The 70,935-nt window shown below is 43.6% G+C and overlaps 4 protein-coding genes across 5 annotated transcripts in view; 1 reads left to right on the top strand and 3 right to left on the bottom strand.

The window, feature by feature from the left end:
* Positions 1-1,536: 1,536 nt before the first annotated feature.
* On the bottom strand, positions 1,537-25,074 carry LOC115041273 (collagen and calcium-binding EGF domain-containing protein 1-like). Its single transcript, XM_029498619.1, has 11 exons — positions 24,536-25,074; positions 23,472-23,552; positions 6,152-6,204; positions 4,907-5,041; positions 3,788-3,925; positions 3,556-3,689; positions 3,354-3,468; positions 2,992-3,131; positions 2,381-2,416; positions 1,987-2,022; positions 1,537-1,725 (listed from the first exon to the last, which is right to left on the bottom strand). The coding sequence occupies exons 1-11, from the start codon at positions 24,646-24,648 to the stop codon at positions 1,537-1,539; spliced, it is 1,170 nt and encodes a 389-aa protein (XP_029354479.1). The 5' UTR covers positions 24,649-25,074.
* Positions 25,075-40,479: 15,405 nt separating this feature from the next.
* On the bottom strand, positions 40,480-48,080 carry LOC115041365 (synaptotagmin-4). The gene is made up of 5 exons (XM_029498770.1): positions 47,904-48,080; positions 45,181-46,187; positions 42,279-42,450; positions 41,383-41,549; positions 40,480-41,296 (listed from the first exon to the last, which is right to left on the bottom strand). The coding sequence occupies exons 1-5, from the start codon at positions 47,923-47,925 to the stop codon at positions 41,147-41,149; spliced, it is 1,518 nt and encodes a 505-aa protein (XP_029354630.1). The 5' UTR covers positions 47,926-48,080; the 3' UTR covers positions 40,480-41,146.
* A 5,391-nt stretch (positions 48,081-53,471) lies between these two features.
* LOC115041061 (semaphorin-7A) lies at positions 53,472-64,530 on the top strand. The gene is made up of 14 exons (XM_029498347.1): positions 53,472-53,593; positions 55,078-55,211; positions 55,300-55,347; positions 55,431-55,529; positions 55,761-55,872; positions 56,017-56,124; positions 56,214-56,353; positions 56,493-56,671; positions 57,022-57,118; positions 57,201-57,396; positions 58,157-58,272; positions 58,461-58,606; positions 60,411-60,472; positions 61,860-64,530. Exons 1-14 carry the CDS (start codon positions 53,491-53,493, stop codon positions 62,216-62,218), a joined length of 1,899 nt encoding a protein of 632 aa, XP_029354207.1. The 5' UTR covers positions 53,472-53,490; the 3' UTR covers positions 62,219-64,530.
* A 2,767-nt stretch (positions 64,531-67,297) lies between these two features.
* The window catches only part of LOC115041517 (AT-rich interactive domain-containing protein 3B), a 43,899-nt gene continuing 40,261 nt past the window's right edge, over positions 67,298-70,935 (bottom strand). For both annotated transcript variants that reach the window (XM_029499005.1, XM_029499006.1), the window contains exons 7-9: positions 69,516-69,788; positions 69,128-69,220; positions 67,298-69,033 (exon numbers count right to left, since the gene is read on the bottom strand). In XM_029499005.1, the coding sequence (XP_029354865.1) occupies positions 68,840-69,033; positions 69,128-69,220; positions 69,516-69,788 (560 nt within the window). In that variant the 3' untranslated portion in view covers positions 67,298-68,839. The remainder of the gene's footprint in view (positions 69,034-69,127; positions 69,221-69,515; positions 69,789-70,935) is intronic.

Genomic DNA, 70,935 nt, shown 5'->3' on the forward strand with positions numbered 1-70,935 from the left:
GCTGCAGAGATGCAACCTAAAGTCTGAATTACTGGAGGGGTATATCTGTGACTTACCACCCTCTGCTGGAGGCAAAAAGCTTCTGCTCAGCGACCCTTTGGCAGCTGCTTTCCAGACAAAAGTCTTTAGATCTGATCTGATCATCACACTTGTTGCTTTTTACGACATTTGAACTGGAGGAGAAACACACATGAATCCTCTCTCTCCATTAAAATTCACATAGAAGAGCCTTAACTGCAGCTGCTCATTCATTTTTGTGTCAGCAGACAAACAAACAAACAGGATGATCCTGATCCTGCATGAATGTGCCACAATCACAGAACTGTGATGAATCTTTTTGATTGTTTTATACTCAGGCCTGCAGCTCCGCCACTCTGTCGGTGAAAAACTGTGACGCTTAGGTGAGCATTCACAGATTTAACAAAGATATATTGGATATGCATACATTTCTGGTTAGCATAGAATGAATTTTCTAAAGTTGTTGTGCTTCCTCTTTGATTCCAGCTGTCATGCTAAGCTAAGCTAACTGGCAGTCATTGTATCAGCTCCATCTTCTCCTTCATCCAAATATGACATTTTTTGATGCACTGACCTTTGACCTGTATTGTTGACTCATTTTGATTTGATGACTCAGAAAGAAAATAAATCTAGATTTAGAGAAACCCTTATTGAACGATAAACTGAACTGTCTTTCCTCTTCATGTCCTGAATCTATGAAAATATGCGATCCATCCTCAACCTCAGCGTGATACTACTTTAAAATTGATTCCCTTTTTAAGCTGGCCTTCACTTTTCATTTATCCTTTTTATTTTTATTTTTTTATTTTTTTTTAAACATCTGCACATTGCAGATATATTTACTGTTGGAAGAGTGCCTGTCTTGCATATGTAAAATTTCTTTCAGATTATATTATGAAGAGTAAATGTAAATGTTCTTGTTCTTATAAAATCAGACTTGAACTTGTCGTCTAAGTTCTTTAATTGTGCAGTTTCAAAAATACATCAATCCACCAGCAGAACATTGGGATGGTCCGTACTCATGAATCTGTTTCTGAAGATGGCTCAGAGTGGAGAGGAGCTGCAGGCAGGTGCAGGAGGCTCACAGTGCGGGCCCTGGCTCTTTGTAGCGACGCCCTGCAGGCAAACTGTCAGCGGCTGCAGAGCCTCTGTGGGTAGACTCAGGAACAGGAAGAGATGCAGACGATAAAGTCCATCGTTTGAAGTGGTTCAGCTCAGAGACTCAGACATGAAGGCTCATACGGCGTCTTTCTCACTGTGTCCTGCACGCACATCCTTCACTCACAACGCAGCCCTCAGAGAGATTTTGGTCCAATTTCTGATTATGTAATCTGCCTGTTTGACAGTCTGTGGCAGTGTGCAGAAAGCCAGGCTCCTCACCCAGTTTGTCCCATCTGGGATTTTAGGAATTATTTACATGTAAGCACTTCGTCCATCATCATCATCCTCTATCGATGAAGGGAAGAGTCCAGGTTGGTGATCGTGCAGCTGAGTTTGAATGTCTGCGACCGTCCAAAGTCAAGTATTGAGCATGAGCTCTCCTTGTCCGGAGCCCCACTCTACAGAATCCACTTCCCCGCTGGACTGAGGAGGACCTTCCAGAGAGATCGTCCTCCGCTCCCCAAACACCTTCTCCTGCAACTCAATGATGTCGTTGCGGATGTCGGCCATCATGAGCAGAAGGAAGTCGAAAGAGCCGGGTGGTCCCTGAACACAGAAGGGAAATGGTTAAAAGAGCCGACTTTTATTTTCCACTTTGATGTTTGATGGTTTCCCTCCACACGCATGTGGTGCACTTATTGCACTAATGTTACCAATATCTACAACCCAACAAAACATTTTCAGCATATCCTAAAATAGATCAGCAAATCATCCAAAATTGAGATGATGATACAGAGACAACAAACCTTTTGAGTTTGTTGATTATTCCTGAAAATATTAAATATAAAATATGTGAAGTAAACTTACAGGTGGCCCCCTCTGACCCGGAGGTCCTCTGTCACCCTGCAACAGAGAAACAGCACAAATGACACAACGGACCTACAGTGAGACACGGTGTGGATCAGAGCTGCTGCTGTTTGGATGTTTCCTGCTCCAACACACCTGACTAAGAAGATCAGCTCGTCATCCAGCTCTGCTGAGCAGCCGCTCATTTGAATCAGGTGTGTTGGAGCAGGGCAGCAGCTCTGGAGACCCCGAGTGTGGAGCATGATGTACGCACAAACCACCAACAGAGAAACAGGCATCTCTGCCTGATCCTGTAAGCCGCGTTTGTCCCTTCAGTGTAATTTAAACTGGCGACACCGGGTGGCGACAAACACAAACACACACCAAGTGAAGAAAGTAAAGAGGTTATAATGACCTTCACCCCGTCTCTTCCTGCGGCCCCTGGCGGTCCCTGCGTGGAAGAACAGACATGGACATGAGGTGACCTGCAACCTTTTAGACAACAACAACACCTGCAGACTGCAAAGAGAGACTCACAATCAGGTGTCACAGTAACACAACAAGGAGAAATAAGACCAGTGAGTGAACCTGAGGACCATCAATCAGAGCATGTCTGGTCCTGACCAAGGTCTGATCAATAACACAACTGCTGCCTGACTTCCATTTGGTGACAGCAGTTTAAACTCTTTAAAAAATCACAACAGCACGGTGTCATACGCAACGTGACTGTGCAGTCGGCACATAATTGTTTGGAGGAAAGAGATCAGCTTTGATTTATTGATCAGCAGGCCAGAGGGCTCCAAAGTAAAACACTGTCATAACACAATGAAGTGAATGTTTACAGCCATTCATCTCCACAACACAAATGTGATTATGCTGGATTTTGTTTGTCATGATAGGAAAAATAAATCCTTGTTTCATGATTTGTTGTTTTGTGACAGTTTGTTTCTTTTTTTCACTGTGTTGATCTGGACTAGAGGATCTTGTGGTGAGCCCTGAATCCCAGATCCTGGAGGTTTTCCTTACCACTGGGCCCCTGCGTCCTCTCTTCATATGTTTGTGGTCAGGCTCTGGACCCATCGGTCCCATGTCCCCCCGAGGGCCCCGAGGACCGGGTGGGCCCCTCTCCCCTGGGTCGCCTCTCCTTCCTGGCTCTCCGGGGTGTCCTGTGGGGGGCAGACGGTTCAGGTGGAGATCATTATAATACACAGCAACACAGTTTCATATGAGGAAACATTGCTGCTCACCTTAACGTTGAATCAAACTTAAACTAGCTAAATTAGCTGAGCAGCTTTTCTGGTTGTTGTTTTCTTCCTTCGTCTTTTTGTTTTTGGTATTTGAAAATGGTGATATGATGATTGTACACATTTCATTTGTCTCAGCCTTACCTGGTACCCCAGGAGGTCCTGGGGGGCCGGGGAGACCAGACAGACAGGGACCATCAGGGCTTTTTCCTCCCCTCCCCAGAGAAGGCTTGTCGCTGCTGTTAGCCAGACCAGGTACCTGCAGACCGTAATGTGATGATGATGATGATGATAGCTGTTTCTGGAGCCAAAACAATTTAATTCAGGCGTGTACAGAGTGACTTGCCTGGTTTGGTGACTGCGTGTTGCCCATCCTCAGTTTGAGCTGCAGTAAACTGTTTTTCATGTTCATAAAATCCTGGCAGGTGAACGAGCAGGTGCCAGAACTCATCAGGGTGTCGGACTTCCCCGACGAACTCACTGCAGGATGAATCATTTACATTTAAACACCTTTTTCCTCCAGACTCAGACAGGACGTCCCATAAATCAGGGGCTGACAGCAGGAAGCAGAAACTCACAGTTGTGCACGGGGATGCAGGAGTGCTGGTCGGGCGCCAGGATGAAGCCGGAGCGACAGCGACACAGGAAGCTGCCCATCGTGTTCACACACTCGTGGTCGCACACGATGCCTCCTGAGTGCTCACACTCATCGATGTCTGCGTGGGGTGAAGTTTAGAGGTTTCTATAATGATGGACTCATGTGGTGACGTAGGAAACAGGTTTGGATTCATCTTTTGGGAATTGTTCAGGCCTTTGTGTAACCTTTAAGCTCTCGCAGGTGGTCTTGTTGTTTCCTACTTTTACTGTTTTAGTGTGTCTTTGTGCATCTTGATATCTGCTCCCTGTAATTATATTGAGGTGTATTGTTTTATTGTTTTGTCTTGCTGCTGTAAATCCACCTCATTCATATCTTGATCAGATTTGTCACTTTTATCCTCCCAGGACTTTGTCATCAAAACAACAATGCTAACTTTTTCTCTACAAGGGCCTGGCGTCCACATATGAGGCCGTTGTACTTCCACTTAGTGGTGGCAGAAGAGTATAATACATTACAGGTTAGATTCAAGATGACCGACAACACACCGGAAAGAGAAGGTAAAAATGCATGTCATGCAAGAGTTTTGTTCTTCAGAGGTTAAAGGTGCCATTCAAACTTTACTTTTCATAAGATCATTACTTTACATCAGGTTCCGCTGCAGTTCCTGCTGGTTTAGGCAGATTTCAAAAGAATTTAGAAATTAATTGGATAGATTGGGAAGCACGGCAGCAACGTGGTCAGCTCTGTGGCCCCACAGCAAGGAGGTCCTGGTCGGGTTCCAGGCCTGGGGCCTCCAGACCACTCTAAACTGAGTGGTTGTTGGTCTCTGTCTGCAGACCTGTCCGGGGTGAGCTGGGATTGGATCCAGAACCCCCCGTGACCCGGAAACAGATCAGAGGTAGAAGATGAAGGAATGAATCTGAAGCTAAAGAAGCAGCAGGACTTTGCTGCTGCTAACAACAATACTGCTGTTGTGTAACGAGGCAAAAGGGTTGTTGTGTGTTTGCAGAACCTCTTCAGAGTAAACTCAGATTACAGTCCAGAAAATCTGGAGACATGCAAAGCAGTAACAGACAGTGGAGGTGGGAGGGGTGCTGACCCAGACAGTAAGGAGATTTGTGGTTGCGGTGTCGGTCTCGGTCGAAGCGATAGCCGGGGTAACATGTGCAGACTACTCGTCCAAAGTTGTCGGTGCACTGCTGCTCGCAGGGGGAGGCAGCACAGACATCCACGCCTACAGACGGAGAGAGAGACGGCAGAACATGTTGAAGTTATTCAGGATCGCCGTCTGAAAACCAAAACACAGCTGTAATCAGCCATGAACATTACTGCTCTTTATTACCACCACCTCCCTTCAGTCATAAAGCCCCCACACCCACAGGTGGGAACTGACCGGTAAACCTGGAAGGCAGCTGCAAGAAAAGAAAACCCCTTTCTGATTTTTTCATTCATTCATTCCTTCACTCCTCCCTGAATGAAGCAGTCTGCTGAACATCATGTTCGTAAAATAAAGCTATCCATCACTTTGTGGGATCACTGACAGAAAATTGTGGCCACAGTTTATCTCACACTCAGAGGATAAATACAGTGTACCATATAATCTATAACCCAGATATCTGCTGGGAAACGGGCCTTGTAATGAGTGGACTTTGTTTCTGGTGAGTTTCAGATTTCATTTTACGGTTTTATTGACGGGTGATAAGAAAAACTTCATGGTCTTACAGCGGACAACGTCAGACTTGGCTGCATGTTAGGAGGCCGCAGAAACGCCGCCTGGTCTTTACGCCTGGACGAAAGGCTCCGGGCCCAATCAAAGCTTTTCACATCGAATGGGAAACCCAGATCACGACTGAGGCCTTCATGGGTTCACCGTCAGAGTTCTTTCATTGAGGAACAGTGTCCTCTAGTGGAAAACGGTTCTTTATCAGGTGTGATGTTTACAAACTGTACATCCTGTATGATACAATTTAAGAACTGACACCAGACTCAGAGTTCCTGCTCTTGATTATGTAAATTTCACATGAAGCAGGATTTTGTTTTATGTGGATGACCACAACAGAGCCGTCACGGCTGCCTGTGCCAAAACTTTGGGCAAGTTTTATAACGGCTGGTATGTTTCTTGTTTCAGTGGAACCTGCAAGTTATCTGACAGACCTCCTTCGACATTTAACACAATTACTACAAATTGAAGGAGGCCAACCACAATTTGCCTGAAAAAATTGAAAATGTGCTCTTCACATCCTTTTTGGTGAAGTGTGTATAAACTGCTGAGTTTGAGAAAACTCAGATTAGGAGCATGTGAGGCTGACACATTTAGAAGATGGTGTGTTTATGGTTTACCTACTTTCAGGTATGCACTGGCCCATCACAAACCGGAATCCATCACAGCATTTCCTCCTGAAAAGGTAAAAGAGCAAAACAAAAACAGGGACAGTCACCAGAGGCTTGTGTTTCTATCATCAGTGTTTAATCATGAACAAATATTCAGGTTAGCTGAAGAACAAAACTCATCATCAAACATTATGTACACCTGCACAAACCTGCAGGAATCATGGAAAAATAGGTCAGTCAGGTGTTTCCTGCTCAGCTCCACAAAAGAGTTTGGATTTGTTGCACGAGGAGTCATGCTGTGTTAAATATAATTTACTTTAACGCTACGAGTAATCAAGAGGACACTGACAATCAAAGTTAACTCTCCAAAAATATGGGGTCATATTCATAGAAGCTTTCAGGAGGTCCTCATCCACAACGAAAAAGCTTTGCTTGATGAACTGCTGAAGAAGGACACTTAATCCTGGATTTAAGACCTGAATCTGTCCGCACACTAACTGTGAGTCCTTCAGAGTGTCTGCAGGTACGAACGAGCCCGGTTAATGTTCCACTAACTCAGAGGGGAGATCCTGCACCAACAACAGGCCTGCAAAACCCAACCGTCGCAGCAGGACATAAACTGAGAATGAATTACGTGCAATGAAAACACTTCTGTGGTCGTTTCTGCACCGCACACAGTTTATATAAATACAATTACTGCAAACACGTATGAGCTCCGAGAATTTCGCAGACGTGTGAAGGCTTCTGGACTGTTCCCTGATTTTCACTCCAACGGTTAACGTAAACATATGTGGAAGAGCAATTGCAGTTTAAGCATCACTTATTCTGATTTGTCTAATCTCTCCCTGGACGGTACTCCAACTCCGACCCAAACAAACAATCAGGACCTTTGAGTTAAAATGGGATTGTCTTTTTCGTCTTCCTTTGCACACTCTGATTATTTATTTATTTTTTTATTTGTTTTTTTTTTTTAAGTACAAAATTGTGCAATAGATACTGGGCAACATGTTAGCCCAACACTGATTTATGGTGTTTGGCCATGACAGCCGTCCAGCATTCCTACAACAATCCACCACATGTTACAGACATTACAGTTAGAAAAACAGGGAGGAAATAGCTCAGAAACTAGAGCAGCACTGCCACGCAACAAATATCCTGCACACAACCTGAACAAAAAGAGGAAGAGAAATGCAAAAGTCCTTTAAACTGCATGCTGTTGCCGGAGGGGCTGTAGCACGCTGCCGCACTCAGAGCCCCCTCAAGACAACAAGTTGCTTTTATTCTCCTCCAGCCTCCATGCAGTGTAACCCTAAATCACTCCTTCACCCCCCCGCCACCTCCTCCTGAATGAAAAATAACCTATAAAACAGTGAGGCTGGCCCAAACTGATGAGATCCAGATGAGAGCAGCTTTAATCTGCAGAGCGTTGAGAGGGACAGATCGTGGCGGGCACGGAGCTGAGGTGGAGACCGGAGGCCGGACACCGACACGATCGTCGTCAGTCCGACAATCAGTCCATCAGTCCGTCGCCTCAGCTGGGGTAATGTGTTACAGATGCAAAGTCTGTCAAAATCTATACCTTTTTCATCAGGCTGGTGTAAAACAAGAGTGTTTTTCTGCCATTATCAAATCAAATCTGTGAGGAAGATAATCAAACTTTAAGAAATAAGATTTCAACACGTTTCACATGCTGAGATAAACATGATTTGTTAATGGTAAGAAGAGAGCGTCCAGCAGCAGGTGTTTTACAGACTTCAGTGACATTAAGTCATTTCAGGGACGCCAACTGATTTCATGGCAACTTCAATAAAATCTGCAGTACAATCAGTGATTGTTGCTTAATTTGTTTTTGCCTGTTTATCTCAGTGTAGAGATTCAGTCTGATGCCAAAATAAATTCTCCGTTTGACTCTGATGTTATTGACATTATTTTCATGGTGCTGCTCCCGAGACAGAAAAATGGCTTGAGGTCAAGAGAATAGTTGACTTGTTTTGTGTTACTGGAAAGTTTGAAATAAAATTTCTACAAAACAATCACAACAGTAAAATAAGTGAAGGTGAATAAAACCAAACCAAACCAAACATGCCGGCAGGTGAGGCAACGATTTCCTTCACTTCTCAGGTGACTGTGTTTTATCTGGTCCCTCTTTTTTTTTCCTCATGCAAATGTAAAGCAACTGTTCACTTTGGTTCCCAAAAGTATGGGAGAAAATGTAAAACCAAAAAGTCAGGGATCACCCAGGTCAGAGGGAGTCATCCTCTGAGCACCATGAATGTGTCCACACTGAGACCTCCTTCATACGGAAACATCCACAGATATTAACAGATAACAGATTCTAAATAACAGAAAAGCCTCCACATCCACAGGCCGCCTGTCTGTCAGAGATGTAGCAGCCTCAGCAGCAGCAGCCCCCCACCATGGACAGGATCTTTGTGGGGGGGCGAGCCAGCAGATGACGATGGAAGAAGAAATGAGCTGTATGTTTTTGTTTTGGAATGAGAAAGTATGCTGGTCATGCTCGGTCAACATGACTCTAAAACACACGCACACACACAGTGGAGTAAAATGAGCTGTGTCTGTGCGTGTGTGTCTGCGCGCACATCTGTTTCTTTTGCCAGTATGTGTAATAGTTTTAGAAGTTCTATTAGAGTTATCATAACGATTGAAAAAAATTCCCCAGGACAAACAAACTGTGTGCGGGCGTGTTCTTGTTTGTGACTCTGCAGCTTGTGTGAGTCTGTGTGAGTCTGTGTGAGTCTGTGTGAGGGCTGGGATACCATCCACTAATTGGGTACAGCCTTTTAATGTCAGTCAGGCCTTATTAGTGAGAGCGATCCATGACGCCAGCAGACGCCGTCTCTCCCTTTTCTTGTCCTCTCTGTGCACTTTGCTCACTCGCCGTGCGTCCTTTCTGTGATTTGAAACATGTCCGTGTTCGTTCGGGCCGCTCGATCCGGCCTCTCGTTTTGCAGCGTTGCTCCGCCGGTTCACTAGTTGTTGACATAATCTCTGTCTCTCTGCCTTCTCCTCAGCCTGACATGTTGTTGGCCTCGCTGCTGCCCTTCCTACATGAAACTGGACGAGCCGTCTGCTTTTTCCATCTTTATTTCATTCATGTGGTATTTTTTCTGTCCTCTTCAGGCTGACTGTGTTCAGGAGAGCTTTCACATCAAAGCAGTAAACTAGAATATCTGCATCCTGGATTTAGCATGTTGATTCTCAAAGAGCCCTTATTTGCTTCAGGACTGTCAAACGATAAATATTTTTTAATCAGATTAATCGCAGGGTTGCTGTAGATTAATCACGATTATTCACCATTCCTGGATATGACTTAAGAATTTTCTCTGTATATTACTGGAAAAGAAGGAGGATAAAAATGTGAAACTTTTGTTTTTTGAAGAGTTGCTCTTCTCTTTTAATTAAATATGGTTGGCTGATTGACTGATTGGAAAACATCACAGTTGATTTTTGGGCTGCATTAACAAAGTAAGGCAGTTCTCACTTCTCTCATGTATCTTGATTGGGAATCGAAATCAAATCAAAAATCACTTTGTGAAGTTGCGTTTTAGATTTATTTCAAATCCAAAGAAGTCTAACGGGCTGGAATGTCTCTTCAGAAATTTGGCTAATGAAAGTTTATCATCATCATAAGTGAAACAATTCGTTCGAAACAGGAAAATGCTGACAGCAAGTTAAGGGCGCTGCAAAGCGACAAAATGGTGGCACGCGTTAGATGCGATTAAAAAACGTTTAATTGAACACAATCAAGGCGTTTACATTGCTTCACAAACCTAATAAATAAATGGATGATGGACAACAATCACTGTGACAAATTGTGTCAGCTGGAAAAGACTTGGTTGGCTTGGTTTGGCAAATGTTAGCATTGGAGCTAGCTGGTAGCATGTTAGCATGCTAATGTCTCAGGTTATTTATTTGAGTAGAATGACCACACAGTCAAGGCTGCTGGCTGCTGGCTGCTGTTTGCTCTGCATATGTTTTCTCTTGTGTGTGTCCTATATTGTGCGGCTGCTGTATTATATTGTGTGCATCTGTTTCTGGTTTGTTTAATTTATTCTGTGTTGACGTTTTCCTCTTTAGCGCAGCACATGGCAGGACTAAAACCTGGACTTTTGGACTCATCTTATTAACTAACATGGATCGTAACGGGTCATGCAGTATCTGTCGGCTTTCGTCTGGCCTTCATTATTGACTGCTCCGGTTTTGTAAACATGCATAGAAATTCATATACAAGCTGAACGGCAGCAATTTGCACATTTTACAGCTGATTAGCTGCATTTGGAAAAATACACCAGTGGCAGAGATGTTTGCAGAGAATTTGGACTTCTTCTCTTGGCTCTCGCTGACACACTGCCAGTGTGAATGTCATTAATTGTGACTGCTGGGCTTCTGTTTTTGACAGATCATGCAGCGAAACCGTAATAAATTAAATCAAATAAGAAACTGGACATGGATTGAATACAGCAGAACTGATTTTGGTCTATTGGAAATGCCTGGACTGGCTCGGATACAGATTCTGCTGAGAGCTTTGTTGCGTTCAACAGCCTTTTCCTTCCAGGGATAAAACGATCCCTCAGTCATAAATAATCTTTAAGCAGCAAAATGATTCTTGGTGATTTCCAGCAAGACAAAAATAATCAGGAATAAAATCTAGCATGTCATAAATAGTCCACGCTGAGACTCCAAATCAAAGCATCCTAAAGTTCACCCCCTGTCGACCCCCCTCTGGCCATCGGGTACCATTTTTCTCCCATCAGGCACTGCTCTCGCCTGAGGCTGAGTCGCTACCTGCAGTCAGACCTCGCACTTGACTCCGGTCTGCTGCCAAAATCAGCATGGAGGGACTGAAGAAAACCCTGAGACAGGATCCAGAGGCAGACCTGGGCCGGGATCACTTTACAGCGAAGATTATGTGCTTTAGAAAGAAAGGGGTCTCCCTCCAGAGGGGGAACGCTGGCTGCTTTGCCTTCCCATCCGGTGTTACAATGATTTATTTGTGCATTTACAGGCAGGAATGTTCTACAAAGACGGGATATTCATTATGGCAGCTCCTGGTCCCCCATAATCTGCATGATGCTGCAGCCACTTCAAGGTGTGAGGAAGATCATATATTCTCTTTTCATTACTTTATGAAATAAATCATTTGAGTTTGAACACCAACTTTGAGGGCCGATCCGACGCGGAGGAAATGCCACAGGTGACGAATGAAGGAGGGCGCTGACAGGAGGAAGAGGACGACGGTTAAAAGACAGCGATGAGGGTTGCTGTCAGCTTACTGGGTTCTCTCCAAGGACTTCGGTGGGAGGAACACAGGAAGTGCAGCTCGTTGGAGGTCAGCGGCCTTTTCTCACAACGGGACAGGAGGCCGGGCCATGTGTGTGTGTACGTCTTGTCATATTGATGAATGAATCTGACTAGATGTAGCTTATATGTTACAACTACAGCATGCTGTATTCATCAGCCGTGCTGTAATTGATTTATTTGCTCGGCAAAGCTCAAAGTTGTAAGCGATTTCACACTTGGCTTGTCGTGCCGCGTGTGATGGCGTGATGAAGGATTACGCCGAAACACATTAGCACGATGAGCCCAACGATAAAGCTGTGGTAATTCTGCGGGTCACAATTCACATATTTTCTCATGTGAAGCTTTTGTTTTTGTCATTTCAATGCGTTGTTGTTTTTTTTAATACCCAGTGAAAGCACATTCTTTACACATAACCTTAGCTGATTTCTTTCCATCCATTCATTCAAAAACAAAATCCAGCTTGTTGAAAGACAAAAAACATCCAAACATCCTGAATAAAATCCAAAAAACTAGTTTGTGTGCGTCAGCTTCCTCTTAAAGGCGCGAAGGTGTCGAGCTCGGCCGCATGTTCAGCTCTTTTGTTGTTAGTGTGTGTGTGTGTGTGTGTGTGTGTGTGTTTTGACTTGTGTGAGTATACACATGTAAAGGTGTTAGCATGGTGGCTCCTCTGTTTATTTGCTCTGCCAGTCCACTTCCAGGACCCGGGCCTCAGGGGAGACATCAGAGGTCTGTTCTAACAGAGAGCGCTTTGACTGGGAGCACAGGAGGTCTGAGCCACTTCCACCAGAATACAGGCTGACCTGGACTCTTCCTCCTCCATGTTATGCCTCATCTCCCTCGCCTCATCTTTCCATCACTCCTATTCTCCCGTCCCGACCCCCTCTTTAAAAATACTGTTGTGACTGATAACTCTGTGGATCCTGGTTTTTCCCACATTAAGGGAAGATCCTGTTCTTGTTGTCGTCTCTTGCTGCTTGTTCCGGGTCGGCAGGTGAAAGAGCAGACGTATCGGAGCGATTCGAATAATTCCCATCTGTCCGTCGCTCATAAATGGCAGCAGCTGACGCAGAGTCGGTGGTTCTGCTGATTCTAACTCTCCAGGTTTACTGAAGTTACACCACATATGAATCCGTGGCTGTCATCGCTTCACACACATCCACATGCTTTCTTTACTTTTATCTGACGTTAAAAGAATAGTTTGACATTTTAGGAAATACATCATTTGTTTTCTTTGGTGAGAGTGAAAGATGAAATTTGTTTCCACCTTCATGTCTCTTTGTCTCAACAAAGTGGGGGACATAATTTCTAAAAGGAGATATAGACCCTATTATTATCTTTCTTTATATCCAGAACATTTGTGTTTGGCTGCTCTTTAAAGCCATTGTCATCTGACAACACTTGTCAGATGCTGCAGTCTCTGCTCCCAGCTGTTCATTTTTACCGAAACATCCTGGCTCCATTTCCTTCACCTCCCTCCACTTTCTTTAGCCAGTGAACTTCCCAAAAGTAAGATGACTCGCAGCGAATCATCTCATTGGAATGGTACTTGAAAGGGCGCGTGTGAGCCCAGACCACTTTCTTCATGATTATCCATCACACACAGGACCTCAGTCACCACAGAGCAGATTTCCACTGAAACGTGACGGAGGAGGAGGATGATGAAACATCCACACATCCTCAGCTCATTGTGACATTCTGTAAATCGCCCGATGTTATTTCGTCACGCAAGATTTCCCCAAAACCACTGAGCATTTTTTAATGAAACGGAAGGCGAGTGATTCACTTTCACATTTCATGCCAGGATTCAAACTGCGCTCACTGCTTTGGCTTTATGTTAAACAGGTTTGTAAGTGCTCTCCTTGTTTTATCTTGTGTCATGATTGTGTGCGTCTCCCGGGGGACTCGGGACTCTGTTGACCCATCAGGCTCGGTGTCACTGCAGGAATGTGGCATCTCTGACCTTTTGAGCTGCTTTCTGTGACAGACACACACGTGGTCAGCTCCGTCCACGTCCACTAAAACATGGACGCTTGACTTCCTATCTGACAGCAAGACATGGACACAACTGCTTTTGAACGTAGCACCAAAAATAAACTGCAGATCAATATGATCTGCTTTTTAAATTTTTCATTGCAGGTAAACAGATCTGACAGATGGAGGGATATTTGTTTTATTCAGTCCTTGTTGGACACCAGATGTTCGTGATGCCTGAAAGAACCCAGGAAACCACAGGGAATACTGCAATATCGCTGTTTACTAGACCGATGTGTTTCCGTCATTAGTCACTGTATAATTTTCTGGCATAAAACACAAGCGAGTGGATGAATGCATCGCATCGGTATGTGTGTGTCTGACAGAGAAAAGTTGTGAAAAATCACACTTATTTTTATTGGCTGTTCAGATAATGTCCGTCGATATATGAACGTGAATAAAAGACACCGAACTGACTGTGCTGATGGTCGAATATGGAGATAAGCAGAAGGACAGAGAGGAGGGTAAGGAGGGAGCGAAGCAGGATGAGTTACTACAAGATAAGGATGAGTGAAAGCAGCGAAGGTCGAGCTCTCTCATAATGACGTGTCTGGAAAGGAAAGCTGTTTTAGAGGAGTACCTTTCTGTAAAACTGTAACTGAGCTCAGAGTAATGGACTGATAAGACCATAAGGGTCCTCCAGGGTTTTCTACAGAGATGTGCGACTGCCTTGCTGTTGAAAAATCCTGGCGACATGAAGAGATTTATAACCGTTTCCAGTTTTAACTCTTCAGCTGTTTCTCTCCACACCCGCAGTAGGTCATAATGCAGACGTGTGCCTGTTGGGTTTGTCCACTTCGAACAATGTGCCTCCAGTCTGTTATCAATTGGCTGGTGATCGCTGATGTTGAGGGCCATTACAAGGCCGAAATAAACACTAATCTAGAGCAGACTGTTTGTTTAGAAGACTGTTCAGGTGCACGCTAACTAGAAAAAGATGGAAGACGATGGCTGGAAATTTTTTGGAAGGTCCGACTTTCGGTCTGCAGCTCTACGAAGACAATTATTCCTCCATTAAACACAGGAAGCGTAACTCAAGGGCCTCGTAAAAGTCCTTTCTGAGCAAACGAAGCCGAGGATGGTGTTAAGTGCAAAGAAACAGCAAAACTGAGAGCAGGCTTTGCTGAAAGAGTCCTGCGTCGGCTCCAAGTGTGAGAAAAATGAACAGGTTGCTGTTCCCACAACCTGGGATTTTCCGATCGTCGTCCAAAGTACACAGAGAGGGAACTCCTCCGGGAGAAAGGAGAGCGATAGTTTGAACGGGGTTCCCCGTGGCCTCCTGGATGCAACGCAAACAATCCGAGAGCCGATCGCCTTCAAGTCTGAGTCTGCTGCACGTCGGTCGGCTGTTTGTTTGATTTCATGAAACACCTCAACAATCAAAGCTCACCAGTTGTGTTAATGATGAAGAGCGAGCTGTCAGTGACTCGCTAAAACTCTTTCTGGATGATAAAGTGTAGACTGACGGGAATTCAAGCAGCAGAAAACACACACGCTCCGTATACGCACACGTGTTTACAGTTTATCAAATTTGGAAACGTCGGCTAGTATTGGCAGGATTTGCACACACACACAGACACACACACAATATCAAATGCAGTGATATTCAGTCCAGACATCTAAAAAGTCTAACAGCATACACATGGGCAGTAACACAAACACGTTCACATTCGACGTATAAACACCAACATACACACACTGATGGAGGCATCTGGTCCTCGTTGTTCGTTTCTGAGCCAAGTCAAACCTCCTTCTTCCATTTTTCAGGACTTTCCTGCTGTTTGAAGTTACAACCTTAAGCTCCTACATTTTATTGCTGACTGTTTGTCCATTTCTCCTGGAGGACGGGACTACTGGGAGGACAGCGGTGAAATGTAAAGTGGCAACGAGTAGCAGCAGCAGCAGCTCGACATTTAGGGAAGAAGCGATAAACAGAGGAGGCCTTTTACAGCAGAAGCTGTGTGAGACGGTGAAATTCAGTCCGTTTACAGACGATGGCTGCTTTTATGGCTTGTAAGAGGGGGGACCTCTGACTGCAGATCCCAGCAGGCTGGTGAGGAAACATCCAATAGGACTTTGGTGATGTGATCTCCAGCGTGAAGCATCCGATAACACAAACAGGCGTCTGTTGAACGCACACAACTCTCTAACAATTCCACATGTCGTGCTCCATTCTTTTTCAATCAGACTACCTGAATGTACTTAATGCCATCAGCAAAGGGAGTGATTTGGGATATCTAACAGTGTCATAGTTGATGCTGAAGAATTCTCAGGTTACGATATCTGCGGTTTAAAAGGCCCATGAGTGATAATGCTGCCTCCCCACCCTGTGGAGGGATGCAGAGAACACCAGCCAAGAGGAGGAGGTTCAGTTAGTATGAAAATGTCTTCTGTTGACTTTGTAACGGTAAACATGTCAGTCAGTTGGTGTAATTCTCTCACAGCTGTTGTTTAATAGATATTTTGGCGGATAAAAGAAGGAAAAGAACAAGCACATCGCCCCCATTTAACATTTTCTCTACGCCGAAGCATTCTTGTTTACATAATATTCATCATCGGTTTTCTGTCCAATTTAAGATTGGATGCAAAAATGGGGGAAAGTTGAATTTGACACTTTACACTAACAGAGCTCAAAGCAACAAAAAGGCCCCAGAGCTGTTTGTTTTCTGTGCTGCTTCTGAAAACACTCTGGAGCTGGAACTTCTATCTGTTTTCCCCCGGAGAGTTTCCTGGGCGGGTGATGTGCAACAGGAGAAGAAGCAAAAAAATAAAAAAGCAAAAAATAGAAAATAAAAAATACACAGAAAACGTACAGACTGAATCATTTAGTGCAGCTCGAGGGAACCAAGCAGTGATTCATCAAATATATTTGTTTTATCGCCCCCCCAAAAAAATCTACACTGACATGTCTTAGCTGTCACAGTGATCCAGCACCACCAACACCAGGGAACCACAACTGAACTCGTCCATTAAATCCAGCCATTGTTACTGTTATTAGGAACAACTGGCAAGAAAAGCCCTTTAAGAAGTGATTTAAAACAGGTTGCTCAGTCTGCAGAGTTCTCCTGGTGGACATGGACCATAAACAAATCTCCCGTATCTTGTCTTCATACATCCCACTCACCGCACTGTCAAAACTATATTTTTGACAACTTTTGATTGTTTCGGGCCAAGTGTGTGTGGCAGTGGCAGCGGCGGCGGCGGCGGCGGTGGCTGTTTTTTGTGGATCAGGACTGTGCTAAGAGAGTCATTGTTTCATTTATCTCTCTCTCCTGGAGCTGTCTGTGCTTAAAGGGTCCGATTACAACCGAAGAAAATCTGAGGAGCTTCAGTTTATCTCTGTGTGAGTGACAGATATTCACTGAGGTCTGAATCACTGTAATTATGTTATTCACACTCTTTGCGGGGTCAAAGCACTTTGCTGCTGAGTGTTTGGTTAATAAACATGATATTTGTGGGTGAGCAGTCGACAGCAGATCACCACATTGTGTTTTTTTCTCATTTACTGGGATCATATATCTCTTTTCACTCTTCATGGCTGTCGGTGTTTTCTGAGCTGGATAAATTATCACCACAGTTTGTTTTAAATCGAGTTTGCTTGTTTATTTGCTCCTCTTTTTTTTTTTTTACTTTAGTAATTACCTCACTCTGACCTAAACTAAACCATTAATGTTGGGGCTTGACTGAGCGTGTAAGGAGGATTAACAGCTGAAAGGATGTGATCCAGAGTTGAGGTGTGAGCCAAGTCTGAAGCTGTAAATCCAGAATGAAACAAAAGAGAAGAGACAGAGCTGAAGATTCGGAGATCCCAATAATCTGTAGGCCTGGCCTGAAGGTGTCAAAGTACAAAAGCACTCCTGCACACATGCGTCACATCTCGGCAAATAGCTGTCAGTAAATGGCTCAATCATCTCGGCCAGTCATCCAGTGTGAGAGTTTGAAGCCAGCGTGTCATTCACCCTGCGAGCAGACTCAGTGTCTCCCAGCTGGCTGTTAACTGCTGAAAGTCGACTCATATCTCAGAGGGACCCCGACTCCAGAGAAGATCTCCCGTGCTCCTGACCTACCCAGTCCCAGGGCGCCATGCTCCCAGTGAGTGGGAATAAGCAGGACACGATCCGTAGCTGTCGGGGCTCAGGTCAAATCAAGACCGACTTAACCGTTTCCTGTCATTCTCGTTTATTTTCCTCCCAAACAACATGATCGGCGTTGACAAGGACAAGGGCAGGATCGGTTTCTTAACACTAACCCTGCTGACCTCATCTGGGCAGCACAGAGCTGTCAAAGCGCCGTAATTGTGTGCACTTCAAAACAACACTTAACATGCATGCAACTTGTTGTTTATTACATGTGACCCGGCCTCAACCTCAGCGTTAATACTCAGGCTACTAGACGGAGGCCTGGCTTCTGTCGCCGCAGAGCAACATACACAGACTCAGCCAGAGAGCGCAGATGTAGACAGAGTCCATGCCTGGAGCGGAGACCGTCTCAGTAATGACCACTTCAGATGTTCAGACGACACTGTGGGTGAGTGGGGGGGGGGGGTCTATCGACCACGTTCATCGTTTCCGTACGTTTTGACGCGCCCTTAAACATTTTCGCCTCATCCTTTCTGTCCAAAAAAGAAAAGAAACATACTGAACTTTTGTTTGCCACGATATTCAAGTTATGCTGTAAACAATAAACCGTGGCATGACCCTCAAAAGAAAACCACTGGTATCCGCTGATTACATGTGCTGTCACGGTCTGTATAGGAAAGAAAGGGAACAACTGACGTGTTGAGATCAGAAAAGACGTTGCTAAACTTCAGCACCCCTTTTAGAGGAGTCGCACGGATTTCAGAAGTCCAAAGCTGCTAACTCAACCCATCAAAGGCCCAAATCCCCAACTGTGCCGTTTAAGTTCTGAACCAGCAGAAATTTTACCTCTCTGAGGGAAGACAACAAGGTTCACAGCCCGAAAGCAACAAAATGGATTACAGGGTCTTCAAAGACACAAAAGTTTACAAGATTTTACGTCATTCTTCCGATAATACTTTGTCCATCTAAATGGTCTAAATAACTGTTTCCTGTGTTGGGAGGTAAATGTTCTGCAGGCAGATTTTTGTCTCTGATGTGATTTTAGTTAAGCTAAAAAAACATCTCAGAGTTGATGTGATGCCTGATGAGACCGAAGGAGAGTTTACACCACAAACAGCAGCTTCACGAGTACAATGAAACTTAATCCACATTGCGCAGACGGAGAGAAAAGACTACGGCTTTGTCAGCTTCGCCATCTTCATTTATAATATAGCTTTGATAAATAACAAACAACATAGTGAAGTCTTTGGGAAAATACAAATTCCTGCATGTCTCTTTTTGCTCTTATCTAATCTCATCTCATCTAATCTTATCTTATGTTAGTTTGGGGACTCCCAAAGTGACTGAAGGTCAAATGAGTGTATGTGGGAAAAGTATTGGCACCTTAACCCATCCAATAGTTGTCAAAACATCCCACTCAAAGCCGCAAACGTCAGCCTCGTTAGATTTGGTGGTCTGAGAACTGTGTGTGCAAAGTTTGCGGCAGATTTTAAGAGAAAGCTTTGACCTGCCGGGTCTCAGCAGGTTTTGTTTTCTGGAGGTGAACGACTCCAATCTCCTGAACAAACATGGCTTCAACACTGCTTCAATAAAAATGGATTTCCAGGATACATGTGTGTCGATTTAAAGGATGGACATCACAAGAGAACTGCGTGTCAAAACTGCACTTTGGCAAAACAGGAAACAGATTCAGCTTCAATATGCCTGATATGAACACAATCCACGTGTGAGACACATGTGAAAGCCAGGTGTGCGGCGGCTTCCTGCCGTCTGAGCAGCCGTAAGAGGCTGAATCTCACGTTACTCCAGTTTATGTGCTGTCTCTTTTGTCATGTGTAGTTAGCATTAGGACACGAAAGCCGGAGACAGCGAGTGAATTTTCTGGCTTGACTTTAAATCCTCCATCAACGAAGTGACGCGTCTGCTGATGGCAAACTGTGAAGGTGCAGTCAGGTCGAGCCCATCTGCAGAATGAGCGAGCCATCATCTCAGTGGACCTTTTTCTGAAGAATAAAACTGCAAAAATGCACAGAAGAGGCCAACAGAGTAATCATATCAGAGACCCCTGCAAAGATGCTTCTGAGGCAGAAAATACAGCCAAAATTACCAAACTGTGTGTGTGTGACTCAGCTTTGAGTTATTCCTGCAAGCAAAGTCCAGAAACACTGACTCTGAGCATTCCCTTTCCCCTCTCTTTCCCTCTCTCTCGCTCTCGATCTGGGAATTTGCATACAACCACATGATGTGAACTGTGTTGTAGTGGAGGTGAGTGAGATGGTGAAATGATTCGTCACGTAGTCGGATCCTCCCACGTTTGGTCATAATCTTTTAATAGTTTCACGAAAACAAAGCTTATTTTTGATGACACATTTCCTTAATTTACAGCTGCGGGCGCTTTCCGATCCCGTCATGAGCGTTTCTTCGGACTGTGGGAGGAAACCAGAGTAGCCAAAAGGGAACCCACACAGAAAGTCCCCAGGCCCCGTGTTTGAGCCTTCTGTGGAGCAGCAACTCCAACTGCTAGACCACCGTGCCGGCCTATTCTGAGAGATAGACAATTTATTGATTCCTCTTCAATATTTGCATCAGTCAGTTCCTGATAGCTGTCACCTCTCATGTCAAAGCTGTATTAAGCAACCGCTAATAAAACTGAACATCCTGCTGCTGCTGATTCACATGAAATGTGTAGATATTCTGGAGTGTTTTGATATTTGTGTTGCAGACCATCGTAGAATATTTATAAAAGCCGACATTACAGCATGAATGTTTGTCCCACATCTACTCTGAATTCATAAAAACTCAGAAATGACTGAAGACGCCGCTAATCTGAGTGACGCATCTGGGAGCTGTGGCAGTTCAATGTTTGTCTCGCCTCTCTGCTTTTTCAGCATTTCTAATTTCAGTTTCCAAAACCATAAACGTGGGTCTGGAAACAGTGATAAAGTTAAACGGTAAATGGATGCAGTTGTGTTGTGCTTCTAAGCATTTTACAAAGGAAGCCAGTTTCACGCTTACATTCAAACAGAACTCTTTTCTAAACTTTTAATGCTTCTGCCAGACACACAGTCGTACCCTGACATACTCTTGTCCAAAGACAGAACCTGCTTTACCTCTTCAGACCAGCTACCAGCAACAAATCTTTAAGATGGAGAACATGACGGAATATGAGTCAATAATGGCTCGAGAGTTGTGCCATTGGTGTAACTGAAGTAGTGTGAAGTCGTGTGGGAAGAAAAATCAATCATGGCTGCGTCACGTTTTTCACTTTATCGGGGTAAAGACAGCGCAGACACACTGCAGCAGGATGTTGTGGGTGTTATGTGCTGCGGTAACAAGCTTTGCAGGCTATTTAACCAAAACAACATGCCAATCAAGTGAAAGGATGGTTTACAGTTTAGCGGAGCCAATCAGTCCTGTTGGAGTTGGACTGCACAGCTGAGAGTGTTTAGAGAGAAACGGCTCTGAAGGGAGCAGAAAATTAACTGCTCTCTAACTCTCTAACAGAGAATTCAGAGACACTTCGCTAAGATTCGTACATAAACAGACAGGCACACACACGTTCACGCCGTGAATAACACGGGCACAAATCATGTCTATTTGGTTTGGCACCCACAGAACTCTGACCTCCAGCGAAGACAGACCCAGAAGACCAAACAGGCCGAACAATAGAAATGTAGAAATTGAGCGGATTCGCCATCATCGACGTGAAAACCACAGCGGACGGGGGGAGGAGACCTGCGGCCGGACCGATCTTTGTTTGGATGGTGAGATCAGCGTTTACATGTGTGCATCGCCACACTGACCTTTGAGACTTTACATTTACATGGTAGGCGTTTAGCAACCGCAGAAACACCCCGAGTGGGCCGGACGAGAGGTCGAGGGGGAGTTATAATAAGGTGACAACAGGTTGGAGAAATCTGTTTTCACTTGGACATCATCCCAAGTCATTTTTCAATATTCCTTAAATATGAAGCATCAAAAGATCCTTCTCATAAAGTATCACATGTTAAGTGCTCCATAATTTAAGTACTCTAAGTGCCATAATTTGCTTCAATGTTTTCATAGCAACTAAGTCCACTTTCTATGGGAGCGTGTTCATTTTTCCAAATGGTTCACATGTCATCTTCAATCACAGCTCCAGAAATATGACTTTCTCCCAGATTATTTGAACATGAGAGTGCAGCACCAGGTGAAGAAACAAGAGAAGGAAAGCAGAAATGATTGGAAAATGTGCAGCCGACGTGGATGTGGCAGAGCCGTGGGTACAGATCGGCTCGCTGAGGGTCAAATACAGTTTACAGATTTCAGCCGTCCAGCCGGAGCTCAGCAAGCTCCGGGCTTCTCTGCGTGAGCTGCAGTCCATGTTGGGATGAACGATAAAAGGTACAAGATGTGTAAGAGTAATGTTTCTAAGGCCAAGGACCACATCATTAACTGTGGAGGTACATGTTATGTGGATGACCATATTGGCTGTAGTACGTCTCCGCTGGGAGGCCAAAGATGAAGAAGCACACATCCATCTGGACCGACAACCTTCAGAAATCAGAAATACGGCAGCCCGTTCATCACCGAAGCACGGCAGTAATATCCATCCACAGGCACAATGGGATAAAACCGGTTGCCCCTGAAGTGGCTTTCAGAAATCCATTTGATCCAGATCCAACCCTGAGAAACATGCAAAGGAAAATCTGCCTCCTCCAGCACCAAACGTCTCCGGTGCAGCCGCAGAGCCAGTTCCAGTTTAACCTTGACAGTGAACAGATCAGATGTTCTGGACTCACACCAGACCTGGTGCCTCATTTATTAAAGGATCTTCTTACGCCAACAGCTAAATCCAAGCCAACGTTTCGCTTCAGCAGAAAGTCGTGTTCGCATCAAAATGAACGATCTACGTTGGTCTTTTCATGTTGTGTGTGCCTGTGTGCGTCTGTGTGATGTATCGTGGGCGAGAAGTCTTTACAACCAGCCGTAAAGTCTGCGCCGGATTCATGTATCTCCTTTAACCTTTGCTTCAGGATCCTCATATGATATGATATCAACGCAGGGTGTCATAAATTATCCCCCCTGAGGTCGAGTGTAATGAGAGAAAGATGAGCCAGAAAGGAGCCAATTTCTTCTAGTCGTTTTTCATACCTTTCCAGTGCTGAGCCCCCCCTTCCCCTTTTACACGTGTGTCCTGTCTGCATCTGTCCTTGTTCAGATTAGAAAAACACTCACGAATCCTCAGTTTAACCAAATTTATTGTTGGTAATCAGTACAAGGAGTCTGCCCCCCCCCCCCCATACAGAGCATTAAAAATAATCACATCCTCCTCCTGTCGGACTGCTTCTACTTTTTAGGTTATAATGCAGGCCTAACTCCCGGGGGTTGGGGGGGGGGCGCCTTCCCTAAATGTTTTAGCTCTGGACCCAAGCTGAGAAAGTTCAAGTTCAAGCTCCGTTTTATTGTCACCGAGCCAGGCTGGTGGAATTCAGCTCAGTGCAGATGGAAACTGCAGCGAACAGAAAGAAATAACAACTTTGTTAAAAAAGAAAAGTGACTACGACAGAAGCGTAGAAGGGGGGTAAAAAATAAATGACGGTCATTAATAAGAGGAGCGAAGACCAGGTCAGAAAAAACAAGAAAAAACACCTTCACCATATGCATCTTCCCTCCGTGAGTGATAGTCTTCAGGAAATTATTATTTTTCTCTTTAAAGTGGAAATATAGAGTTTCCCAATGAGACACATTCGCTGTGGAGTTATGGAAATGACATGGCACGATGGTTTAGTGGTTACAGAAACCGCTCCATAACCCCAGAAAGTTCCCTGCAGGCCTCAGCCGCAGGAAAACACAGCCAGCACAACAGCAGCATTTCTCCAAAGAGCTAGAACTCGCGGCTGCTTCGCTCCGCAGACTCACCTGAAACAGGTGCTGTTCTTCCCGCCGGCTCGGACACAGGGATACTCCACCGTCAGGATCTTACTGTCGGGACAGTCCGCTCTGAAAACACACACAACACAAGAGAGGTGGAGAAAGGCGGAGAACCAGAGCCAACAAAGGTCCAAAGAGCAGGACACCTTCGGATCCACCTGTTAGACCTCAGAGCTGTTTGGACCTAAAATTGGACCTTTATATAGGAGATACGTTTAAGATGCTGTCTAATATAAAAAAACGCACATTTTAAACATTCAGAAACACAAAAAGCAGAAAGGATCGCTCAGTTAAAGAAAATCTGATAATAATGATAATAAATTCATCCAGTCTGTAAATGAACTGTCTCTGGCTTTTTGGACTCCCATGTGTTTATCTTGGCCTGTGTGGAATCACTTCTCATGTATCCTGAGTATAATTTCTTTAGTTAATTGACGAAAAATAATGGATCACCAAAAAACAATAAAACTTTTTATTGTATTTGTTTTTTTAGGAATTGTGTCCAAGATATACTGAGACAAGGAACATTACAGTTGCAAAACTTTGTGGCAGAGCTCACTGATGGAGAAACCTCAAACATGACTTTCATTTCTTTAATGTGTCTCTCGATGCAGCTCAAAATTTAAATGCAGGTGTGAGAATCAGAGCACGGACGTGTGTGTGTGTGTGTGTGTGTGTGTGTGTGTGTGTGTGTGTGTGTGTGTGTGTGTGATTTAATCCCATCTCATCTCTGCAGGTCGGAGCAGAGCACGAAGCTCCAGTCGGTCTATTATCTTCTCACATCCTCCTCCTAACACATTAACAGCATCAGTATTCCCTCACTGCCTTCTCATTTCAGCCTGAAAGAGAGAGTCTCCGTTCTGAGTTGGACTCAAATGTTTCCATAAACTCTATAAACGAGTGAAACTTAAAAAGCCTGAACATGAAAAGTCTCTCAGTGGCGTTTTGCGTTTTTTCCCTCCTGATCAAAGTTGCGCATGAAGTCGAGCGGCTGCATCATCACACTGACCCATCAACGTGGTTTCGGACATTTTCAGGAGACCTTACTGTACCTGGAGGTGTCCACTTCGAGCGTCGTCCTGATGGAGCTGGCAGCAGATTCCCAGAGCAGAACAACACACACAGCGCCAAACGGTAAAAGAGCCGCAGCGTAAATCTGACCCATGTCCCCTCAGCGATCCGTTCGAGGAAAACGGCTTCACATCAACAGAGAGCCGCTGTTTTCATCTGTCAGTGACCCGCGATGGAAGAGCTGTCAAAACACCAAGAAATCCTCAAGTATCCCGCAGAGGTGACACTCATGGAGCCTGCGGGAGAGAAAGTGCTGCGTCCGGAGCGCCGTCCCAACTTTACGCACCGAGGCTGAGACCCCTTGGAGAGCTGCTGAGGGTTTCCAGCTCCGTGTGCTCTCACTAATCCCTGAGGATTTACATTCCTGCCCCTACTGAGGAGACTCCCTGCCCATCGGAGGGGAGGACGGACACACAACAACAACAACAACAACAACACAACAACGACGACGCTGATGAAAAGATTCCAGTCTGAAGTTAACCCAAAGTGACAACAGAGCTCATGCTGCTGATATCTTTGAAGTAAAAACACACAACTGAGTTTCATGACGGGAGGGAAGAGGAGATGAGACGCTGGGGGGCGCTGTGCTGAGGTGAATCACAGTCATATGTTTCTTCCTAATATGTAATAATGTGCTGATTGATGGAAAATTACAGCAGCACAGCCCAGATTGTGGAAATGTTTTTGTTTTTTTCTCATTTGGATAAAACCAAACTTTTTGACCACAAACAGCTGAGGGAAGTCCCGTCTTCTTCCAGATCCAGTTTATTAACTCTGACTTCAAGTCTCAGTTCAGTTGAAGATTTGAAACTCATTTTGGATTTTGGATTAGAAATCACATCTCTGACTGACACGCTGAAAGAGATTCAGTGACAGACACGATGAAGTTTCTGACCTTGGATCTTTATTATCATCACCTTTTTTTGATTTAATCCAGCAGTCAGTGGGATTACATTGGATTAGATTAGATTAGATTATACAGAGATATAAATGCGAGTGCCGTCTGTAAAAGTAGCTTTGCTGCTGTTTGTCTGTCCAGCTGTGGCCCGAATTTATGAGAATGATTTATCTCCAAAGTTCGTCAACAAAAAGTTAGAGAAAGCAGCAAGCTTTAGTTCAGACCGTGAGGCGAAGCAGCTCCACGTTGGGGAGGTTTTAATCTTACATAATAAAAAACACGACACCTTTATAGTGATAATTATACTCTTTCTCTCAAAGAGAGCAGAAACAGCCTCCACTTTGAGGTTTGTTGTAAATAAAAACCATCCACTCATAATTAGGATGTGTTTTTTCGATCTTTCTTCTAATTGCAGCCTGATTGCTTGAGCTGTAAATTTGCCAGAAGGGGTTGACTTGGACTTCCCATCATTAACTCAGTACACAGTGTGCAGAATTGGTATTTTCACATTATTATGATGAACGACACCACATTTTGAAACTATTAATGAACACGAATCAATTTATTATCAGTGTTGAAGAAAATATTTGTTTAATTTTTTTTCTTTCCTTTACTTGACCAGACGATAATTCATTAAATTGAATGAAATTAGAGCCAAACTGTTACTTTTCTCTACTTATTCTGCTCGTTGACCCCAATATGAAAAAAAAGCTAAACTAAACTACATGGGGTCATCTTGGGATCCATTTCTGTTGTTATTAAACATAAATCACTCCAAAACTCGAAATCCATTAAATAATGTGATATGACAAAAAAAGTCATAAAGTAGGATCAGGTCATTGTTGCACAGTGAGCATCACACAGCTCAATTTGCCATCAGAGAACGGCCACTTTAGTGGATTTTACTATCAGTGAAAATGAGTTTTTATTGCCAGTTGGATTAGTGGAGTTTCTGACCATTTTTCTGGAAGAGCTGCAGAGTTGTTCATCGCTGTGAGAGCAGACTTGAACAATAGTCGGTGGTTGGTGGACAGTCGGGCGATGTTAGGTAACTCTGCACCGCTTGGTCTCTTACACGCCCCCCCCCCCCATCGGTGCTGGAGTTCTTGGCCACCGTTCAATAGAAGCAGCTGGTTTTGTTCACCACACATGAATCATACTAGAAATACACACTTACACACATACACATGTATTCATGCAGGCGCACAGTAACTTGGTCTAGCACGTCAAATTAAAGCCTACAGTCTCCTTTTGGCTCTGTTCCCTCCAGAATCAAATAAATTTATAAAATATATTAAGCAGCATTATTAAAGAACCGCAGGAAAGAGGCAGCTGCTGAAATGGGCGCTTCGTTATTGCGACCACACAGGCCACGTTTTCTCCCGTTCCCACGAAGGACGGTCTCCTCTCTGGGTTTACTTTGGTTATGGCTTTTATTCGGTGTTTGTCTATCTGCAGGCCGCAGGGAAATGTGTTTTTCATTGAGGGCTGGGGCCGCATTCTGCATCGTTACCAACTCCTCATCGTTCATGAATAAAAAGTGTCCAGTTGTGAAGCATAAAAACAAAGACATTTGTCTTTCACTTCCCAAAGGAGTTGGAGAGGATTTCAGACTGACTGCCTTTAAACACTGAATGGACTCGAAAATCTCCAATCAGTACTTGGAATTAATCATGAAATGATTCTGTTGGCACACTAATGTGATGATTACTGATCTGGTTTGAAGAAAATAAACTGAACTAAATGACTCAATTAGTTAACGACCCGGCCTAAGTGGAGCCCTGTTTTGTTTCTGTTTTCTGCACAAACGCACAATAGGCGTGATAGTCCAGATATTTCTGCCGAAGCTCCGACTTCATTCCACCGAGTCCAGACAGCACAGGTAAACAGGCCGTCGCTGTGCAGGAAAGGAAATGTGTTCAACACGTCAAGGATACAGACGGGGAACATCGGAAACATCACCAGGCAGCTTTGAATGTCACAGTTAAATCATGTCACATTCGCTGAGGCGTTCCCAGAAACCGAGTTTCTTTTCAACAATATTCCGCATGAACAACTTTTATCAGCCAATATCAGTCCAGGTTTGGGAACGGCTGCATCATCAGCTCACCTGAATCTCATCGACCAATCAGCTCCTGCAGCTGATTGGTCGATGATCAGCAGCTCGTCTGGGTCAGTCCTCCTCTGGACGTGAACCTGAACCTTAAGAGACCTTTAAAGTCCCACTCCTCCCCAGCCCTTCTGTGTTTCCCCCTCCAGGTCAGACCTCCATCACAGCAGCTTGTTGGAGATTGAAGCTGTTTGGTGACAGTGAAGCAGCTGCAGCAGTAAAAGCTTCATACAGACGAGTCCTTCGAAAGGCCAAACCCCATTTTTCTGATACGATCTCAGACTTTCGAGGACCTCCATGAAGAGACCCGTTAAGGTCTCGTCACAACACACCATCAATGCGCTCAAATGAGTTCGGGAGTACCTGAAGGGTCCGAGGAGCCCCTTCCCGTCATGATAATATCTCTGGAGCCTCTTGAGATGCCTCATCTTTCAGTCTCTTCTTTCAGGCGAGTTCCTACGTGTGGAGCCTCGGAATCTGAACGTGGACCTTTTGGGAGTAACATGTTTCCTCTGCTGATGTTGCTTTATCTGGATGGAGAACCTAAAGTTGCTCTTTGACTCCACCGTCAGACAAGAAGGTCTCTGCATCATCCAGGACTGCTGACCCAACAGAACGTCACCTGCAGCTTTTATTCTGAAAGTTTACATGATTCCACCCACTGCACGACCTTCACTGATGCTCCCCCTTCCTGTCTGTCTGTAAGCTGAGGAAAGTATGACGTCTTGTTCTGACTTTAGCTGTGTACACACACACACACACACACTTTGGTTTGAGCTGATATTTAATCCAGTGAAACACCTGCAGATCATAGAATGGTTTCTAATCTGTTTAGAATGAAGAAAATTACCAACTAATTCTATTTGCACATGATGTTCTTTGCGCTTACACTTACAATCTGTCGTGATATCCACTCTGAATAACATTTTCCATTCTTTGTTTTGGCAAAAAAATGTAAATCTCAGTTGCCTGATAAACGTGACACGAGTATCATGACCTCATGTCGCAGAGCTAAGCAGGGAAGATGTATTTTTACGTGTGCTTGAAAAAGAAATAGATCTCTATAAAAAAATTCTCTGCATGTAGCAAATCAGACTCCCGTTTGGTCTGTTTGATTGAATTCCTCCACAGATGTTAGCAAGAGCTCCCTAAAAGCACACATAAAGAGACGAATGAGGCAAATGCTGGCCTCAGCTTTTTTACATCTCACAACTGGATATATTACCACAGTTCTGTTTTTTATTGTAGTTGTGTTGCTTGGAAACTGAGGGAGGTTCAGAAATATGAGTGTTGCATGCCTTTCTTATCACAGTAAACACCTGACAGTTTCAGCCGAATAACACTGAAGTGATCCATCAATGTCCGGTCGGGTCGTGTAGAAAGAAAATCTCCTCATTGCACAACGAGATTTGTTGGTTTGTTTTAGCAGAAGTTAATAAATTGACGCTTTGGCTAACCTTTGGACGAAAGCCTTGGCTTTCCTTTTTGTTTCTCTCCTTCATCATTTGCTGGTTTTATTACTCTGCAGTAACGGCCACAGACGCCCTCTGTGGTGTCCTCTTCTCTGGTCTGGTTGTCTCGTCTCTGCAGGTCGTGGTGTCGAGGAGAACATGCGTGATTCTACAGGTCTCACTCTCACATGGACCCGGGGCTTTTTTTCTCCATGGGGACAAAGTTTGAACTTATAAAAACACAATCACTTCGTATTGTGTCAAGAAACTAGAACTGGAAAAGACAAGTTTCTTTGCTGCGTTAAAAAAAAAAAAAAAAAACAAACTCCAGAGATGTGGCACAGCTAATGGAAAATGATTTGTGTGGTTTACTTCACAAGGTTTTGTCCTCCAAGTCTCAAACTGCTGTTCAACATATGACTTCTAGCTCCAGAACCACGGCTCCTTTGGAAAGATTCTCCTTTATTCTTCTCTGCTGAGAGCTTGAATAAAGGGGGAGCTCATGAATTCATTCAAACAAATGTCATTTTTGTTTTGCAGCGTAATGTTTTTCACCAAAGTTGTTGCTGCAGATTAAATCTGAGTTTATCAATAGATGCGTTGGTTGATGTCAAATTGGCTTTCTGAACTCTTCTATCATGTGAAATGTGTCATTAGCTGTGTGAGTTCAGTCGATTAATTGCTGTACCTGTGTTCTGCCCTAACAGGTGCACTCAGCAGTCAGCGGCTGAAAACACACACTTCACACACATCAGCCTGATGGCACGATGACATGATGCATGAGCCGACAACAACAACAACAACAACAAAGATGTGATGAAGAAATAAATATGCGGATGAGCACGACTCTCATCTGGGTCCATTTAATGTGCAGTCAGTGCCAGCAGCTCCCCAGCTGAGCTCAGAATAATGACGGGTGTCATCCATCCATCCAGAACTACGTATATCACCAACTGTACAAGACAACAATTAGCCCATAAAATCGTTTTAATCCATGGTACGTCCATGACTTTTGATTTATGAGCCAGACTATTTCTTGGAAGCATTAAACTCCATCAGACAATGATGAAAGATAAAACTGAAGGGCCGATTTGTCTCCATCAGAGCCATATAAAACGAAAAGGTCACAGCAGTGAGACGTAACTGGAGTCAGAAAAACAAAAGATTACAACTCATTTACTGAGAGAACATGACAGAAAGTTACCGAAGAATTTAAGGCTGGAGATAAGAGTGTGCGTTATCATAAATGTGGGAAGAGCACAAACACTCCCTGAAAGTTTGAGTTTCAGGAATTCATCTTTTGTTTTCCAAAAAAAAAAAAAAATAAATCCTGCTCCCCGTGTGACCTCCATCAGTCATGACAGTAGTGTTAGTCTTCTCGTCTTCTAATAAATGAAAAGAGGTGTAACCTGCTGTAGGTGGGTTAACGTTCAACTAAATCTTAGTCACACAGGAGGAGGGGGTGGGGGGGTCGGGGGGGGGGCCGCCAGCCGGAGAGAGCTCAAACTTTGTGTGTGTTCAGTGATCGGTTTAATGGGGGAGAAATTAGGGTTATGTCTGGAATGCCTCCCGACACGGCCGTGACCTCTTCGGACGAGAGGGATTACAAGCTGTGGGAGAGGACAGACCTGCCCCCCCAACACACACACACACACACACACACACACCGCTGATCACAGGGCCACCAAAGGAAAACAGGTTAGCGGCTCTTTCTGCACATTCAGGCCCCCCCCCCACTCCGAGCTGGGTGTCTCTCCTCTGACTGAGTTCTAATTCGGATCGTTTGGATGAGGAGGGAAGAAAAACAGCCACTTTCTGTTCTTTGCATAAGATAATATCGTCTTCCTTCACAGGAAAGGTGAAACATTTTGCTCCTAAAGCGCCACAGACTTCCAAAAATCCATAATCCACAATAACATCCAGCTCTGAATCTCCAGCATGCATCATCACAGTGTGAATGTGAGGCCTGTGCGTGGCGGCCTTCTGCTCCTTCGGCTAAATGGGACCACATGCAGACAAAAGTCAGACACATGACAGCGAGAAAGTGTGCATAGTTGGAGCTCTGCGCTCCCCAGGCTGAATTTAAATTTACGCCCTGCCGGCATGAAGCGGGGGAACAAAATGGAGAAAATGTGTAAATCTTCTGAGTGAACCTCCAAACTAAAAACCGCTCTGAAGAGATGATGTGAAACTGTGAAACACACAGGTGGTGGTCGAACACACACAACGGGATTACTCCTCATTCCGTTCACACTCGTGGGAAATATTTGATGTCTCAAATGGCTTTGAAGCGACCCCCAAAGGGAGGGGGGACACTGAGGCCCACTGTCCACACAGCAGCAGCTCCCAAAGCTAATGGCTGCGCTTTCATTAAACGGACAGTGTGCCTCTTAGAAACCAGAGCTAATCAGATCTACTGGCTGAAAAATGATGACGGGGAAGTCTAACTGCTGCATGCAGAATGTGATTCCCTGTTTTGGAGCTCTGACTAATGCACAGCGTTACCACATGTTCCCTGGAAGTTTGTGGGTTTAATAGACAAACAAGGTAAAATACTGCAGGGGCTGTAAACCTGCAGAAAAATCTCATAACTGGTGCTCTCAGTATCAGTTACAGGCAGCTGCAGGATCTGTACATCACCTGGAAATACAGCACAACAATAAATCTACTCTCAACAATCAAGTCAAGTCAAAGGCATTCGCATTACTCATGATCACCGCCGCTATCTCAAAGCTTTCACACAAGCAGTCTGAGGAAAACAGGAAGAGCTCTTCATCACCGTTCGTCTGTTCGAAGGTGAGCTACAGCCGAGGCAGTGAAAGGATTTCACTTTTTAGTTACCCTCCATGTGCTTTTCATACGAAAAGGTCCACACCTGCCCTTAATTCTCCCCAGTTAGTCTCTCACATCCTGAATCCTGCCAGACTGTCCGTTATATCATCGCAGTTACGAGCTTCTGCCTCTTTATGATGCTTCCTTTCATCCTGTTTCAGATGTTGTTGTTGTTTGTTTGTTAATGATCCGCCAACATCCGTCTGATTGAGCCGTGAACCACTCATTCTCTATTTTTGTCCCCAAACATGCATTTCCATGCAGATTTTGAAAGCTTTGCGACAACGATGAAAGTTTAAAGCATCCAACTTTGGCCGTTTGTGAAATGACCCATCTGTCTGGATGAAGAACGATGTTTCTGCATGATCATATTTTTATACACACATACTTCCTCTGTATGTGCAAATGTGGGAGTTTGCATCTCATTCAGATTTTTATTCATTTTAAACATCTAAATGTTTCAGCATGTGTTTTCCAGCTGTGAGATGTAAAGATGTGAACATTCATAATTACACTCTTAAAAGGCTTCGTATAGTTTGTACACATGTTTTTATTTTATATTAAAAATGTACATGCGTTCATGGGTGTATGAGTCACACACACACAACTTTTTTGTGCGCTAACTGAAGAATTCAGTTTTGTCTGCACAGATCAGGAAACTGATCTGGACACTGAAAGTTAAAATCTCAGCAGAAAACTCAAAGTCTAATCTTAGTTTTCACTTTATGTGAGGTCAAGAGGTGTAATACTGAAAAACGACAGACATTCATTCATTCGTTCATTCATTCGTTCATCCATCTTCTACCTCTGTCACCCTGGACAGGTCTGCAGTCCGTCACAGGGCCAACAGCAAGATTAACATCTTTAATCCGACCACGTGAGACATGAGTGGATGCTGCTGCCTCTCAGGTCAAAGTGGGGGGGCCGATCTAAACGCCGATTTACAGCTCCCATTAAAATCAACACAGCTTCCTGGTTACTGCTGGACTTCTCATGGCAGTCACTCTCCTGTTTATAAAGCAGCATTAGCTCTGATTTATCGGTGTCACTGAAACATGTCCTCAGCCGGTCGCACCGTTCTGTCGAAACTACCTATTGTTTTACAGTTTCCTTTTACTGGCCTCGCACACAGAATACAAGCTGAGAATATAAGACAGACCTGCAGCGTTCCCATGGTCGCTGACCCAAATAAAAAGCCTCCCCCTATAATTTCCTTTATGGGGACAACAAGGCACTTGTCCCTGCAGATTCTGGGGTCAAAACTTTGAGACCCAACGTCGATATGTGAGATGCAATATAAACAAATCCTGAACCAATTGGACTTCAGGCAACAAATAAATTGCGGTGTGTTTAACAAGGTGAGCTTTATTCTGCAGAACAGGCAGCTTTGGGAAGGCTCGATTTTAAAACTGTAAAGGTGCCCGTAAGCAGGAGCAGATGGGGACAGTGGGCAAACGCTCCCAAATTGCTCTGCGTAAAATGTTTGTTTTTATTATTTGGTGATCTTTACTGTTCCCTGTAAAATGTGGAGTGTATGAACGCCGTCATCAGGATGAAATGCAGACGGAAAGCTGTGTCATTAACGAACAATGATCTGAACACGCTGGGATGAATAAGGAGCATTTGATCTTATTTAATTTAAAACATGTGCCGATGAGCCGGAGAGGAGGTGACTATTGGTTGTTGAAAGCAGAAAGTAGAAGTGTGTAACACAACATAAGTGTGCGTCAATCTCCTACGTTTGAAGCAAGACAGGCATGAAACAAAACAAGTTCTCCTTTAGCTGTGATGACACACACACACATGAAGACATCACCCAGTCATGGAAAACATTTTGTGTTTGGCTTTTTTTTTTTTTTTTCTTCTGACGTGCTTCCGCTTCAACTAACTTTCTTTTATGTTTCAGAAAACAACAGCAACGACACAGCCGGCCGGACAAACTTCTGTTACTTGGGTGTCTCCATGCAGTTTGAAAACTAAGACAAAACAGATGGATGGCATTCTAGTCTGTAAAAGTCATGGCCAACACTGAATAATGATACAACACCATATTTTCAACAATGAACAAATTCACTCCCTTTTATAGAGTCTCAGAATTTACTACATTTGTTGAGAGGACATTTTGTAAAATTCAGGAAGCGTATTTTGTTTTCTATGCTGGAAGCTCCAGGCTTCATGATGCATTTACAGAATACACTGTTTCATTATGTTTGACAGCGGAGGACAGGACACCAGGACAGTGAGTCCCTGTCCCTGTCCCTGATTGCCGTGCTCCGATCACAGCAGCTAGCATCTTGCCTTCTTCTGCTGTAAATTGTTAATATGCCGTGTCTTTGTTGCCTTTGCTGGCTAAACGTGAGAAAAAATCTACTGTAGCCTCCAGAACGCGAGCAGCTGTTTCAGTCTGTGGAGGAAGAGGAGAGAGCGAGAGCTTTTCCAGCTCTGCCTCTCTGTGATGCCGGTTCACATGTGCAGACGGCTGTTTTAACTGCCAGAACATCACAGAAAGGGAAGTTTTTGAGAGTTTGGTGCCCGAGGCAGGGCTGCAGATGAAGAGACAGATCTGTGTGGTCTGTTTTCCCGCTGTGACGGGAAGGGAAGGGGTTAACGGGATCTGGCTCGGGCCTTTTCACATCCAGCAGATCATCTTCACGACAACAGACACAAAATCTGCCCGATTTAACAAAAACAGTTAAAAACAGATCTTTAAAGAATCCTCTCAGGAATACATCCAACATCTGTCTCATCATCTCTGCTTTTGGTTTCATCACTTTGATCTGAAGATGCTGTTTAATTTAAACAAGCCTGCAGGGAACGATAAAGCTGTCACACCCTGAATGATATAAATATTATATTTAAAGAAATCGAATATGTAATGCTTGAGCTTCTTTTTCTTTGTTTGTTTGTTTGTTTTTCAAATCGGTGCATAAGGCCGGGGGAGATTCTCAGAGCTTGGAATTTAGGAGCATCACATGTTGTGCCTGAAACCTTTCCCATAACATCATTGTCACATAATCATCTGACTTCCATTATTGGTTTTACTCCTATTTATTTATTTCCCCTGGCAGGCGAACAGAGCCGAGGTGACGCAAAGTCGACTCAGCCTCCTGCCTGGGAGCAGGGGGACGGCCCAGCCCGTGAGGACCTGGAGTCAGAAACATGGATCAGAAATTTGGGGATCAATATGAGGGAGCTTGATTGGAACTGCCTGAATCTCTGTAGATTTTTAGTTTCATATTTTTGCAGATTGTTTTTTTTTTTTTACGGATTAAAAGACGAAAATGAGATGAGATGCTGAAACAAAGGACAACCTTGTGTCTGTATAATTCCATTTTCTGGCCTGTGATCCAAAGTCCACTGCTGAGCTGGTTCCTCACAGCTGACGGTTCGGTTCAAAATGCAAATATTCCTGCAGAGAAACTCTAATTTGTTGAATTCCTGCGTAAGAAAAATAAATGCTCCATTAACCTCTCCTACAGTGAACTTGTTGCAGTATTGCTGTTCTTTTCTTTCAGGATGTATCGCATGAGAAAACACTGTATGTTCCTTCTATGAACGTCGAAAAGAAGAAGGCTGGATTTCGTAGATTTTTACTGATACCACAATGTTGAAACAATCATTTGAATCTGGGTTCAGTCCCAGTTTTCCTTCTGTACGTTTCTGGAAAAACTGGACTCCAGCTGATGAAATGCTCTGAAGCTCACTGGGCTTAAAACATCACAAACAGCCTCCTTTCATATTGTTCTCAAAGCTTCGAAGAGAGAAAAGATTTGGGTGAAAAAATAAAACCGTGCATTTCGTGCAGAAAGGCTTGTCAGCAGGCACAACAACGGAGATCGTTTGAATAGAAACAAGTGTCATGTGTTTCTGCTTAACGCTGCTCGGCCCAGTGTGTTTACACGGAGCGGCACACTGAGTCCAGCTGCTCTCCAATATTTGGGCCTTACGGTCTTCAACACATCTTCATTGTGGCCCTCCCTGCAGCTGCAGCCCTGCACCATCCTGGCCCCCCCAACAAAAGGAGGATCAGCAGGGCCTGTTTGGTGTCGTGTCGCGGTTGTCTTCTAAATGTTTCCTGTCGAAGTCTCTGGTCTGTTTCTTGTGTCAGATATTATGTGATATCTACTTTTTGGAGCAGCATAACCTGAACTCCTGTTTTATTCCATTACAGACACCGATGTTTTTCCCTGAATGTGGTGGCTTGGGGGTCATTTTTATTTATTTATTTAGATTTTTTTTTTTTTTTTTTTTTGGCTTTTGGTGGGTCATGTGGACAGAGCTGAACATTTCTGGCTTTAATTCAGTCATTTCCAAACCCAAGCTTGTCCACAGTGAGTGAGTGAACCTTTAAAAACTCACGTTTTTCTGGCGCAGTCTGTCTGCTTGGATCCAGCAGCTGTTTGATCCGGCTCTGATGGCTCGGAGACCTCTGAACCAAGATGTGGTTTCAGGACCCAGAGCAACCTGAGATGGAGGGGTTAAAGTTCTGAGCTGGTCTAACTGAGACTGAGCACTCATTAATCACAATGACAGAGAGCTCTGATGAAGAAAGAGGCAGATCTGATCTCAGAGCTGTTCTCTGATCCTCAACCAGGACTGCAGTGGGCTCCAGATGTGAGGGCTGACAGTCACACACACACAACAAGCTCCATGCCCGCACAGTCATGGAGGACTTTGCCCTGGAGGAGCAGAGAGGCAGCATGGGGGGGGGGGGGGCAGCCAAAACTTCACATCCACAGTCGGTGTGTTCACGTTTGTGTTGTTCCAGGAAACCAGACGCCAGCTTTTCTCCGTCTGATCAAACAGTTGTGTGTTCGTTTCGTGCACACAAAGACTCACAAACTTGACTTGTGCTGATGGATGCTGCAGGAGGCATCTCCACAGTTTCCTCCAGGTTTAGTGTGGCGTTTTCAGGGCAGACTTTTAACCCAGAGATCCACTAGAGGGCAACATTCAAACAGTTTTACATTAAATTGTGGTCAAACTTTCATATCTCACATTTTGGCCAGAAAATCACGTCCAGTAAGAAAATTATGAATCCCTGAAGTTACTTTAAACATGAAAATATGATTATTATAACTAACAGGAGCATTGAAGCGATTATCCACTGACTGTTATAGTCTCTATCATTTTTAGGAGTAATGGCCGTGCTCAGTTGGTTTACATTGGCTTCATTACTGTATGTAAACATCAATGCAGCAATTTATAAAAGAGCAACATGTGCAGTTTTGCTGCAACTCTGAGTTCATTGTGGTTGATGTGGTTTTAACAAAAACAGATGAAGCAGAAAGGGAGAACAAAACAGTTACTGCGTTAACTGATTTAAGATTTTGGCTCCGCTGTGCTACAACGTGGTGTTTTTCTTTTTATTCAGTTTATTTTTATTTGGTTAAATCCAATGAGTGCTCAAAGATCTGAGAAGAGACGCGTTCTGATGTGTCTGATGGTGATGAAAACATCTGATGCCCATCGAGAGCGGCCGCTTTACAAGATAAAACTGAAGAGTGGTTTGATATTCACACTTTGAATCAGCTCTTCCACACAAAGTACTTTTACAAAAGTCTTTTTATTTGGTAATTTGGACTAAAATGAATTCTAAGATTCTGAGACGCTTTGGACCAAAAACTATTATTTCTCGTCAGGCCGCTGTGTGAGCTGAGGGAATCAGGAGTCATTGATGGCAGCTGTGATTTGCCCCCAGCTGGGGCTGATCGTCCTGATGGGAGGGTATCTATGGAGGTTCAGTGGAAGCCGTGTCTGCGGAGAGTGGACACCATCTGTCTTCTCTGTTCACCGACTCTCATTTGTATTTATGTTGAGTTTCTTTGATTTTGTCGTTTCTGATCTCTTTTACTTTGAGACGTGTGCAGTTTGGTTTGTGATTTTCAACCCCTTTTGTTCTTTTTATTATTATTGTTTTGAGATTTGCTCTTCCTGGGACCATCCAGTGAAATAAACCTGAAGCTTTTGTCAGGTTTGCGTCAGCTGCAGACTCATCTGACACTCAGATTTCTGAATGACTCTCTCATGTTTCCTCCTCTGACACTTTCGCCTGTCAGCAGGAGATCAAAGTGGATCCAGATCTCTGATCCTGGACGTTAAAGTTTTAAGATTTGTTCTCTCTGTGAAGCTCTTTATTTTGTCTTTGAACAAAGTGAAGAAACTCAGCGGTGCGGTGATGAGTCAGAGAAGGAGGATGTCTTTGTGGTCCACTGTGGTCTGTGAGCTTCTGCAGAGTTTTTGATGCGTTGGCCTGAACGTGTAGGCGGCAGCATCCAATTTAACGTTGTAATGCAGGAAAGGAGACCCCCCAACCTCCACCTGTCTGCTCAGATGAAAGCAGGTACACAGTGACAGGCAGTAAATGTCACGTTGTCATGAACACACGTGTATTTAGACATTTTACTTTTCCCTCTGCTGTCTTCTGTCCCTCAGCGAAGCTGCTGTGATGAGCACATTTCCCCACGGAGGCCGTCTTGTCTTTTCTTACCTTACAAAGGAGTAACTCTGCTCTCATGTCAATAGGTCGTGTACGCTCAGTTCTGAGGGGAATTCTTCCTGTTGGCTGCCCAGAGTCTCACGGGCTGGATCGATAGATCCAAAACACAGTGGGACCAGGATGGAGAGCTGCTGCTTATTGGGCTGGACAGAGTTAGGACGTGTTCCCTCATGGGAAAGCACACAGTGTTTGTCTGGCCGGAGCCCAGGTGGTTTTATTTTAGTTTTCACTTTGGTTGTGGAGTTAGTGAAACATTATTCAGCACTAACTTCCACCTGTTTCCTCTGTTTCTGCCGCTGCCACATGTCAGAACCCCACGAACAGCTTTATCAACAAAACAGTTACTGCGTTAACTGATTTAAGATTTTGGCTCCGCTGTGCTACAACGTGGTGTTTTTCTCTGATATCCTCTGACACTTCACATCATTGGATCAATCTGTATTATATTTATCTGAACTTTCAAAAATGTATTTTCAAATATGTGTTCAGAGGAAAAGAAGTCATCATTGTTTTGAATCATATCTTCTGTTCAAACTGTCAATAAAAAACAGATAAACTGATTGTGGTGATGCATTGCAGTTCTTTTCCAGAAGGTCAGAGGTCAAATTCCCATCTGGATGAATTTGAAAGCAGTTTTCTTATGACGGATCAACAAAAGCTCAAAACTCTTCATGAGCTGGCCTTTGTTTTTTTTTTTCTTCTCTTCCCACTTACACTTTAAAGCAATCTAGAAAGCCTCACTAGTTAAATTAGGAACTTGTTAAAACCATTATGAGCCCTTGTTTAGATAAAGTCTCCTTTTTTTTCTCGTTACTTCTACCTTGAAACGTTGACATTTAAAGAAAGCACGTCCAGCTTCTCAGAAAGCTGTTTGTGGAGGCAGAGATGACGACACTGTGGAAATCAGCAGATTTCATTTATTCAGCCTCCTCCAGCAGAGTGGGCAGATCACAGCGCCGAAGAAAGGGATGCATGTCTGTCTCCAATGCTTTACAGGCTTACCAAACAGGATCAGCATCTTCTGCTGCTTTCATGTTTAAAGAATCAAACATACGTGCACAACAGAAGCACGTATGAGATTCACGCTTTTTTTGGACTTTAAACTAATTCTTTTTTATGATATCTTCCATTAAATTTATGTCCCAACCTGCATTTACTTTGGGATAAAGACAGCAAAAGTTGAGCTGAGGACACAAACAACAAACCTCCTCCACCAGCTGCTCCACAATAACCTCCTGCACATCTGCAGCTTTTCTGGATCTCACTTCATGGACAGAAGAGTCGGTTAAAGCCAGATTATGGTGTGTGTTTGTATTGAGAGGAAAGATGAGGAATAGCTGGATGGGAAGCTTGACTTGATATGAAGAGTGTAAATAAATGTGAGAATGTGTTTTCCATCCAACTGAACCTACGATGCACATTTCCGCATTTTACCCATTTTAATGTTTTGTTGTTTTGTTTTGTTTTTTTTTGACGTGACTTCTTTTGTGATCTGAAATGACACAAGATAACCCTCGGAGTGAGATTACATCACCTCTGGATGGCTTGGCCTGTAGATATTTATAACTACTGGGGGAAGGGTGGCCCGCCATGAGCAGGAAATAATGCCTGAAAGATTCTCCCAGGAAGCAAACAACTGTCACATCTCAGTCAGATCAGATGACGCAACATGACAGACAGATTTGTTCATGTGACACCGACATCTTCCCTCAAAACAGCAAGACTGTCCTCCATTTTCTCACAGTCGCATCAAGAACTATCTAATAATGGCGGCCTTCGTCAAACTTCAACAACAATAAGCACCAATTGTGTTGTCAAACCATTTCATGTTGGAGCTAACAACTGAACCTTAAACAAGAATCATGTTTCATGTTTTTTATTTTACAGCATGAAGTATACTGACTGTGGTGGGAAAATAAATTTTTACTTCTTATTTTATTCACTCTAACAACTGTGAGGTCAAACTGTCAAAAGTTGTCCGTTGGATTGTGTCGTAAATAACATGACAACAATTTGCAAATCAAAGCCAGCCGGCCTCAGACATTTGGCCTGAAAGTGGGAAAAAACTGTTAGCAGCAACTTACTTTATCTGGAGTAAACTCAACAATCTGTGTTTATATAATTCATCTGTTTATTTTACATCTTCAGACACCGTTCCTCTTTTTAAAAGCAAAGACATTCATATACAGCCACACAAGCAAACAACAAATCCACTCAAGTACAAATAGACAGTCTTCTCAAATGTGTTGTTTTTATTTATGTGCCAAACTTTGTGGAGGATTGTCACATTTTTAAATATGTGCCAGGAATAAATATTAACTTTGTAATATTAGGTGTGAATCATAAAGTCGCCACGTTTATTGTTAACTGGGGACAGCACAGATGAAAACGACAACTGATCCAAACAAAGTGAGTCCTTTCTAACATCCTCACACTGAACATTCAGATTGTTTACAGCTTTTGGACAAATACACAAACCCTAACCCTAACCCTAACCACAGGCAGAGGGGCAGCAGGGAAGCACCAAAGCATTTGTACCCTCTGGACACAAAACAAAGCAGCACAACAACATCAGCACAAATCCAGAACGACACAGTTAAATAATTGGAAATAATTGGAGAGGCAGAAAACTTCCTTCTCAACGTGGAGGTCAGAGCGTCCTGCTGCTGAACTGATTCATGCTCTCTGATGATAAATAAGATAGAAAGCTATCCGAGTTGGCACAGCTAGCAAAAAGTCCACAGCAGAAGCAAAAACCAAAAGACTAAGATAAATAACTTGGCATTAAAGGAACAGTCCGCCCTAAAGCACATCTGATTGGATGGCGTGCCAGCGAGCTGTTTCTATTTGACCCCGTCTGCACATTTCCTTCCAGTGTCCCTGTCCGGCCTCCGAGGCGTCGCCGCCGATCAGCACGTAGCCCAGAACGCTGCTCCTGGTGTAGAGTCGTCCCTGCAGATAAAAACAACACACACTGACTCATCTGTCCACCGAGTCTCCTGATTCCATCTGTGGAAACAGGATGTGCACCTTCTCACCTGCATGACGATGAATTCAAGGACCAATGGCAGCTGAGTGATGTCACCGGGCGGCAGGTCAAACAGGAAGGGTGCGTTCCAGACGGGGTTCGGACCGCTGGCTCCTTTGGTCTCCTTGCTGCTGATCACTTTCCCATCCTGACGCAGGTTGATGACGACATAGTGGTCTGGAGGGGAAAGGATGACGTCAGCACTCACTCTTCTCCAAATAAAACCATCCACACGAATAAACGGATGAGTTGAATCCAGGTGTTGATTCACGGCCTCAGTCTCCACCGTCACCAGCAGACTGTGATTTGCCCTGTCAAACCAGCCTTGCATGCTAATTAGATTTACTAAAATTAAAACACAATGTGTCGCTGTTAGATTAAAGAAACACACATCTGCTGATCGTATTCTTTCACCAGCAACACACAACAGTCTGCCACTACGGTGTGATTAAAAGGACAAGAATGAAAAGTGGTTTTGTTTTTCCAGGAGATCCTGCTTCCTCCTCCTCAGAGCTTTAAATCAGATGCGGTGAGCTGTGATACAGACCGCAGGGGAAATGACATCGTGCTGATCGGATCCAAATCTGATTATTACAAACCAACGAGGGAAGCAGTCTGTCTGACTGTACAGTCAGTGTTTACCAGTGCTGCAGCTTATGTTACAAAAGAATATAGAAATTGATTTTAACGCTCTAATGTCACAGTGAAGTCGTTAATAAAAATATCCTCTTTAAATCTGTCTTGGTCGGATTCACATCACATTTTGAACAGAGTGCAGATCTATCTCTGTCATTCTGTTTGAGTTGTATCCTGCTGGCAGGAGCAGCAGAGCAGACAACCTGGGATTATGATGTCAAGTAAACAGCATGTTGTATTGATCAGGTCTGAAGGCCTGCCGGGCCTCACCTGGAGCTCCTGGGATCCTCGTGAGCTTGGCCAGGCTCTCGGCCTTTCGGACCATGACTTTGATGCGCTGGGCCAGCGTCTGGTACTGCAGCAGCACGAACAGTTGGCCCAAAGCCCGCGGAGCGCAGACCGAGCTCTTCCTGTGACCCAACGCTTCCTGAGAGCTCACACTCTGAAGGAGAGGCAGACAAAATGAGAGAGGTTTTTAGCAAGAGGAGGAGGAAGAGTCTCCTTTCAGCCCAGCAGATGTTCCCCTTCATCCTCTGGGAGGCTGCGAATGTGCCAGAGCGGATCCAAGCTGTAAAGCTTTTTAAATCTCACGCTCCACGCCGAGTTCCGTGTTCCGTCGAGCGAGGGGCCTATCAGAACCGATGTGTCAACACCCGCCATCATTTTCTGTGAATCACAAGTTTAAAAGTTTCAATTGGAATCAGTTTTTATTCACCTGACGGAAAATGTAATCAGGTTTTATTCATGGAGCTCCGTGGTGGGACCTGCCAGCGGAGCTCAGATGGATTCAATCTGAATCCGACTCTGAGGGAATTTAATTGCGTGTTCTAAAATGAGTGCTGGGGCGTTTTGGTTAAAGGCAGTAGTGTGAGTCTTACGGTCATTTCCATCTGATTTCATGTCAGATTTCATTAGCTCGCATTGTTCGGGCTGCTGTGAGTCAGCCTGATGGAAGCTGGCTGAGCGTTCACACTCTGCCGCCCTGCCTCAGAAGGCCATTTCGTTCGGTTCATTCAGTTCACTGCCTCCGTCTGTCACCGGCACTCACTCGCACTCAAACCGCCTTTCAGAGGAAGTGACGTCATCCGGCAGCTAAATGCTAAAGCTAGAGCCAGAGGTCTGTTTTTCAGGGGAACTAAAGCTGTTACTGATCACTTCGAGCAAGCTTCCAAATGGAGACATCTGCGGTTAGAAACGTTCAGCTCACCAAGCTTTCATTCTTTCAGACTTCCTACCAGAATATTTCTAAAGAAGCAAAAGAAAAGTTGTTGTGTGTGTAAAGGAACACTTTCTCACACATTCTTCCTTTCTTCAGAGCTGCATCGCCCCTCGTTTGATGGTTAGTTCAGAAAACTGTACAGATGCATCTGCCAAAAAAATGATCTTACTGAAAAAAAAAAAAAAAAAAAACTAGAATACTCTTACATAATATTAATATGATAAAATGAAATGAAAACTATCAGTATTCTTAGCACCCCCCAGGCACAGTGTAGCTGGAAGTCTGACCTCACTGCAGTTACATAATGAGACCCAACAGACTGATGTGAGTCACCCAACTTGTATAAGAATGATTGATTGATTATTTGCCCCTTCATCAGTTACAACTTCACATTTTATTTTCTGGCTGCAAAGACCACCAGCACTATTTTTATTACCGCCGGGCTCATAATACCTTCAGTTTACGGTTTACTGGCTCTGATCCCAGAGACTCGATCCTCATGAACCCTGAAGTGTTAAAATGATCCATCTTAAAACAGGAATAAAAGTTTACAGCCCACTCCGAATGTTCCCGCTCTTTAGAAATCTATCAGTGACGTCACTAAGACAGCGGCCATCTTTATTCACACGGCAGGAGTGGCGCTGATGAGCTGGTTATTTAACAGCTGTTAATCTGCTCTGCACCTTCCTGATGACGGTCCGTTCTTTACGTTTATCCAGTTCTAACATCACTTTAAAGGATTAAGGAGCCTCTGATAATAACCTTGTTTGGATCAGCACTGACGGTCATTAGCAGGAAAGTTGTGATAAGGCTGCACGTTACTGACCCCCCCGCCCCCCCAGGATACCACTGAAATGTCAAAACAAGTAACTCAAATGAATCATGGACAATAGCCCGGCTGGTCCCATTACACTAATTACAGAAACTGGTAGTTTTACTATAAATCCAGGAAGCAGCTTCATTAAAAGGAGTCACGACGGACTCCATCTGGCCCACCCACCAGAAATGATTGGAGCCCACCCACCAAGCACACAGCACGATGCCGTGGCAGAGATCCGAGGGACTGATTGAGCCTCAGAGGCCTGTTATTAATGCCCTCTGGCACTGTTTGAACGGAGCGGCGGAGGGCACGGCGTGGGCAAGCTGCCAGCCTGCTGCACTCTGCCTGTTTGCTCTGCAATCACTAACAACAATGTCACCATGACTAACGACGGTGGAAAAAAGGCTAACGAGAAAGCTGATTAGAAGCCTCATTCCTTCATGGAGAAAGCATGATATGTGCTATTTATAAGCCTGCGTGTGCAGATTATTTCCCATACATTGGGATCACAGAGAGCCCAAACGGCACACAGAGCCCACAGTCCAAACTGAGGGACGTGACCCAACAAGTCTTTGGCCCACGTTGTCCAGTCCACTCAGTTTAGGTCTGAACTGAGTCGCCCTGGGGTCTTAAGGTCTGCGTAAAAATTAGATTGAATCTGACAGCGCCTGGAACGACCATAGAAAGAGTCTCATTACAGGAGCAGCACGCCGAAACCTCACGGCATGACTGACATTTTAGACTTTGTCTTCTTCTTAATCCAAAAACAAGGTTCTGCTTTTGTGTGCAACATCCATGAAGTCACAACATCACTGGGAGCCAAGAAATAGTCCAATACCGATGAGATACAATGTTAATTAGCCAGACGAGGCTGCGACTGGAAGATTTCCTGCTGGAGTCGGCTGGGACTGACTCCAGCTCTCCTGCCACCCTTTAAAAGTTATTCTTTGGGCCATTTTATGTGTTTAAATGACAGCGGAGATGGTAAAGCTCTCACCAGGAGAGACATCTACTCTCAGTTTTACTCCAAATTCAGAGGCAGATCAGATTTTTAATTCAAACTTATGTTTAAGTTTGGGGTTTCGGTGCAGTGTTCTGTGTTCATCATTACATTAACTGAAATCGACCTGTACCTTTTTCAGTTTGCTTTTGGTCGGGCTGAGCTGCCTGGTGAAGGTGGCAGTGACGTCAGGTTCCCACTCCATCTGCTCGCAGGGCAGCTCCACCTCCCCCAGCGCCGCCTCCCTCAGGCCTGAGAAGTCCCTGCTGTAGACAGCCAGCCTCAAGCTGCACGTGCGCAGCTCTTCCACGGAGCCCACCTGCAGCACGAAGCTCTGACCGTGGAGGTCGGGGCTGAGGCTGCGGCGCCGGGAGGCCATCTGCTGAGGGGAGGGGCAGAGCGGAGGAAGGCTGACTCGGACGAAGACCCCGCTGCGCCTCCTGCTGACCCCCGAGATACCCAGGATGTTGACCATCAGGGTGCCGCAGGCCGAGGAGAATATCAGGGAGAAGTGCAGAAGAGGAGGAGGTTTGGAGGGGATGGAGAGGGAGCTGGAGCCGTACTGGGACACCCCCCCCTGTGGAGCAGCAGCTCTGGCAGCTCTGGCAGCTCCAGCAGTCAGCCGGCTGCTCTCTCCATAAAGAAAACTCTCCCCGCTCACGGTGCTCCGCCGGCCCATCGCACGACGAGATTTTGACACCAGACTCAGCTTAGAGATGGAGGGCAAAGACGCTCGGCCGTGACTCTGAGGTTTACTGACTGAGAAAGGGACAGCCGGGGAGCTGAGGCGCCGCATTGGAAGGGAAGACCCAGGAGTCGAGGCTAGCTCCGCTGATTGAGCAGGGTTGGGGTCAAAGGGCAGAGCAGCAAGGTCATCTTCAGACGGAGAGGAGCGGCTTTTAGACGACGGGAACTCCAACACGTCTCCATCCAGCTCCTCGTACTGCTGCTTCACAGGCTGCGTGCACAGAGACGGCGTCAAGGTCACGGCGACGCTCTCAGCAGGATGAGGAGACGAGAAAACTGCCTCCTTGTCCTCCTTTGAAGCGCTCTTCCTCCGACGGCAGCAAAGGATGCAACCGAGAACCAGACAGTAGCAGAACACAGCCAAACCCACAGCCAACAGGATCTGCAGGTGAACTGGAGACAAGACAAAAGGCAGCGGGGTTTAATATCATGAACGTCGAGGGAGTCCAACCGTGAGCGAGCGTGGAATGGGAGAAAACTAAACAGAGAGATGAAGAGAAATCAAATCAGTTCTCTGCTGAAGAAGAAAAACGAAGCAGGTTCCATCGCAGAAGATCGGACGACATCTGACCCTAAACATGATCCTCATTAAAGAGGAAACATCTCAGGGTTTTAATCATAATTCTCTAAATGGTTTCTCACAGTTGTTGCTTCGATCCATCCAATCCTCTGTGTCAGTGGTATGTTTTCATCCATCGAGCATTAAGCTGATTAAACATTGGAGGATTTTCATGACTCTGATTTGTGTCACCACAAATCAGAAGCATTAAAGTTGGATAAGAAATTAGATTAAACTAAAGTCAAACCATGAAATGTGTTTTTTGGATTTTTTCCATTTATATGAAGACAGATGTTTTCATCGGGTTAAACGATATTTGTATAGATATAATTGTCTCTCGTTAATGATCCAGCTGATTGCTTCTGTGTCTCTTTTCTTCTTTTGGAGCACAGGAAGACTCGTCGGTTGCTACAGCACCAGCTAATGGGAATCCTTAATGAGATCAAATCAAAAACATTAAATCACTTTCTCCATTGTGGTCACAACACACACACACACATACATAATTTGAGGATGTGGATGAATGAAGGTGAACAGGAAAGAGCGATCATGTTGTTTTTTTTTTTTTCATTCAGTTTAAAGAAATTTTATTTCAGATGTGCTGTGTGGTGGCGTCGACTTCTCACACTCGGCAGCATCTCCCAGACTGATCATTTAATGTCAGATAATAAGGGATGACTCATACAGCAGGCACTCTGGAGTGGCAAAAATAAGGTTTGATAGCTGTGAGCTTCCAACACTGACCAATCCAAAGCAGCGAGAAGGACAAAAGATGAAGGTTTTAATGAAGATGCACATAAAAAGATCAATGCAATTTTTTTATTCTTAACTGAGAAGCACATTTGTGTAATTAGAGGAGGATTTCACGAGGATTGTCTGACAGTAAGAGCTCCCTGCAGGAGGTGCATCCTTATGAAGATTGAGTCACTATCAAGGAAAGCGTTGGCAGAGCTATCTGAGCTCCAAGAATCAGCTTCCATTAGGAGATGAGCGAACAGCAGCTGAATGCTGCAGTGGAGTCAGAAAATAAAGGGGACTGTTGACATGAGTCAGACTGACCAGCGAGGAAATGGTGAAACATGAGCTGAATCAAATCAGCATTTAATGTAGAATTCACAGTCCTGCAGTGATGTGCATGGGCTGCATACACAACTTCATTTAGACCAGCACGGGAAATAAAAGTCAAAGTCTCTTCATTGACAGAAAGTAAAAGATTTTCCTGCAATAATCACTTTTGTTTGTCGACAAGACTCTTGTTCCTTATTCACACAGAGTTATCTAAACCAAACACCTTCCAAGTGAGTTACAGCTCATGTTAAACAGGTAAAGTCTGTCTGAGAGGCAAATCCAGCTCCACCTCTTCATCACAGATCAGTTTAAGATTTCTGAATAAAATCTGTGCCAAAACCGGAGAATCAGCTTTTTCTCTGTCAGAAATGATAATAATAATAATCCTGAGCAGTTCAAATAACCTCTAATTCAGAAACCGTTGCTTCAGAGTAAATAAAAGGATATAAGTGAGAAACACAGCAACACTCAGGGCTTCCTACCTCCCAGGGTGAACTGCGACATGATCCAGTCCGCTGCGTCGAGTCACTGCGAGCGCGTAAGAGCGCGTCTGGATCCGCCGGCTGCGCGCACAGACCAGGAGCCTTCAGCCAATGAAGTCCTGGACTGACTGAGCCTTTATTCCAACACACACACACACCGACTGACTGAGCCTTTATTCCAACACACACACCGTCTGACTGAGCCTTTATTCCAACACACACACCGACTGACTGAGCCTTTATTCCAACACACACACCGACTGACTGAGCCTTTATTCCAACACACACACACACCGACTGACTGACTGAGCCTTTATTCCAACACACACACCGACTGACTGAGCCTTTATTCCAACAAAAAAACACACACAGACTGACTGACTGAGCCTTTATTCCAACACACACACACCGACTGACTGACTGAGCCTTTATTCCAACACACACACACACCGACTGTCTGACTGAGCCTTTATTCCAACACACACACACACACACCGACTGTCTGACTGAGCATTGGCTGCAGAGTCCTCTGACCTCAACACCAGTTAGAGCTCCAGCACGCGCCACATAAATGACAGGACTGAGGGACACACAACTCACACAGGTGTGTGTGTAATAATAATAATAATAACAATAAATAAATAAACTATCAACCATCAACCATCTCATCTCAGAGTCTATCAAAGTCAAATGTGCTGACTTTAAATCTTAAAACAATCTTTAAATCTTAAATCTCCAACATGTGAAGTTCCCTAACAAACTTAAAGATGCATTCAGGAAATAAAAAGGAAAGTGTGTTGAAGTGAGTTGGCCAGGAGGTGGCGGGAGAGAGCGACTGATCCATGGACCTAAACGACCTGCAGAGTCAGTCAGCTGGAAATGAGGGTTTGACATGACTTTCCTTTAGCTGGCTGAGAACTTTCAGATGAGCTGAATTAGTCACACAGAGCGATGTGGTCATTAGTTTGTGGATGTTTGTTGCAGAGTGCAGGTCTCACACGGTTGTCGTGTGCCTACACAACCTCAACAGAGAGGCCGAGTGAGTCACCGACACTTGTAGTTTTCTCTTCATTTACAATACGTGTTGTTGTTTACAGAAAACATCTCCTCATTACTGCAGCGAGCTGAGTTACAGTGAGTCATCACAGGAGGCCGCTCACAAGGAGCTTATCAAAGACAACACATGTGGTCTGTGAGACAATCTGCACCAACACACAACAGTCATACATTTATCTTACTCAGAGATGGAAACGGTAAACAAACTCATCTTAAGAATTTCTGATTTTAAAAGTCATCGCTGAACCCACAAACCCAAGTCTGGATCTGCAGAAGCACCTAGTCTGTTAAAAGCTGGACAGGAGAGATTATTTTATCTCCATCTACGACACAACGTCCTCAGTCCTGAAGGCAGAAAAGGTTTGGACGTACAGATGAACAGACACCAACTAGGTTTTTAAATCAACATACTGAGGAAATAAAACTGTAGAACTGGAAAAGAGATGAAAGACAAAATGAAAACATGTCCTGCTCTCTTCCCCTCTGTGATCGTTTTTATATCATTTTTTTTGGGAGGGGCTGGACTGATATCATCCTGAACTCTGGATAAGCTCATTCCATTTTAACTGCTAACCACCACTATATGTTTATGCTTTAGCCTGATCTAAAGAATAATGGTCTTTTATTTTAGCCTCTGTGAGCACATCTCCAGTCTCTCTCCGGCTTCATACGCAGATCAAGAATATAAATGAACAAAATGAAAATAAGAAAATGAGCTACCTGTGTTAGTCTGACAAAGGAAGGGAAGACGTGATCAGATCGGAAATCTATTCAAAGTGTAAGAGTGTTGATCTTCTCTTAAAGTGCAGATGACGTTTGATTTTCTGTATTTATGTGAAACAAGTTCATGTTTTATTCAGCAACAAAAAAACATGAAAATTAAAAAACTCATTTGGAGAGATTTGAACCTTTGACGGAATGAAGCAAGTAAAACCTTTTTAATTCTATTTGTATTATATTTATATTTGTATTATATTTATTATATTTTATTATATATAAGTAAACCTTACACATTATGTATGTAAGCATACAAATGAAAGAGTTGAGTCAGATGTTTCTAAAGTGACTGTCAGATACAGAAAGAGCCTGTTTGTAAAAAAAACCCAAAAACAAACAAAAAACCAATAACCTCTTATTATGACTTCTGTGACATGAGATTGAACTCATTTACTAACCTGAAAAGTTAACATACATATTTACACCTGCAGGACCTATTTTTGATTAACATCTGAGAAGTGAGAAAAGTCTGCTGTAAACATCTGACAGTTTTAGATTATGAACTGAATTATTTAAAGATCAGCACGCTAAAGGATGAAGATGATGAAGTTGGGAACATTAAAATGATAATTCAGTCATCGTTATTTAACTGATTGGATCTTTGACACACACACACACACACGACAAAGAAAGCGACCCTGGGTGGTTTTATGTCCTGATCTGGAACAGATCCAGAGCCCTTCTGGCCAGATGGCAGCCATTTATTGGTCCAACAAGCCTGTTCAGAGGTTTTCAATGAGAAATGGCTCATTTCTCACTGATAAGAATATTAGTGCATTAGCAGATTCATTTTTACACTTTTTTACAAAGACTTAAGCTGCTGCGGTTTGTGATCCAGCCTCTCTTTTGTTGGCAGAGGCTGGATCACCAGGTGGTTTGGGAGCTGATTGTCACTCAGCTGGAGCACATCACTAATCAAGGACTGCTCTTAAGCTGCGAGCTGGGTCGGCCTTCCGATATGCAGAGCCATCTATCATTCTGTGCTCCAGCCTGGCTGCTGCCAAACCGCACCGCCCACGAGCCCTCCTGCCCTCCTGCCCTCCTGCCCTCCTGCCCTCCTGCCCTCCATCTCCGGAGCTTGAAGGCCTTGCCAGCTTCTGGATTCTGGTGTTCACCTGTGATACCACCTTGCCTCATCATTCAGCAGATGCATGCACCACCTGGATGGCTACCTACCTAATAATTTTTTCATAAAATCTCTCCGCTATTTCCAGTTGGCCTCTTTGGGTCCATTTACCAACCTTATGTCACATTAGCTGCTTAACTGTCTTCAGCAGTTGCTGCCCAAACATCCAAAATGAGCTTAGAGGTGGACTGCAGAGTGAGGTAGTCGTTTCAGTCACTTTGTGTTCACATTTCATTTAATTTTTTTTTTTTTTTGTGTGCAAATAATATGCATGGGCGGAGCTTTGAGTGTCTCCATCCTGCAGGTAAAGTCAGACTTTTGATGGAGCTGTGCGTCTGTCCTCATCTCAGACGCACAAATGCAAACATTTATCAGAATTTCATTACCTTCCAAATTCTTGACAAAGAGAACCTGTAAGAGGAGCCAGAGGAGGAGGAGCAGCACGACGCCTTCGATCAGCCCGTTACAGAGGAAAGAGACCACGAGCTGCCACACGGGGGGCTGGAGGTGCTGCTCCTCAGCCGGCTCAGGCATCATCCACTGAAGGGACACATGTTCATGGACAAAGAACTTCATAGAGCTATGATGCTTATTATCTGGAACATGCACTGATGCTGGAAGAACCAAACTGATGCAAAGAACGTCTTAAATTAGTTCTCCTGATGAATGACCGTCACCACCACGTGGTAGAAATGAGACTCACACGGCCTCTCTTCTCTTTTTCTGCTCGTCCGAGTCCAAAACCTGAACAGCTTCAAATCACTGGATGTTGACAGCATGTAAAATAGTCCTTACTTTCTCACTCACATGAGATGGTCATCTTCCTCATCCTCCTCCTGCTCTTTGCGGTGTGTTGGCAGATGAATCGGACTAATATCTGGTGTTTGTCCGGATGTAGTTGGACTGGGCTCAGGTTATTCACTGCAGTGAGCTCTCAGCTCGGCACATGAGCTGCTGCAGCATCTGCAGGATTTCTGGACAACGTCCAGTCAGAGCTGCAGTCTAGCTGCTGGCCAAAGACAGACACACACACACACAAATGCAAACTAGCTGTTCTCTCTTTGTCCCCGACGTCGTCCTTTCAGAAAATACTCTTTTCTTTAGTTTTGGGTTCTGCACGAAAGTTAATCAGCATTCATCTTCTGGTCTCACAGCAGAGGTCATAATAGTTATAATAATCAGAAGGAATAGGACAGTGTGTCACAGCAGAGATGGGTGAAGGGGATAAGAGATGAAGTCCAGCCCCCTTTCAGTTAAACTGCTGGCACTTTTGTTCCTTCTATACCTGATAAGGTTTCAGAGGGCAAAGTTGCAGAGAGGACATGACACAGAGAGGCTTTATTATTTTATTTTATTTATTTATTTTTTTTTTTAATTGCATCAGTCTTTCAGACCGTTTTACCCAATCGGAGTCTGTTTCCATGCCATGGAGAAAGTGCAGGTCTGGATCATCTGGATGGTTCCCCATCATGTGAGTCACTTTAAGCTGCTTGTCTGTTTTTCACTGGTGATTTGATTTGGAGCTTGTTTTTGGTTACCTTCTCTGACCGTCACCAGGAAGGGGGTGGGTGTGTGGGTGTCATTTAGTGAACAGCTTTTTTTTTTTTTTTTAACTATTGTATTAATTTAACTACAATAAATAAAAATATAAAATATTTAGAATTTATAGTATGTTTTTAATAAATACAAAATATTAACTTAACACTGAAGGGGAAATCTGCCTCGTGTTGAAGTTTAATAAATTGCTGAAGTGCTGAAAATGCAACATGAATAAAATAATAAACTTTTATAAATTAGACAGGCTAAAATAAAGCATGAGGTGGATGAGTGTGATACTGCTGGAGGGATATTACATGTAAATAATGATGCTGTAGAACAACAGAGCCCAACCTAGTCTGTGGATTTCATCAGATGCTTTAGAGGCATCAGGAAACACGCAGCAGCTGTCAGGCCGGGACTCAAACAGGACTCAGGAGCAGAGCCTTTGGAAGTCACAGACTTTATTCTCGGCAGCAATGACCTCAGAACCAAGTGAATAAAGAAAACAGGGCTATGAAACATTAACTTTAACGGGGAGTTACGAGGGAAAAAGGGGGACAACACAAAACACTCCGTAGGGAGGAAAAGCCTGACTAATAAAACAAAAGAAAACTCACTCACTCTACTAAGCGGAGGATCAAGATAATTCTATGAAAATGTTATGAAACTCAAAATCACTCTCAAGGAGGAAAACACAAAAGCTATGAACATTAATCTATACAACAGAATTTACAAACAAAAGGTCACTCATATAGAGGAAAAAAAAAACAAAAAACAAAAGGCTGTGTTGAAAAAGAGCTAACTGATATAGAAATGACCAACAAAAATTCACTCAGTAGAGGTTGATTGATCAAATTGATCAAAAAGGCTTACACGAAGAAACGAGGACACACTGGCACAAGACAAGGGGGAGACAGACTATTTGAACTGTGGGGGAAAATGGGGAGACAATTGGTAATCAGGAGGACACACCGGAGACATGAGGAAGGACAAGTGATCTGAAACGAGAGGAGAGTTAGGCATTTCAAAATAAAACAGGAAGTGACGACACAGTGAGCCCAGACAAGACAACCTGTGACAGCAGCGAAGATGCGGGTCTCGGTCTGGATCGGGTCCTTAATCCTGCCCTGGTTCTGGACTTTTGGAGAGTCGAACTTCAAATATTCTCCCAGAATAAGTTTCTCAGCCTCAGGTAGGATCCAACACGAAAACAGCTTTCACTCCGAAATCAACGAACAAAACAAGAGTTTTTATCGCGTTAGATTTCTGCTTCATGAATATCAGGCTTGGTTGTTTTTTTTTTTCTTTAAGTAAAGTATTTAGTATTAAGTATTAAGTATTTAAGTATTTCAGTATTTAAATACTGTTAAATGTGTCAAACAGAATAATGCCGCCGTGTTGTGAGGTGGACAGGCAGTGGAGCTAAGAATCAAACTGAATCTGATGTTCAGTCACAGAGAATCAGTAATAATTATCTTATATACTGATAAATGTTAAAGTCAAAGATGTCTTCAGAAGTCTGTTTCCTCCAACTAATATCTCATAATTAATCTAGTCCTCCAGTTTAATCCAGTCTGATCATCATGTGATCATAATGCAGTGTTTCAGCATGTTTCACTCCCCACATGATTAATTTTGGATTGATGACAATTTTATTCATTCAAAATTAAATCTACAATGTGAACGTCTGTCAACTAACTAATGAAATAAATGATTGTTGGAGCTGGAGGTCAATAAATGATTGATTGTGCACTTCTTCCCATTTTAATCTTCTAAATGTGTTTCTGGCAGCAACAGCAGCACAAAAAATGACTTTTGGGCATCCAGGTGAATTTTAATGGAGGAACTTTAATATCAACAATTACGTTTGGACATTTAAAAAGTTTCTGCCTCTGCATGACTTAGGAGAAGTTACCGTCATGGACATTTTCACAAGATATTTTGACACTTGGAAAATTACATCAGTATTTTGAAACAATTCCCTTGATTCACAATTTTGAAAGAAACAATTCAGCTTGCAGATCGGCGGGAAAGTTTCAGGGGTCAGAGCAGCAACGCTGTTAATACACAGGCTCCTCTTTTTCCTTTTGGGCTGCAACCTTCTGTCTTTTCAGTGTCTTTTCCACAGACAGCGTTTCTGCTGATGAGATTAAGCTCTGTCTTCAGCCTACGTTGGTTAGGGTGGGCTTCAGGAAATGCTGTCTTGTAGAGCTTGGATGTGATGCTTTGCAGCCTCTGCAGGAAAGAAGCACTGATGTGGTGGTCTTTGAAAGAGAAAACTTCTGTGTGTGTGTGTGTGTGTGTGTGTGTGTGTGTGTGTATGATACACGCAGCACAGTATCACAATGAGTGTGATACTGTGCTGCGCTCTGTGCTAATTTAGACCAAAGTTAACACAACATGCTTGATTATTAAGCAACAACGAAGCCAGACTCGTGTTTTTGTATGTGTGATTAATGAGCTGATAAACTATGAGCCAAGAGCTTCTGCACGTTGACAAGTTCAGACAGATTAAATAAACTAAAATATGGACCTAACTATGATGCTTCTTGAGAATGAAAAGCATCAGCTACATTATTTGAATTCATTGTGATGAAGAACCAGAAGTCATCGCCAAACTGGACAGCCAGCTCACCAGCACCACCGTTTTTCATCGTTTCCTTTGTGTAATTGCAGAGATTTCGTTGAAGAGGTTCCCGCTCCCTGAAAATGATGCACTAGTCCAGATTGTGCTGCAGAGACAGAATAACGCTGTCACAGCTGTTGGACGGACACACGTATACAAAATTATTCAAAACCCTCAGAAGGCCGTGAGTGGATATTTCTCAGCAGCACGTGAAGTCAACAAATGACAGCTCCGAACGGGCAGAAATGAACCTTTTGTCTTTTACTCTGCAGGCTGCAGCAAACAGGACGGTGATCTGGAAGAACTGTGGGTCCCAAAATGTAAGCAGTTTATCAAACCACTGTAATAAACAGTACAGAGCAGTGACCGATTATCGACAAATGACCGAGTCCTTCTTGTTCAGGATTGCAGTTATAACATCACCATGGTCCATCAGAGGCAGCACGCTGACCAGCTCTTTGTCTGTGGAACCAAAGCCGCAGAGACTTTTTGCTGTGATATGGTAGGCCTGCAGACAGTGGATGTGCGACTGAGTTGCTGGTTCTGATAACCAAACCACTTCTTCATTTATTTCTTTGACATGGCTCCGCAGTGCTGTTCTAAGGAAAACCAAATATGGTGAAAGCGACCTTATCGGCCCAGATATAAGATATTGGGTTGTTTTAAATGACCTGGCTCTTTAAACTCACTAGTTTCTTTTACACTCACTGTGTTTGCTTTGTTTGTTTTGCAGGATTTGCATGATGATCAGCCACTCTCATGCAGGTCGTCTGAAAGTACTAAGAACATACAACACAGCATTAGGACATTTACCATAAAGGAAGGCGAACCGTCCGCCCTTTTTTGTAAGTTACTAAGCTGGACAGGTTTTCTAGTCCTCATTTTGTCATTGAAGCTTTAATGCTTATTTCCTATTACAAACTCTTTTGCTTGTTTGGTGTTCTTGTGTTGAAATGTGAACTGATGCACAACAATGCCTTTCCATTCAGCAAAAAATGGTGATGAATCCCTCTATATAACACACTCTGGATCTCAGGGCCAGGTCGGCATCCACAAGTTTGGAAAAGACAGAGTTGGACCATCAAAATCAGTTAAAGGTAATTTCTTTGCTCAAACAGTTTAAGGTAATAAATGTTATATCCTCAGGGGACAGGGAACAATAATGACTTTATTTCTCTGTGTGTAGAGCAATACTACTTGGATTTGGTGATCAGCAGACGAGAGGATTCCTTACAGGACAAAGTTTATGCCTTCTATAAGGAGAAAAACACAAAGGAAGGGCTTCTCAGTGACTTGTGGCTTCCTTTTGTGACTCAGGTTTGCATGGTAAGGCCTGATTACCCATGTATGAACACGAATTCAAAGCTTATGCTATAAACACAAACTGGGACCAACCATAAACTAATATTCCCACATGCATCATAAAGCGGGGGGGGCTGACCTTTTGACTGTGTGTTACTTGTAGGCTGATATCGGCGGTCCAAAGAACCAGCTGCAGTTCAAATGGACATCTGAGATGCACGCCAGGCTCTTCTGTGGAAACGCCAGCAGCAAGCAGCATTTCTCCGAGCTGGTAGATGTGAGCACAGTGCAGGCAGAGCGGTGGCAGGACACCAGAGTTTACGCTCTCTTCAGAAATGAATGGTGAGGCGCCCACATCACTGATGTGTGACGAAACTTTATCAGTTTACCTGTTGACATGAGAAGACTTGCAGAATGACGTGGTCAGCATTAACCAGCCAAACTAGTCAGCCAATCACAAAAATGTTTGGCATTTTAGAGTTGCACAGTATGTCTTCATGTGACACAATGAAATCATTGTTAGTTCAAATTGGTGCAACAACACAAAAATGTGGACTGAGTGCTCTTTGTTCGTGTTTTGCTTCCCCTTAAGTTAAAGGTAAACTTCAGTTCCTCTTTCTAAAAGGAGCTGTCTGAACAGCTGCTGCAGATGTTTCCTCGTAGACCTGCTGATTTTGTGATTCTCTCTGCAGGAATATGAGTGCTGTCTGTGTCTACACCATCAAAGATATCAACCAAGTCTTTATGAAGTCCCCATTTAAAGGCAACCAAGCGGACCAGAAGAGGAAGGTGTGTGTCGTTTCAGGCGGTCACAGTAATGAACGGTCACAGACGAAAACCAACACTCATGTTTTGCTTTGTTTTTCTCCAGTGTGTAGAAGACAGCACAAAGTTTCCTCTGGATGTCATGGTTAAGATCGAGAAGGCTTCAGAGTTGGAGGACTTGATCCATCCTGTGCATAACTCAGGCCCGCTGCTAATGAACCACCACATCTACACCCGAATACACGCAGACAGTTCCCAGAAGAACAAGAATGAGCAACACACCGTTCTGTTTCTGGCCCTAAGTGAGTAATATGATATAGCACTCTGGGTTTTGGATTATAGGTTCCTTTAAATAGATGAGAAGAGGAAGTCTTTTCGAAATAGATGGGAGAAAATGGCAGTCCTGAAACGTCAGCACTCTGTTATTCACATGGAGTCAGGATCGATCGGGAGGAGGTCAATATGAAAAGATGGCGGTGCATTTTCTCGCTGGCCGAGCTGGTGCTGACATGGCCCTTTTTTTTTAGAATTTTATGTAAACACACATTTTAGGATATGCGTCCATCAAAGCGTGAACGCCAAACTCAGCAGGCGCTGGGTCCTGGTTGTTCCTCGTTGTCTGGTGAGAAATAAATCACTGGATGATATTGAGTTAGTTTCAGACATTATGTATTTCCCATCAGTTGAGAAGTGCAGCTTTAATTCCATGAACCACTATCAGCAAACTTTAGAGTGTTGAGTTTGCTATGTCGAAGGAGAGGACACATGACTTTTATATCAATGTGATAAATCTTGTGCACAAACATTCATAGCATGCAGAAAAGGTTCAGCAGAAACAAATCAGCCTCTCACACCACAGTGACACTCCCACAGCCACAAGGATGATTGTGATAAACAGCATGATTAACTCAGATGTTTCAGTTTGGTCAGCTGCATGAGAAAAAGAAAACAGACATACAGCTGGAGGAGAAACTCTTAGCTCGAGGTCACATGAAACATGAGATATGAGTGGGATGTGTTCAGCAAATTGGAGTATAAACTCTCCTGCATTGCTTTTTACAGATAATGGAGCAATCCACAAAGTAATAGAGACTCCGAGTCAAGCCATAGTCATCGCTGAGTATCACCAACTCAATCCCAAAGACCACATCCTGAGTATCATCCTTCAGCCGACCTCAGTAAGTAACAGAGCCTGGACCACACTGCGACCTCTCTCCACCCAGACCCAAGGGTGTGATAATAAAGGGTGATAAATCATTGTGAGTCAGAGGAAATTGGGAAAGCGGTGGCTGAAATCAAAACAGGGGAGCTCAGTGATGGTCATGTGCGATTGGAAAACCTGCGTGCTGTCTGTGTGTTGTTGTAGAAGATGCTCTACGTGAACTCCAGACGTGAACTGATCCAACTCCATGCGGCAAATTGTTCCAAGTACGGAGACACATGTGAGGACTGTGTCTTAGCCAGAGATCCATACTGTGGCTGGAACGGCACCAAATGTACCGCAGAAACACAGTAAGTCTTTTAAGTTACATCAGAACACAAGCATGAAGGAGTCTTTACTTTTACTGTCTCTCACCAATATTAATTAGAGACAAAGGTGATTTGGGTTCATGCAACATGGCCTCCAGTATGTACGAAATATTTTATAATCAGTCACATGTTGGCCTTTCTCATCACTGAGTCAGTCTTTACTTAAATATTGATTCAAGTCTTATGAGCTAAATAAAGAAACAATAGTCATTCAGCCCTTCTTGTTCACAGCTGACCTGCTTTAAATCATCTGATATGAAGGCCAAAGTTTGGTGTTAATAACTGGCCACAGTGTCCATCATCCACACCATAAAGAGTCATGAGACATTTTAAAAGATACTGAACTTTACTTTTACAAGCTGCACAGCGTGAATTTTAATTTTAACCCGTCTGCTTTCCTAAAGAGTGGAATGATATGCACCTCACTCTCATTGAAAAACCAAAAACAACTTTGATTTTATGTTTGGTTTCAGCAGAACCAACTGAACAAATGATCAGTAGGCAGCAAACATGCAAAACGCGAGCACAAGCACAATAAAAGATAACCAGACAGCTGTTGAAGCACATGAGTGTCATGAGTTCCAGTCTAGTCAGTTAACTGAGGACACTCACTATTCAACCTCTTGTTTGACACAGGAAATTATGTCAGTATCACATTTTTTTTTATTTTTACAATGAGCAGTGTGTAGAACAGGAAATGAGTGTGTAAAGGGAGGTGAATAACCAGTGCAAGTCACCTCCACGCACCTTTTACCACTCCTTTCCACACACCCGCCCCCTCTGATTTTTCTTCTATGACAGATCACCCACGTCGTCTTCCTGCATGAGTCAGGTGGCTCAAAAGCTCATACCTGGTGAAACAAAGCTGCGTATCTGATGAAATTAACATAGTTAATATAAAATAGAGCTGTCAGCTTTAGGGCGATCGACTAAACCTTACCTCACCGTGACATCATGGAGGTGAATGGCAGTAATTCACTTCTGATGGCTTGTTTGACTTCAAGACTCCAAAGCACTATGGAGCGCTTTTTCTTCTTTATTCACTTTATAATTTGCTGAACATTTTGGCTGCACTCTTGCAGAGTTCTTACTTCTAGGCAATTTGGTGAAAGCCTTCTTCTTTGACTTGTACCAGCTCTTGTAGAAACGTCGCTTGCATGAGGAAGATGCTGCTGATGTTGTTTCCAAGGCGAGCTATTTCTCTGAAGAGGATATTGTTACCTTAGGCCCATTACACTTCCTGTGATTTGTAACTAACCTAAAAGTCAATTTTAAAGTAATTTTCTTGGATTCACAATCAAGATACGTCGGTTAGAGCTGCTTTACGTTGTTAATGTGGACTCTGTGTGGAGTCTTCATGTTTCCTCCCACCGTCCAAAGACTCCAAATTGCCTGTAAATGTGAGCGGTTGTTTGTCTGTCTGAATAAACTGTGAGCCTTTATCTTTATAGTCAGCGGGTCATCCATCAGGAAGCCTCCATTCTAATGTCATGTCCGTTTTTCAGCTGCAGTTTTGAAGCCTTGAGTTGGTCATTTTTGATTTGTCTGTTGGCCATATATGGAGAATAAATTGAAACTGTCCTAACCTCATTGGTTGTACACACTGTCAGTCACACCTTGACCAGGCTGAACCCGCCCCCCCCCCCACTCCCCCCAGTATCAGCTGGATTCTTTTTATTGTGTGTGTGATGACTTACTGCTGTGTTTGTGTTTAATGCATCTCTTGGTTTGCACAACCTTTTTTTAATATAACTCATTCTGACTGACATCCTTTCATTTCACACAGTGAGACTCTGCAAAACGTGAGCTCAGGGAACTACGCAATCTGCCGCGAGTCCACCAAGAAAGGTGAGATATCTGCAAGTTCACTGCACATTGAGGCCATTGGTGTTGGTGACACACAGGTCTGAGAGGTGCGGGCTGCTTCAAATATACTCGCAATAGTTGAGGCACTTCAGAGTTCACCAACTTCCTTCCGGTTTTGTTTTTTTTTAATCACACTACTTATTCAGTGCAACTGCAACATAAAAGCTCTGCAACAAAACACACACTGAGATGTCACTTCTGAAATTCTGAACAGTTTCTCCTTTACTTCTGTAAAATGCTTTGCTTACCGTCTTTCTGCTAAGCTGATGACGATCTAATACTGATCCTTTGTAGCCCCTCAACATCTGTTATTAGTCTGAAGGGTCTCCATCAGTTCACTCATAACAACCATTATGAAAATACACAAAACGAATCTGAGCCTCGAGCACTATTTATATCGAGCCCCACTTTGAGGGTCCTGATACAGATTTTAAGAATTGAAAGAAAGGAGCATTTTTAACTAGCACTAAAGACATAAAAGAAAACTGATCAGCCACAAATATGATGTAATTCATTTGTCAATATAAATATTTCAGATTCATCATCCTCACAGTACCACCTTGTGAAATTACCCCGTATGGAAATTAATATATGTAGGCTCAATGTATCTGTCATGCATAGTGACATCCACTCATTTCATGGTTGAACTGGAGAAGTAAATCCACAAAGACATTAGTGATCAGTGCCACAATCATAAAAACAAATACCTTCTTCAAATAGGACCATCAAATGTGACCTTGCCGACTAATATTGTGGTTATATTTGAAGATGGGACTCTTAGTTTACATAAGCAGTACTTCTGCATTACATTTTCCGAGAACCCTGCTTGTAAAAAATAAAGGAAGGATGCGTCAATCAAGCTATTGCATTTCCTCAGCTGCCTACAAGTTTGTGACTTCTCACCTCGTTTTTGACACCCATTGTTGGCCAAAGGTGTCACAACATTCAACCCCGAGAGCAGTTCTATATATCTATATTACCAGTTTCATTCTGATTTTTCACTTTATGAACTGTGATCAACGGAGGAAAAAAAAATCCCCATTGCTAGGACAGAAAACCCAGACTCTAGCTCATCACATGCAAGAGAGCATGTGAAAAAATGCTGTAGAGTCAGGCAGTCACAGAATAGTTCCTTTAAAACAGATCATGATTATTGCTTTCATTATGAAGGTACTTACTGTTTCATTATCAGATTATTATTACTAACAGCCCTGTAAGCACACAATCCGACTTCTCTGGAAGACGATCCAGGCATACTGGGCGTGGCTTGCAGGATGTATGCTTAAATAATTTATTCAATACCCAATTAAATAAACTAAACTGAATCCACATTCACCTTCGTGCTAACGGAGCGTATTGTTTTTCTCAGCCTTAAGAAGCACTCATGAAAGGCAAACAGGGGGTACGACGAAGACGCCAGCAACCGTCAGACTACCCGGAAAGGCCAAGTATTTCCTCCAGTGTCCGATGACCTCCAAACACGCCAAGTACACCTGGCATCACAACAAAGAAACCAAAACCTGCAGGTCTACCAACCAGGACTGCTTGTTTCTGATCGACAGCATGGCCCCCCAGCAGGAGGGGTCCTACAGGTGTGAGTCGAAGGAGAACGGCTACACCAAAGTCCTGGCCCAGGTGGACCTCCAGCTGGACAACGAGGCACCGAGGCCCCCATCGGTCCTGGCAGTCTGCCTCAGTCTGCTGGCCGCGCTGCTGGTCTTAATGTGATGGCGATAGAAGGTGCCACGATGACAAAGAATGGAAAAACCAGCCAGAATCCGGAATCATACAGTAAATCAGGCCCAGAATGTGAAAAGAAAAACCTTTTTTCAAATCCTTTTTTAATTTATTTAACTTTCTTTCTCTCGCTCTCTTTTTAGATAGCATAAATTTATTTTATTTTTTTTTTTATATATATACACAGCACTTTTATAATTATTTTTATACTTTTTTAAAAATAAAAATGTGACTAACTGGAAGTGCTTTCCTTTCAACAAAAGCTCTTCCATTGTTTTCCTCTGCTTCTTTAGAACCAAGCCTGTACCTGGGCTAAGTTATTATGATTATGGTTATGATGATTATTATTATTATTGTTATTATTATTTTATCATTATTATTATTGTTTTTGTTATTGTTATTCTTATTAGCAACGATGCTACAAAGGTTTCTAAATGTGTGGATGATGTGAAACAGTCAGTTGAAACGAGGTTGTGTACTCCAACAAAGCAAACACAATGAGAGCCCAGCGTAGCTTTAATTACTCACATGGCGACTCACAACCGCGATAAACAACCGGAAACCACAAGCTAAAGGCTACTAGCAGCTAAATGCTACATCCGGAATTGAACGACTTCCGGTACTTGAACAGCAACAACAACAAAAAAAAGTCCTCGGCATGAGAGGAAAAAAGAAATTAAAATGGACATTTAAGATGATTAATCTTAACTTCAACAAGCCCGTCAAAGTCCACCAACCTGGCTGATCCTTCACTGTCATCCCCCGGCTCAGCTTCCATCACCTACGGCCAGCGGGAGGCCTGCTCCGGCGGGGGAGCTCCCCAACAGCACGGCCCAACGTGAATGTAATTACAGTCTTTTTATAGTTAATTGTGTCGCCAGATGTGATTATTGTGTTCAAGCTTGGAGAGCTTTTTGTTATTTTTGATTTGCCACATGGCTTTCTTCATTGCCTGCAGTTGTGTTTTGTTTCACTTCTTGGAGGTGTCCAGGTCTTGGTACGTATTTTTGCACTTTAAAATCCTTCTGATAATTGATATTTACTCACAGGAGGAAGTCAGTTTCATTGGCATGGCTTCATATTAAGGAGGGGTTGTCATTCTCCCCAACTTGAACAGATCTCAGTTTTACTTTTATTTAATTCTTGAAGACAATTGTTTCCATATATGAGAGACACCAACTCATTTAGTGTAGTCGTACACGACTTTAACAGAATCTTTCCTTGTGTCTCTCCTGTCTTTGACAAGGTAAATCAGGTTACGGCTTCCTGGTTTTTCTTTTTTGGTGTATGACCAAAAACAGGCTTTTGTTGTGGCATATACAGCAGACAGTGAAGCCCTGATGGCCTTTTTGTGATTATTGGATTGGTCTGATTTTCTGTCGGCCTTTCTCTCTCTGTTACAACAAACCCCCTTGTTTTGTTAGTCATGGTTAAAGAGGATATCCTGGAAGTCTGTTTTCATTTGCATTTAAAATGGCTGAATGAATGTTTTCCTGTCTGCATTGAAAATGTTTGGTGTACCTTGTCTGAGTCCCACTGATAGACTTCTGAGTTATTTCACTGAGTGACAGGCATTTGCATAATTCGTGTGAGCTGGCAGGTTTCTTTCTGTTTGATTGAGAAATAATTTTGAAACAGAGACTTGAGAAAAGTAATTACTGCATCAGATAATCAACATTCCATTGTATTGGGTGGTTCTTGTGATAGAAAGACAAACCACAACAAATAATAGTCTGCTGTTAGTCGCTTTTGGGAAAACTTAAGTAACTTGAGAGCTGAGACTTACTGAAAGCTGAATCAGAGTGAGAACCACCTCCAGTTCCCAATGAGAGTTTAGCATAATGTCTTAATTCATCATTCAGCCATTCATTCAAATCAGGTAAACCACCTGTGAAAATTTCCTTTAAATATAAGATGCTTTCTACCTCAGACTGGCCTGTTGACAATGTTTAAAACATTGTACTTATGTTGTAGAATACTACTGAGATGCTGTGACGTGTGTGTATTTTGATTTTATGATCTATAGTGTCATACAAGGAGGATTCATTTCATAACTTCGCTGTGAGCTGTTGAGATTTACTGGTATATTATAGTTAACTGATTCGTATTTTATTTAGTTTAAATGTCCAAAATAGATTATTTGATGAGCCTTATCGTTGATTTGTTTGCTTTTTTAAGCCAAAAGTCTGTTTTCATCATATGGGGGGGTAGTATGTTTGCTCATATTACAAATCATTTATGGAAACGGAAATATGTGGAAATGTAGGGGAAGAATTGTACTTTGCATAATAAAACCCTGTTTAAAAGCATGACTTGGTTGCCTCAACAGAAAGCTACAAAACTTCCATAAAATAAAGGTAGGTGTAAAACCGATTGTAACTCAGAACTTTGGTGATGACAAGTTAAATTCTCTGTCTGATTTCACAGAGAGAAGTTAGTTAATTCATGTTGTTGGTGGGAATTATGAAGGGACTGCCATCAGACTCTAAATTCTGGTTAACTTCCATCTTGGGGGGACATTTTTATTCTCAAGAGAAGCACTTCATTGACAGAAATGACCTGTTTTTCTTTTTAAGGATGTGAAAATATGAACTGAACCAAACACTATTCAAAATGGACATTTTAAGGAGGAAATAACAAACACACAGGAGTAAGATATAAAGTAAAACTTTATCATGACATACAAGTTTAAAGCCCTGAGAACCATATCTTTTATATTACTAATATGAACAAAACTGAATGTGTGAAAACCACTTTGGAAAAGTGCTCCTCTTAAATACAATCAGCACAAACCAGTTTTTACAAGCATTCGTGTGTTTTGTCCTATTTTTGTTTACTTTAATCAAAGAGAAAACTATAATATCAGTAATATCATTATTATCATGTCCATAATAATAACAGTACAAAAATATGCACAAACCCCACAGTTGAATTAATATACGGAGCATTGTACAAGCCAAAAAACAACAACATAAAATTGATAAATGAGGTATTCGATAACCACTTGCATATGCGCCTGTTTTTACACAGATCAGGTTAGTTTTTAAACAATTTAAAACTGAATTAACTCCAAAATCATCTGAGAGACAAAAGGTTCTGCAGAATTCCAACTTCACAGCTTCCTGAGCGACGAGACTTTGCCTGCAGTTACTGACGATGAAAAGAAGTGAAATTATTTTTTTTAAGTAAATTAAAATAAAATCCAAAAAATGCAACACCAAAAACCAAAGTAAGATTCAGCGAAGTGACTGCAGCTTCTGTCAGTACTCGTCCCCCAACGCAGCTTCAACATCGAACGCAACAGTGAATACAGCCCACTGCCCTGAGGTATTATGGTACGAAGAGGTCAAGGGGGGAGACGGGGGAGACGGGGGAGACGGGGGTGTCTCGACTAGACACAGACGCACGGACGCTTACAGGCAAAGCACACAGTACATACTCATCCACACAGCAGGTCAGGCAGCAGCAGCCTGGAGGTTGGCGAGGAGACGTGAACGACCAAACCCTTACACACTCCAGTCTGCACACAACAACAACAACAACAACAACAACACAAAGTGCCCTTCGCTGGGACACGGTGACTCTGGGTGTACTGGACAGCTCCCAGTCAGCAAACTGGGAGCTGCACAGTCGTGAAGGAGGCCGATGCTGGAGAGAACTTCCATATTTGATGATCAAAAAAACAACACAAGAGCTTCCTCTCCGCTGATAAAACAATCATGGCAGGATCCTCAGTGCATGTGGGCATGCGGATATTTAACCGCAGCTGCAACCACATAAAACACCCACTCAGCCTTCACGCACGCACACACACACACACACACACACACACGGACAAATGTACAAAGGCAGTGAAGCTACTTTATCACACAGTCAACGCTTAGACTAAAAAGATGAAACAGAAAGCTTGGACTTAGAAATAAGAAAGTGTTTTAGTAACGCAGGCTGAAATCATGAAGCTTCATCGTTACTAAAAACAAGGTCCACCAGAAAAAAAAAAAAAAAAAAAAAAAAAAAAAAAATCAATGCAAATAAATAGGAAAACTCTCTCTTTTGACAACTGGTGTCTAACATCTAGACTGAATCATCCCCCTGCCCACCCAAGAAAAAAAAGAAAAGTGATCACTCTCCAAAGGATTAAGCTCGAAGAGAAAAAGACATTTTCCCAGCCAGCTGAGTAGAGAAACCTCCGCCGGCCGGATCTCACCAGCAACTACTTTTAAGGCAGCATCTACAAATCTCACCTTTATAAAATACAGTTATGTGTCGTACAGGGTTGTGAGGGGTACACCACAAGGACAAAAGAGCTCCATCCTCAAACCCCCTCACACCCTCAACTGTGATCTGCACTGCAAAACCTGACACGTAATGGCTAAAATACAATCTAATAAAAGCAACAAGGCTGCCCACCTCAGATCACACTGGGCTCAAAGAGGTTCCTAAACAGTTAAAATGCCTCACATTCAACACAGATAAAGCTAGAAAATTCATTCTCATCCATAATGGTATTTCAAAATGCTATGAATTTAGTTTAAAGGGAAGAAAAGTACGTCATAATTGAGGGGATGTTTCTGGATTATCAGGAAATGAGTCTTTCAATAATTCTCTTCCCATGGTCAATGGTTGAGATAAACTGCGTCCATGAGCGGGTTTAAATTAGGGAGACGCAACAGCACCTGAGCGACACTTCAAAATCTGCTAATAACCCACAAAAACGTCCATCTGCACATGCCACAAAATCTGATTTTGAGACTTTCAATCCAGTTCTGAATCATAATTTTTTCCATTTATCGAATCGTGGAAACAAAGCACTTGTCACTCTAAAGATATTTTCACTTGCTTGAGGAAAAAAGAACAAAAAACAAATTTGGATTCTGTGAGATTAGATAATTTTTTTTTTTTTTTAACTGCCACAGCAGGTGGAAGCGACGGGGCTCGTCTTTGGTTTCTAGCTGTGCAATAACCAGAGTCTAATGTGAGCCAGCGGAATAAGGTGTTCAGGCGCCGGACACATGATTGTACACGTGCATTTCATTTCACCGCTGTCGTGGAAGAAGACGTTCTGTGGTCAAATTTAAGGTTAGCGTGCTAGTTTTTTTGTTTGTTTGTTTTTTTTTTTTTTACATTTTTTCAGCACCTTGAAAAAATTTTAACACTCGTTCTTAAGAAAAGATGCAGGTATATAACTCCTCTCAGACATTAACTTGAGGAACCAAAAAGAAAAGAAAAGAAAGAACGAAAGAAAAACGGAAGCAAGCATAAAAGTTCTACAAGTAAAATACAGGAGGAAAGAAATAGCAAGCCCATCCCAGGTCTGTTTGTCCCCCAAACCACCAGCAGTGTGTCAAAAGCTTTACATCAGGTTCAGTCCAGGTCCGGTTTCCATCTCAGGTCGGGGGTCAAGTCTTGATGGCTCTGCAGCCGTATGAGGTATGTAGTGTAACTCTCCTTTTGAGAGAGCCGGATGAGGTATTCTTGACAGTCATGTAGACTTGTGCATTCTTCAGGTTTGGATCCTTTGTTGTTTTTTCTTTAAATTAACAGTGATTCCTTGCAGTTAGGGTCTCATTGCCTCCTGAGAGAAGGACACCCTCCGGAGCAATGACTGACGTGCTGCCGAGGGGGGGGGGTGCACAAACAGAATGGGAAAACAAACTCAAACCTCATTCTAGCAGCAGCTAAGCTAATGCCTCGGTCACAAAGATCGGAGCTGGGAAGAGAAAAGAGCTCAGGGTCTGCAAAGTAAATAACATCATAATGTCCCTCCCCCGAAAAGTTGTGCGCTATTTGTTTTCAGACAGCTTGTGCGGACCAGCACGAGGGGGAATTTTGGGGTTATACTTCCAGCCTTTCTATAATGGACTGAGGGCGGACTTATGAAATGAGGTACGTAATGTGCTGCTCTACAGCATCTGATCGTTCACCAGTTTAAGCGGAGCAGTTGGATGGGGGGTACAGTGGGTTAAAGAAACCTGAGCGTCCCCCGTCTGGAGGCCTGTCACTGTGAAGTGGGTGCTCTGTACACAAGGTTCCACTGGTGAGTTACTCGACTTCCCCTGATTGCAACTAGGTCAAAAAGAATACAAAAATAAAGTTGATTCAGGTTAAATATACTACAGCTCCTGAGGTAAAGACACCACTGCAGGTTACTTGATTTGAGGTATGTAAAAAGAGAAAAACTAAAAACACAAAAAAAAAAAAAAATCATTCTAAAACACAAAATCAAAAGGACAACAAAATGGCAACAAACAAACAAAAGTCCTAAGATAAAACTTTTCAAGTTCAGTTGTGACTACACCTGTCAGTGGGTTTTGGCTGAGCTGATTGTGTTTAGCATGTACATTAGAATTAACAAGTGTGTGTCAATCGTGTGTGTGTGAGTGTGTGTGCACGTGAATAAAATGCATAGCTGTGCGTTTGGGCACATGATGTCATGTAATATTCTCAGGCTCTGTGTTCATGATTGGACAGCCAAGAGGTTGACAGGGTTGATGAGGTATTTGTTGTGCAACAGTTTGTTATTCTTATCGGTTTCTCGTTGTACTGTATATTCATGCGGAGTCTCCCGGCGGAAGAGAGGCCCGGGGAGCAAGTAGGAAGGGGCCACCCGAGTTAGGGCGACCCGCTGGGGGCCGGCTCAGCCGAGCCAGGACCCTTCGAGGAGGAGGAGGATGTGGGGCTGAGGGTCTGAGCCTGGGGTGCAGAGAAACCAAAGCTAGTGCTGGTTCCAGCCGGGGAAGCTGAGGCAGCTGCAGCCGACACGGCAGGACCCGGGGCCCCACCAGACTTGTGGGCAAACAGGGTTCCTGGATTAAAACAGGAGAAATCATTACATCAGGATCAACAGAATAAAATTTTAAAAGGCTTTAAATCACAAAACAACAACAACTCCACACACACCTGAGTAGATTGTGCCATTAACCTCCACTGAGACAGTGATGCTGGCATTTCCATTGGTTGAGATGCTCAGAGACATGTCCTGCTGCTTCTCATCTGGACACAGAAAGGACAGTAAGCTCACTACAAACGTGTTCCACACCGAGCGTGCCTCTCCAACATGAAATCTAATTCACAAATGTTTGCTCTATTGGACAAAGTCCAGCAGTTTCTGAAAGCGTCACAGCCAGTTCAGGGTCGTTACGGTAATTCCACTCGCACTGTTGAATCTGCCCGAAAGCACTCACTGACAGGACACTTTGGTTAAAATAAACAACAAGTCCAGGTGGACAGCAGGAATCTTCCGTGGTTAAGGGTTAAAGTCCGGCCTGACACACTCGGCAGCACTGACCTCTGGTGGTGATAGCTGGGGCTCCCAGGCGCAGATTCATGGGCATTTGGGAGGCCATGGCCAGCAGGTTGTGCTGGAAGGCCTGCTGCATCAGGCGCTGCTGCTCTTCTGCCAGACGGGCCATCTTTCTCTCGGGTCCTTCTCCCACGCCGGTCTCCAGCTTTTCTCTCAGCTGCTCCAGAGTGGCTGCTCTCGCCAAACCAGCAACCTGCTGCTGTCCGAGAGCCAGAGCCATGGAGGGCCTGGCTGCCATGATGGAGGGGGTCAGGTCATCTGGAGGAGGGAGACAAAGAGATGGAGGATTTGTTTTATGATTTCTGATTAGTCCACACTCAGGAAATGATTGCTTGTCTGTTCTCTGTATCTGCTGAATTCACCCCACTCTCATAGAGTGCATAATCAAATCTTTTTGTTGGGGTCCAGAGTCACATTCCAGCCCAGTCAGTGCGTTTACATGCACAGTTAAGTCAAGCTCTGGTCGTAGCTCGATAAAGCCATCTGATCGGACTTCTGTCTTTGTCTCAGATTACATGCACAGGAGGGAAATCCATCTAATTTTTGAAATCGTGTCGCCTCCGCTACCATAGGTGGCGATATGCACTCTTTCTGCTTGTGGGTAATGGGCCACTACAGATTGACCTGTGACATCACACACCACAACAGAGGTGGAAAGGAAAAAAAGACAGGTGAGACGAGCAAAAATTAGCTTTTGCTACAGACTTTGCCATGTTCGACGCGTTAGCGGTTAGCTGGCCTCCTACGTTTACGTTTTAAATGCCGTTCGACTTCCAGGTCATAGCTTGGGGTGAAACTTTAGCATATGTGCAGATCACCTCCTCCAGCTCCAGTCCAACTGTCCTTATACCTGCTGCAGTAGCTCAAATTTCAACTGCATTATCTGGGTGTGTTAGTGCGAAAATTGTAAACTCGACTTCAGTCGAGCTAACGTGTTTACATGCACTTTAAAAGTCCAGTTTTGGTCGGACTGACGCAATAATTTGATTTTTTAGGTGTCATGTAAACATGCGGAGTGTAAAGACAGTGATCAACAGGATCCCACTGATGTGGACTGGAGACTTCAAAGTTCATATAATGTCCTCCCCAGCGTGGGAACCATGTCATTAATCAGGAGTAAAGATGAGGGCCCTCAGGAGCCCCGGGGCAAAACTGTTCACACATTGTCCCTTAAACACCTGGATGGATGGACAAGACGCACATTCACACAGTCACAGTGTAACAACATAACAACCACATAGGACAATAGGTGGGTGGGGGTGGGGGTGCAAATTCACAAATATAACCACACGCTCTCATATCGATACTCCTGCATACACACACAGTTTCACACACTTGGGTGAGAACAAATTTTGGTCTCAAATGACATTTTTTATGACTTTAAAATGCCTTTTTGTCATGTCAC

Source organism: Echeneis naucrates, chromosome 3 (genome assembly GCF_900963305.1).
Source record: "Echeneis naucrates chromosome 3, fEcheNa1.1, whole genome shotgun sequence".
NCBI classification, from domain to species: domain Eukaryota; kingdom Metazoa; phylum Chordata; class Actinopteri; order Carangiformes; family Echeneidae; genus Echeneis; species Echeneis naucrates.

What these genes read in the sequence shown, in the direction of transcription:
- LOC115041273 (XM_029498619.1), bottom strand. Translation starts at nt 24,648, where the DNA reads ATGGGTCAGATTTACGCTGCGGCTCTTTTACCGTTTGGCGCTGTGTGT. An exon ending in CAAATCTCCTTACTGTCTGG is followed by an intron (nt 3,926 to 4,906) that starts GTCAGCACCCCT and finishes CACCCCACGCAG; the next exon opens with ACATCGATGAGTGTGAGCAC. An exon ending in CAGGAAGAGACGGGGTGAAG is followed by an intron (nt 2,023 to 2,380) that starts GTCATTATAACC and finishes TCTCTGTTGCAG; the next exon opens with GGTGACAGAGGACCTCCGGG.
- LOC115041365 (XM_029498770.1), bottom strand. Translation starts at nt 47,925, where the DNA reads ATGTCGCAGTTCACCCTGGGAG. An exon ending in CCAAAAGCAAACTGAAAAAG is followed by an intron (nt 42,451 to 45,180) that starts GTACAGGTCGAT and finishes CCTCTCCTTCAG; the next exon opens with AGTGTGAGCTCTCAGGAAGC. An exon ending in TTGAATTCATCGTCATGCAG is followed by an intron (nt 41,297 to 41,382) that starts GTGAGAAGGTGC and finishes TTTTATCTGCAG; the next exon opens with GGACGACTCTACACCAGGAG.
- LOC115041061 (XM_029498347.1), top strand. Translation starts at nt 53,491, where the DNA reads ATGCGGGTCTCGGTCTGGATCGGGTCCTTAATCCTGCCCTGGTTCTGG. An exon ending in ACCATCAAAATCAGTTAAAG is followed by an intron (nt 56,125 to 56,213) that starts GTAATTTCTTTG and finishes CTCTGTGTGTAG; the next exon opens with AGCAATACTACTTGGATTTG. An exon ending in TTGTGACTCAGGTTTGCATG is followed by an intron (nt 56,354 to 56,492) that starts GTAAGGCCTGAT and finishes TGTTACTTGTAG; the next exon opens with GCTGATATCGGCGGTCCAAA.